Raw genomic sequence first — 72,089 nt, forward strand, 5'->3', positions numbered from 1 at the left:
TTAGAACAAATTAAACAACTTAGGTATACTCCGGATGGCCAAATAGAACTTAAAAACACACTTTGTGAAAGTTCCAGCGCGAGAGCAGGCTCTCAACCTTCGAGAGCCAGCTCTGTCTTCATGGGAGCCAGCTCCCCTCAAGTGGGAGCCAGCTCTATAGTGTTGGAACCGGCTCCTTCCATGTGGGAGCCGGCTCTGTCCATGTGGGAGCTGGCTCCCTTCTTTAGAGAGTCAGCTCTCTCTCCCTAAGAGCCGTAACTTCAACTATGTTCATCTTCTTCGCCTCCGGCGATATTTAGAGCCTCTGTATTATTTTTATTAAGATTCCTAGGGTTCAATCTAAGTCCCAAAGGTTCCAGAAACTCATCGGATTCCAGTACGAATTGCTAACAATAATTTAAAATATAATCAGTAACAGTTTATGCCATAAAACAATTTTAGTTAAGCAAAACATAAAATAGTTGACAGTCTGAATTAATATGCATAAAACATCCATTTTAAAGTCTGATTTAATTCCTGGAGAGTATATAGCATGCACAGAACACAGGTCTAAGGGAAAAAGTTAGAATAAAACTTGTCTCTTAAGGTTTCGGTTTGAAACATTTAACCGTCTTCTTCCTAGACTTTCCGGCGACCTCTGATTGCCATCAAGCCTCCTACTGCTCTGGTTCTATTCCATAAGCAGACCCTCTTCCTTCCTCCTTGGTCCGGCCTTTCAACCTTTGGCCAAAACCCTAATTTTCTCTCTCTGTTTTTCTCTAAAACTCTTTATCTCTAAAGTGGCGTGACTAGGGTTTCTTCCAACCTTTGATAGACAAACCTAATATGTATATATAGGCTTATACAAACCCTAATTTCAATTTTAAGAGGAGACGGAAAAGAGAAAAGAAAAGAAAATCTAATATAAAATAAATATGTATATAAGTCATAATACTACTATATAGTATTACCAATACCATCCTGTATTATTACGTATCTACATATATATGCGACCATTTATAAATGTAATATAAATATATATATATATTTATACAAATATCTAAATCCTCTTTATCATTATTAATTATAATAATAATAATAATAATCTCCATACCAATTGGTCAAAACCTTTACCCATGTAAGTCCATCCAAGTAGTTCATGTGACCCATTTATTTGGTCCACTACTACTATCCAAATCCAACTTAAAAATAAAGTACACACTTAATCACACTTAATCTAGCAAATAAAATTACATTTAAACAAACACATCATCTCATAACAAATAAGTACTTACAACAAATCAAATAACTTTACACTATCGCACAAAACAAAACATACAATTGAATCACGTATTTCAAATAAACAATTAAGCAAATAGAAACTCATAACCATATAAGCACATAGCCATATATTCCATTAAAAATGCACAAGAAATAAAAAATTAAAATTCAATTATATCCTTTTAAAAACTAGGGATATTACAGACACCATGGAGTGTGTCGGGTGTGTTGGAGAGTTGGTTTGAGCATTCCATTGAGTTCAGAACTCTTGGAAATGCAATGCTGGTCATTTTTACATTTTTTCATTTTTTCAGGCCAAACGGTCTCGTGTGGGACCCATTATCTGTATTGTTGCGTACGGAGATTTTAGTTAGGTCAATTTGCATTTTATGTATTTTATTTTATGTGTTTTATGTGGTATTTATATGGTTTGTGTGTATATGTATGTGTGTGGGGTAGAAAATAAAAGGAAAGAAAAATCAAAAAGAAATTTAAGTGGTGGGACCTACCACTAGCATTTTGTATGGCCAAGAGGCCATGTTTGGTCTCCATATTCTCTCTCTCCCGTAAGTTAAATTCTCATTCTCTTGTTCTTCAACTTCTCTTTTTCTTTTTTGCATCAAAACTTCAAGTCTTGATTCCTTCTTCATTACTTGGAATTTTTGGAAGCCGTTTACGGCAAATCGAAGAGCACAACGAGATCTATACATTGATACGAGCAACTCCAGCTTTGGTGCATCCTAGGATTTTCGAATTCTAGGGTTCAAATTTGGGGATTTTCATCATTTTAATGGTAGAGGTTTATAATTCTTAATTTCTTATTCTCTTGTGAATTTTCTCTCAAAATTTGATGTCAAGCATGCTTAAATTGAGTTGATTGCCTTTAAAATGATATAATTGTTGCATTTGAAATCTGTGCTTATGTGTAATGATGGAATTATGTGAAAAACATGCCTAAATGTTAAATTCCATGCCTATAGTGTTTATTAATTTCCTAGAAATTGCTATGAAGAAACATGTTAAATTGTACAGTGTAAATTTCTTTTATTTTCATATTATTGAAAAGGTATGTAACATGCATTCATAGCATTGGGCATGAAAGAAAAAGGGCAAAGTGATTTGAAGTGAATGAAAAATGGGTTTTTGGGTGAAATATTTGAGAAAAGAATTTTGTGAAAATCCGGACGTTAAGGGGGTACAGAGGGTCCGTGGCATTAATGTAACCTAGAGGGAACTAGGGAAAACACCTAGCGTGGTTGAGCTATCTGGGCCCCAAATGACGCCGCGGGGTTACCAAGGGTCAGGGACAGAACCAATCATTTTCTTATGTTGCCAAGGGGGTATCGAGGGACGGGTTACGTTAATGGTTAGAAAAGTGGAGACTGGAAATGATTTTGGAAATGGGGAGCGATATACATAGCATTGCACTTCATGGCACGTCATTGTTTATTTTTAATTTGGAATTAATGTTGTACTCCTTCTCGGTATAGCATGACCCCCATCCTCTATTCCCATTCATTATTTGAATTCACGGGGTCACAAGAGGTGCGTCTTAGGCACCACCTACTGAGCAACTTGCTCACCCCTTATATTTAACATTTTTCAGGTCATGGAAAGGAGGTGGCGGATGATAATCCTCCACAAGTTTGAAGAGGACTTGGAGTTTATTTCTTTTGCTATCTTTTGTAATTAGGCCATTCTTTTGTAAAAGCTTTATTTTGGAAATGCGATTAAGTTAGCTGCCTTGGCCTTGTAATTTGACTATGAACTTTGACTTTATTTTGTTGCATATTTAGAGAAGAATGTAAAAATAATGTATCATATTTTATTTGAATGGTTGATGGAGTTGCTTTGTGTATAAAATGTTGAGGATCATGACCATGATGTGTAGTTTTACCATTTAAAGAGTTTTTAGAACAAGTGTGAAGCAGATTTGCAAAGTTTTCCATAAACCATTTCTCATTTTCAGGATTTCAGCATTTCCAGTAGCTAGGGTAGCACGCAGAGCCATTTCGGTCGACCAGTTTGTCTAGAGACTTCATGTGATACCCCTCGATTCTAGAGCCACGGGTGATCAAGTCCGAGCACAGATCCGAGGGATACCAACTGTGAATATGTAAATAAGCAAGAATAAAAACTGATTTAAGAATAAGATAATAATTCGCTGAAAGAAATCTAAAATGAAAATCCTTAAACCTTAAATAATAAATTAATATAATTAAAATCCGTACAACTCGGGAATCCACCTAGTGGACCCCTAATCCCAAATCTTTAAATAAATTTACAGAATTAAAAATCCAAATCAAAATAGAAAGGAAGTCCTATGTAAGCGGAAGAGTGAGTGTCTGTATCTGCATTAACACGATCAAGCTCTAAGCCTGGTACTGACGAACACCTGAAAAATAAGAGTGGGTCAGGCCCACATGCAAGTTCCATACTACTACAATCCATACATAAACCCGATACGCAGATACATCCTAGATAGCTCGGCAATAGCTAAAATAGTCCATATAGATATAGATACACACTATAGGACGCTCACTAGTCCAATAGGCTTGTCTCAGCCTGAGTAGAGATACCATGCAAATCGCACATACTGTGGTCATGTGTATCTAGACCTACCAGGGAACAACACCTGTGTCCAGTTATCCATCCTAGGTGATATACGCACCTTAACCATGGTCCTGAAACTCAAGCTCATACCATGGCACCATAATGATATGTATATAAAGTCCGTATACTCCTAATACAAAATATCATCCATCTTTTATAGTGGTCTGATATAAGTATAACAATCCATCCAGAAACCAAAGTAGGTTATTCAATTCATAATTGATATGACACAAATATGAGTGGAACTGAACCTTTATGGTTAATTCACACCTCAATCCAGAATAGGTAGGTCATAGTGTATGAACTAATCCATACCTAGTATGCCACTGTCCCATACCGGTGCATACCATCCTCCATCCAATATAGTTGACAAATTAATAATAAATATTCATCAACCATACTCCAAAATAAACATAAATACAGTCTATTATATGTATGACCAAATTATGCATCCAGTATATGATTATAATCATAAAACTTCCATTTAAATTGTTAAAGCATTGATAGACAATTTAAACCATCCATATCCATCCAATTGACAAAACAGAAATTTTAATAGTTCATCAATTAACACCCACACCATGGTATAATGACTATCAGAAGTATGATCTGAGCACATTATACTAGACATCCCTAACCATACTCTCATACTAGTTCATTTAAATTATTAAAACAAAGACTAGTAATGAAAATCCTCCTTAATCCCTGACGACATGAAAATTATCGTTTCATTACATGACGTCCTTTTTAATCCTCCACGTTAAAACCTGTGCTTGACATAATATGTCAACTAAGAAGTCTCACAACACATTATATACAACCCCAATGGTATTTTATACTTACCAAAATAAACTGGTTAAAAAAAACCGGCAAATAAAACTCTTCCACTCCTGACAGCATGCAACAATGTATTTTAATTACATGACGTCCACAACCACAACCCAACCAACCTTCATGGAACTTAAATATATCACAAATATCTTTGGTACAACATCCCTAAAATATCTTTCAATTCAGTCCATTCAATTGGCTAACCAAACTAGAAATTTAAGACTTTCTCCTTCCTGGACAACATGCACATTAATTTTTTTTTTTTAAAATTCATGATGTCCATTTATATTAACACACTAGCATATACTAACTATTTTATGGTTTTAATAGGTTAATTTTAAACATCTAAAACCCCACGCCATTTTCCATTAATTTCATTTAAGCCCCTGAAATCAGAAAAACTACAAAAACCCACGTACTGGGCATTTAGAAAATTGGAGCCGCCTCCAATTTTAATTTGAGCCGGCTCCAATTTTAAGTTGAGCCACCTCAACTCTTTGTGGAGCCAGCTCCACTTCAATGGAGCTGCCTCCATTGAAGTGTGGAGCCGCTTCCATTTCCCCAGCCTCCGTTTTTTACTCTCTGCTTCCTCTGTTCTTCATCTTCGCTTCCGGCGGAAATTCCAACTGTCTGTTCTAAGTTTCTTAAGAATTTTTAAGGTTCAATTTAAGCCCAAATACTCCTAGAAACTTCTCCAATTCCATTATGAATTAATTGACAAAAATCTAAACTGAAAACAAAAACAGTTTATGTTTCTCTGTTCGTCTTCCTTGATTCCGTTAAAGTTCCATCCTCTATTCCAAAAGTTTTCTTAAAGTTCCTAAGGTGCAAGATAAGTCCCAACAGTCCTAGAAACTCCTTACATTCCTTTATGAATTAATTTACTAGAGTTTAAAACATAATCCAAACAGTTTATGCAAAGAAAGCAAACCTCAGTTATTTATACGTTAATCAGTTTACAGTCTCGCAAATATGCATCAAACACCAGTTTTAAAAATTTAATTAATTCCTGGAGACTATATAGAATGCACAGAACACAAGTTTACAGGAATGAGATAGAATGAAACTTGCCTTTGAGATTTTTGAATTAAAAATCTCTACACCGTCTTCCTAGATTTTCTGGCGATCACGCACTGTTCTAACTTCTCTGTTTCCTCCTTGGTTCCTCACACGAACAACACTCCTCCTATCCTTCCTTGGTTCAACCCACAGTCTATGGCTGAAATCCCATCTGGTGGTTTTCTCAGTCTCAAACTCCCCTCTGTTTTTCCCTCAAACACCATTACATGCCTCTGTATCTCTCTATCTCACAATACGTGAATAGGGTTTGGTTTTTTTTCCTCACCCTAGGAAACGTAAAAGATTATATATATATAGGCACTTACTAAGACCTAATTTTTTTTTTTAATTCCCAGCTAACTATAAGTCGGTGACCTAATTATACAAAAATAATAAAACCCTACAACACAAACAGCTTATAAAAGCTACCAAATATAAACTACCAAAGACACGTCAATTAAAACCAATAAATCAAAGAAGTAATTTTAATCATAATTAAACAATTAAATAAAACCAACCAACAAATAATTACAATTAACCAATTAAATAAAACAAATACATAATAACAATTAACCAATTAAATTAAAATAAATTCCCACTAAATCAACTAAGCAAATAAACCACATAAGTCACATAATTAAATCAAAATGCTATAAAAACAAAATTAAATTCCCTTTTTATCCTTTTGATAACTAGGGGTATTACACTTCAGTAGCTATTGAGGTCCTATTTCGGTCGACCGAAATGCCTGTTTCGGTCGACCGGTTCAGGAAAGTTTGTTTCGGCCAACCGATGATCCACTTCGGTCGACTGAAGTGGTGCTATGGAATTTTTCTTTGTTCTTTCTCCCGGTCTATCCATCCTACTTCTTAGAAATTGCCATTGAGCTGTTGTGTAGTGTAACCATGACCTCGGAGATGATGTTTTGACAACAGAAATGACGAAAATTAGTTAGGTAACCTCGGGTTCGGTTAAGGACCCAGCTAACTGTTCGGACTCCAGGTACGGGTCGTTACAGATTTGGTATCAGAGCCACGGTTCGAAAACCATTAGGACGACAGGTAAAGGCCTACATAGGGTCGCATGGGAAGTTATTTGCATAGTCTATGTGATTATTGTTAAAGTGTTTTGCTATGTGAAAAAGCATGCTTAACTGTTTATTTGTTTACGTGCTTACGTGTCTCTGCTAAAGTGTTTCTTGCATGGTTTTGCATGCTAAGTGTTAGTATTGCATCATTGTGTTGAGTTGTCCACGAGTGGACCTTAGTGACCTGTCATTGAATTATTTTCTCATTTTATAGCACGATGCCACCGCGTAAGGAACCAAGAGAAGTTGGCCCTAGGCTAACAAGAGGAGATGTTGGTGAGAGTTCTAGCTCCAATCCAGTGGAGCATGTTGATGAGGCTACACTTCTTAAGGACTTGATTCCCCCTAGAGGTGTTCCTACAAGAAGGGACAATGTTGAAGCACCCGTTGAAGCGGGTGAAGGCTCAGTTGAGCTAGCACTGAACAGTTTGCTACAGAGTGCCTGAGGGTTACAATTACTATGCTCCCACAACTGGTACCACAACCGGTAGTTCAGGTAGAGAAGACGCTAGCACACAAGTGTCTCAAGTTGATTTCAGGGTTTTTTAAGTTGATGCCAGCGATGTTTGAGGGTGGTGCAGATCCAATGGTAGCGGACGACTACATGGATCAAGTAGAAACCCATTTGACTTTTATGCATGTGACGGATGATTATGTGAAAATCATCCTAGCCACTTACAAGTTTTCAAAGGATGCTAAGCTTTGGTCAAAGTCAGTCACTAATCAGCACAAGATAGAAGAGATGAGTTGGGAGATGTTCAAAGAGTTGTTTTATGAGAAATATTTTCCAGTTACCAAGAGTGGGAGCTAAGAAAGTAGTTTGATGATCTCATCCAAGGTAATATGTCAGTGACGGAATATGAGAACAAGTTCACCTCTCTTTCTCGCTTTGCTCCAGAGATAGTGAGGAATGAAATTGATAAGACTTGAAAGTTTGTTTCCGGTCATGATTACAAAATGAGGCTGTTGATAATGGCACAGTACATCAAAGTTTATTCGAAGGCAGTGAAAAGAGCATTGATGCTAGAGGCGGAAGCTAAAGATAGAAATGTAGGAAGGGAACAGTGGAAACAAAAGAGAAATGCTGGACCATCTTCAGAAGGGCAGTCATGAAAGAGGAATAGGGGTAGTTCGTCTCAGTTTTAGGGGCAGCAGTCTGCACTATCCGCTCCTATTACTCCTATGCCAGCTGGGTCTGATAAGAGTGGAGTTGTTTGTTATCAGTGTCAGCTGCCTAGACATTACAAGTCCAGATGTCCTATGAACTCGACCATATTTTCTGCACCATCGAGAGTTTGTTATGGGTGTGGCCAGCAGGGCCATCTGATTCGGGATTGCCTTAATCAGGGAGCAGGCACCGGTAGTGGTAGAGGGTCATAGCAGAGGCTGTCACAATCGGCTACAGTTCAGTCAAGTTTAAGACCACCACTACCACAGCCTGTCATGTCTTTACAGGGATCATGACCAGCTAGGAGGGATATTCTTACTATGTCAGTGCAACAATCGAGTGTTCTTGTTGGCAGTTCTCAAGCACAGGCACCACAGGGGCGTGTCTTTGCACTTGCTCAGACTGATGCATCTTCTGGTCCATTAGTTCTTCGAGGTATTTTTCCAGTGTTTAGTTCTTGGGCCCGTGTTTTGTTTGACTCTAGTGCATCTTATTCCTTCATTTCATCATCATTTGCACTTGCATTGGGGTTAGAGGTCAGTTTCATGGATCAGACGTTATGTGTTGATATGCCAGTTGGGATTTCAGTGTTTTTGAGCAGAATTGTGAAAGATTGTTCCATCGTGATAGCCGGGTGGACTTTTGTGTTTGACCTTATCTTCCTGGAGATGACTAGCTTTGATGTCATTCTTGGTATAGATTGGTTAGCTTCATTTCGTGCTACGATCGATTGTTTTAGTGGAAGAGTCATAGTTTGCACTCCCGAGGGGGATTGTTTCTTTTTCGTAGGAGATCGGAATGATTCCCATACTCTATCATTATACAGGGTTCGTGGGCAAGATCGTGGTGATTACTTCTTGGCTAGTCTTATAGCCGAAGAAGATGGTGTTGCAGAAGGGGTTTATTTGACAGTTGTTCGTGATTTTCTGGATGTGTTTCCGAAGAACTTGACAGAGTTGCCTCTATATCAAGAGGTCTTTACTATTGATTTGATGCCCGGTACCGCGCACCGTATTGTATGGCACCAGTTGAGTTGGAAGAATTAAAGAGGTAGCTTAATGATTTGAGAATGAAAGGTTTCATCCGACCGAATGTGTCACCGTGGGGCGCACCTGTCTTGTTTGCTAAGAAGAAAGATGGTTCTCTGAGGTTGTGTATTGATTATCGGAAGTTGAATCATGCTACCATCAAGAACAAGTGTAATACCCCTAGTTTTTAAAAGGATAAAAAGGGAATTTAATTTTGTTTTTATAACATTTTGATTTAATTATGTGACTTATGTGGTTTATTTGCTTAGTTGATTTAGTGGGAATTTATTTTAATTTAATTGGTTAACTGTTATTATGTATTTGTTTTATTTAATTGGTTAATTATAATTATTTGTTGGTTGGTTTTATTTAATTGTTTAATTATGATTAAATTTACTTCTTTGATTTATTGGTTTTAATTGACGTGTCTTTGGTAGATTATATTTGGTAGCTTTTATAAGTTGTTTGTGTCGTAGGGTTTTATTGTTTTTGTATAATTAGGTCGCCAACTTATATTAGGGTTTAATTAAAGCCTATAGAGATACGGATATAATCAAACTTAAGATTGGGATGCCTATATATATATCCTGATACATCTGCTAGGGTTGGGAAGAACTCTATTCACGTAATAAGGTTTTTAGAGGAAACTAAAGAGAGGTCTTGAGAGGAAAACTAGAGAGAAGCTTAAGGGGAAACAGAGAGGGTTTTGATGATAGCTTGTGAGGCTAACGAAGAATGAAGGGGTTGATTCTGGATAGAATCAAGAAGTCATAGAGGAGGGGAACAGTGGTCAGAGGAGGATAACAGTGTTGGGGTAGCCGGAATTTAGAGACCTGGCATTGAAAGGTTTCAAACCGAAACCTAAAGGCAAGTTTCATTCTATTTTCTTCCTGTAAACTTGTGTTCTGTGCATTCTCTATAGTCTCCAGGAATCTAATTTAATTATTAAAACGGATGTTTATGCGTGATAGAGTCTCTGTACAATTTTAAACCCCTGTTCGCTTTTGAAACTATGAACTGTTGTGTTTTTGTTTTAAATTTTTGTCCATATTTTCACAAGGGAATTTGAGGAGTTTCTAGGATTGAATGAACCTGAATTGAACCCTAGGAATGAAAGAAAAATTCTGGAACGGAGGCTTGAACTTCGCCGGACGCGAAGAAGATAAACGGATAAAACATAAACTGTTGCGATCATGGTTTTAGCTTTTGCTAAGTAATTCATGCTGGAATTAAATACGTTTTTAGGCTTGTTAGGACTTAATTTGAACCTTAAAAATCTTTAACAACATTGGGACAGAGGATTGAGACTTGGCCGGATGCGAAGAAAGCAACACAGAGGAAGTAGGGAAGGAAAAACGAAGGCTGGAGAAGTGGATGCGGCTCCACCCTTCAATGGAGGCGGCTCCATTGAAGTGGAGCTGGCTTCACAAAGTGTTGAGGCTGCTCCAATGTAGGTGGAGCTTGCTCAACTTAAAATTGGAGGCGGCTCCAATTTTGGTAAATGCCCAGAACGTGTTTTTTTGGTGGTTTTTGGACTGCAGGGGCTATAATGCAATACTGAAGTTTAGTTGGGGGTTTTAAAATATTATATATAACATATTTAAAGACCAAGGAGTAATGGTTTAGGCTGTGGGTAAGGGACATCATGAATTATAGACATAATTATGCATGGTGTCAAGGAAGGAGAAATATTTAAATTTCTAGTTATTTAAGCTAAATGAATGGACTGAAATGAAAGTTGTTCTTGGGATTTTATATCAATGACCTATATAATCTAATCAGGTTCTAGGAACGATGGTTTCTACTGTGGTTATAGATATCATGAACTTTAGATAAAAGTTACATGCTGTCAGGAGTTGAGGAAATTTTAATCACTGGTTTTGTTTTAATCCAATTTATATGGATCTGTATAAAATACTTTTGGGGGTTTTATATAATGTGTAGTTTAGACTTCTGAGTGTCATTATATCCGGCACAGGATTTACAATTGAGAATTAAAGGGACGTTATGAGATTTAAAGATTAATTTACATGCCGTCAAGGATTGAGAAGGATTTAAATGCTAGTCTTCGCTTTAACAATGTAAATGAACTAGTATGGAAGTACTGGTTGGGAATTTTTATTATAATATGCTCAGGTTAAAATTCTGAATATTATTATGTCATGCCATGGATGTTAAATGAGAAACTGCTAAAATTACTGTTCATTTAATTATGTGGATATGGATGATTTAAATTGTTGATTATGTTTTAGCAATTTAAATGGAAGTTTTATGGATATAATCATAAACTGGATACATGATGGGATCTTAATAATATCTGTTTTCTATTATGCTGGTTTCTAGATATATTTGATGTTCATTTGAATGTGCATTATCTGTGGATCATATGCATGTATGTACCGGTATGGGACGGTGACATACGGAGGGACGGATTAGATCAAAACGCTAATTCCAACCCAATCATACATACGGAATGGATTAACTAAAACAGTTAACTCTTACATGGATGCATGTCCTGTCAACTAAAATAGTTGAACGACATAACGGATGGTTGTTTTACTTTTCTGTATTAGGAAGGATTTAAATATATACTAATGATGTCGTGATATGAGCTTGAGTCTCCTAATCACGGTTAGGGTGCGTATATCGCCTAGGATGGATAACTAGGCCTAATGATGTTTCCCTGGTTGTTCTACTCGGGTTGAGACGGATTATGTGGGCTGGTGAACGTCCTATAATGTGTACTTATATCTATTCGGACTACTTTAGCTATTGTTGAGCTATCTAGGATGTATCTGCGTATCGGGTTTATGTATGGATTGTAGTAGTATGGAACTTGCATGTGGGCCTGACCCACCCTTATTTTTCAGGTGTTTGACAGTACCAGGTTTAGAGCTTGTTCGTGGGGAGGCAGACACAGTCACTTACTCTTCCGACTGAATAGGATTTTCTTTCTGATTTTAGTTTTTGATTTTAATTCTGTAAAGTTTTATCATTTGGGATTATTAGGGGTCCACTAGTTGGATTCCCGAGTTGTACGGAATCAAAGGTTTAAATTTTATTAAACTTTTATTTGGAGGTTTTTTGTATTTAGATTTCTACTCAGCTTATTATTTATTTTCTTTATTTTGTTTTGTATTCCTGCTTGTTTACATATTAATTGTTTGGTATCCCTCGGATCTGTGCTCAGACTTGATCACCCATGGCTCTAGAATCGAGGGGTATCACAACAAGTATCCTTTGCCAAGGATAGATGATTTGTTTGATCAGTTGAGGGGAGCCAGTTATTTTTCAAAGATTGACTTGAGGTCAGGCTACTATCAGTTACGGGTTAGGGATGAGGATATCCCAAAGACGGCATTTCGTACTCAGTATGGACATTATGAGTTCCTTATTATACCCTTTGGCTTGACGAATGTGCCAGCGGCATTCATGGACTTGATGAACCGTGTCTTTCACGATTACTTGGACCAGTTTGTGGTAGTTTTCATGGATGACATTCTTGTGTATTCACGGACTTGGGAGGAGCACGAGGTCCATTTGAGTATTGTATTGCAGATTTTGCGAGAGCACCATTTGTATGCCAAATATGAGAAGTGTGAGTTTTGGCTACCAGAGGTGAAGTTTTTGGGGCATGTTGTCTCAAAAGGTAGAGTGTCAGTGAATCCATTAAGATTGAAGTGGTTTTGACTTGGGAGCAGGCTAAAAATGTTTTTGAGATCCGGAGTTTCCTCGGCCTAGCGGGTTATCATCGGAGATTTATAAAAGATTTCTCCCGTTTGGCAGCAACTATGACTAGATTGAGACAAAAGGGAATCAAGTTCGTGTGGAACGAAGCCTGTAAGTCTTCCTTTCAGGAGTTGAAGACAAGATTGACTACAACTCCAGTGTTAGTGATACCCGAACGTGGCTTGGGTTATGTGATTTATTGTGACGCTTCGCGTGATGGTTTGGGTTGTGTGTTGATGCAGGATGGTAGAGTGGTGGCTTATGGGTCTCGATAGTTGAAGACTCACGAGCTTAACTACCCTACTTACGATTCAGAGTTAACGGTAGTCGTGTTCGCTTTGAAGCGTTGGAGATATTACTTGTATGGTGAGAGATTCGAGGTGTTCTCGGATCACAAAAGTTTCAAGTACCTTTTCTCCCAAAAGAACTTGAACAACAAACAGAGGTGATGGGTTGAGTTCTTGGAGGACTAAAATTTTGAATTGCAGTATCATCCAGGCAAGGCAAATGTGGTAGCAGATGCCTTAAGCCGGAAATCTCGTGGAACTTTGGCTGGAATAGCCACTTGGAAGTGGAAGATACTTAAGGACTTAGCAGAGATGGGATTGTAGTGTTTTGATGATGATGTTTGCAATGAATCGACATTCTTGTTTAGTCTTGTGGCTCAGCCTACTTTTGTCGGACGAGTGATTGAGTCACAAAAACAGGATCCAAATTTGGATGTCATTTATACTTTGATCTCAAGTGGTGAGACAGTGAAAGATTGGACCTTGCATGTAGATGGAGGTCTACGGTTTAGAGGTTTGTTGGTAGTTCCTACACTTTATTGTGAAAACGTTCTACTGGAGTTTCACATTTCCCATTTTGCAGTTCATCCAGGTGGTACCAAAATGTATCACAATTTGAAACGTCAGTATTGGTGGAATGGGATGAAGAAAGATGTTGCGCAGTTTGTGGCTAAGTGTCTTACCTGTCAGCAGGTGAAGGCCGAGCATAAGAGACCAGCCGGTTTGTTGCAGCCATTGCCTGTAGCACAGTGGAAATGGGAGTAGATTACCATGGATTTTGTGACAGGCCTTCCAAGATCACGGAGGGGAAATGAAGCCGTATGGGTCATTATTGATAGATTGACCAAGACGTCTCACTTCTTGCCTATTAAGGCAATAGATGATGCAGAGGCACTTGGTGTGCTATATGTGAAAGAGATTGTCAGGTTGCATGGAGTTCTAGTAACCATTGTTTCAAATAGGAATGTCAAGTTCACTTCGAAGTTCTGGGAAAGACTTCAAGCAACATTTGGTTCATCATTACACCTCAGTACGGTATTCCATCCACAGGCGGACGGCCAGTTGGAGCGTACCATCTAAATCTTGGAGGATATGCTTTGGGCATGTGTGCTTGATTTGGGAGGTAGTTGGGAAGATCATCTACCGCTTATTGAGTTTGCCTACAACAACAGTTATCAAGCGAGCATTGTGTGATACCCCTCGATTCTAGAGCCACGAGTGATCAAGTTAGAGCACAAATATGAGGGATACCAAACAATTAAGTATATAAACAAGCATAGAATACAAGAAGAATTTTAAAAAAATTAAAAAATGAATAAGCTGAACGAAAACTAAATAACAAATCCTCATAATATTTATAAAATAACCCAATATTCCAAAATCTCCAATAATATTATAACTCGGGAATCCATTTAGTGGACCTCTGATAATATCCCAACTAAAATTAGAATAACTGAACTGAAAAGGAAACCAAAACTAAAACATGAATAATAGTCCTACGTAGTTGGAAGAGTGAGTAACTGCCTCTGTTCGGCACGAACAAACTCTAAAATTGGAACCGTCCAATACTTGAAAAAAATAATAGTGGGTCAGGCCCATAAACAAGTTCTACTCTGCTACAATCCAAATAGAAACCCGATACGCAGATATATCCTAGATAGCTCAACAATAATTAAATAGTCCATATATGTATAAATACACACTATAGGACACTCGCTAGCCCATAGTTCTGTCTCAGCCTGAATAGAAGGTAACTGTAATACCCCTAATTTCAAAAGGATAGTCCTGGTATTTAATTTATTGTTTAAATTACATTTTATTTGTTTAATTGATTTAATTGCATTTTTATTTAATTAATTGTTTAATTGTATGTATTATTTGTTTTGTTTTCATTAGTTGATTTATTTGAAATTTATTTGCTTGTTGTTTGAATGAATTGACATTTTGATTATATTTGTTTGTTAATTATTTGTTTTATTGAATTTAATTAAATTAATGTTTATCGTAGGGTTTTATTTCTTTTAGGGTTTCACGTATTTGGCTGAGGTAGAGAATAACATTAATTATGTTTCCTTCTCGGATAGAAATTTTGGATTAGGGTTTTAGTTTAAAACCTATAAATATATCATTAAGACGACTTAGGGTTTTAAAAAGTCTTTATACCACTCCTATTCACGTATCAAAGACACAGAAAGAAACACAGAGAGAAAACAGAGACGTGAGAGAAACAGAGCAAGGCTTGAGGAGGAATTTTACAGAGAGGACCAAGGAGGTTGATTGAGGTTAGATATGGAGCAATAGAAGGTTTACCGATGTTCAGTAGTTGCCGAAAACTTAGAGACGACGCCAAGATTTCATAACTAAAATCACAGGCAAGTTCTTCTCATTCTCCTTCTCTTTGGCTCGTGTTCTGTGCACCTAGATAGTCTTTAGGGTTTAATTGAACATTAATTGGAACCTATATGTTTAATACATGTTATATCAATGATCTTTAGGTGTTGATATTAATTCTGTAAAACAAAACTTATGCATGTTTTCGTTTCAGCGTTCTATTCTTAAAGCATGTTAAGTTAGTTGCAATTTTAGCCTCTGTAATTCTTTTCAACTACTGTAAATAGACCATTGGAATGATACTGGGTATATATAAGACTATTAAGTTCAATATTTAAGAGAAACAGAGGAACTGGAATGACCGTAGGTGGAAAAGATAGGCTGAAACGGAGCAGAACGGGGACGAAGGCTCTCAAAGGAGGTGAGAGCCAGCTCCATGGATGTGGGAGCCGGCTCCCACACATGAAGAGCTGGCTCTAGGGCTGCTAGAGTAGGCTCCACACATGAAGAGCTGGCTCTAGGGCTGCTAGAGCCGGCTCCAGGCTTAAAAGAGCCTGCTATTTAAAATCTAGAGCAGGCTCTCTTCAATTCCCACTTCCAGACTTGTTTTTTCACGTCATATTTGGTACTGTTAAGCATGGACACTGTACTAATGGGTCTAGGTCTTCACACAGGGACTAAGAGGTTGTTTTAGGATGTTATTAGGACTCTAAATTAATTAAAGTTTAATTCTAAGTGGTCGGGATTAACAGTATACCGTTAATGAATTTTCTATGCTATTAACAGATGGAAGACAAAATAATTGCTTAATTAAATTTTAGCAATTTAAATGGATTTAATGTGTTTATAAAACTTGTTTTAAATACACGGTAAAGTCTTTTATTTAACAAACTAGACTTGTAGCATAGTGTGGCCCTGTGCTAAAAGATTAAACAGAATTCAGGTATACAATTCAGGCTTAAAAGAGCCTGCTCCGGGCTTAAAAGAGCCTGCTCTTTAAAATCTAGAGCAGGCTCTCTTCAATTCCCACTTCCAGACTTGTTTTTTCACGTCATATTTGGTACTGTTAAGCATGGACACTGTACTAATGGGTCTGGGTCTTCACACAGGGACTAAGAGGTTGTTTTAGGATGTTATTAGGACTCTAAATTAATTAAAGTTTAATTCTAAGTGGTCGGGATTAATAGTATACAGTTAATGAATTTTCTATGCTATTAACGGATGGAAGACAAAATAATTGCTTAATTAAATTTTAGCAATTTAAATGGATTTAATGTGTTTATAAAACTTGTTTTAAATACACGGTGAAGTCTTTTATTTAACAAACTAGACTTGTAGCATAGTGTGGCCCTGTGCTAAAAGATTAAACAGAATTCAGGTATACAACTAAGTACGCTGTTGCCGGATGGAAAGAAATAATTTGCTTAAATTAATGTAGCAATTTATTGGCCTATAATATGATTATAGGATTTATTCTAAGTGCATGATAGAGTCATTGATATATTAGATTTGATCTACGCATGCTCTGAACGATAGTTGTTAAATTATTAAATCGGTTCCTGCAACCATATGATTTAATTCTTGGATTTAAATTGTTGAAACTTTAAGCATTTTTCTGCAATTATTTGGATAGTGATTTTAGACAGTAAATTATTAAATGATTATATATATGCTGTAATTTACATGGATATGGAGGATTGTATGCACCGGTATGGGACGGTGTCATACTAGGGACGGTTTAGCTCAAAACGCATAAACCTAACCTAATGGATTAAAGGAATGGATTGGAAAATATTGAATCCTAACTGTGACTAAGTCTGATCAACTGCAAATAAGTTGAATGGCTTCCTAGATTAATGCATGGTAGTTAAGTCATATCAACTGAATAAGTTGAGTGACTAACTAGTTGGTTTATTGTATGTCAGTTTAATAAATATTTGAACTACATACCCTGGTTTTGGACGGACTTTATATATATGTTTCTGGTACCACAGGATGAGCTTAAGTGTCAGACTCGTTGGTTATGGTGCGTATATGCAGTGGATGCGTAGCTGGTTATAATAGGTTGAGGTGTACCCTGTTAGGTCTAAGTACTCATGCTCACCTTTGGGTGTGTATTAGTATGTTGCCTTCTATTCAAGTTAAGACCCCTATTATAGACCAGTGAATGTCCCTTAGTATGGATATATTTATATGTATGGATGTGATACCCCTCGGATCCGAGACACGGGTTGATTAGGCCCAGGCCCAAACCCGAGGGATATCAAACAATTAATACATTATAACGAACACAGATTACAAAAGAAATAAAAATTAAGTTTTAAAAGCTGGAAGAAACTAAATTATAAAATCCTTTAATAATTAAATACTTAATTCTGATAATCCAAAACTCCATAATTTAAACAACTCGGGAATCCATCTCCCGTGGACCCTTAATAAAATCCCAAATTGAAATGAAAGTAAACTATTATCTGGAAAAAAGTCCTACATCGCTGGTAGAGTGGAAGATCGTCTCTGCTTAGCACGAACAAGCTCAAGCCTGGTATTGACGTACACCTAAAAAATAGAAGTGGTTCAGGCCTACGAACAAGTTCTATCCTACTACAATCCAAACAGAGACTTGATACTCATGTACATACTAAATAGTTCAATAATAACTAATACTCCATACATAAATATATCCATACTACTGGACTCTCGCTAGACTATGAAGAGAGTCTCAACCTGGATAGAAGGCATCACACAATACGCACCTGAGTGGGCATGAGTACCTAAACCTAAACAGGGTATACCTCAACCCTCACAGTCAGCTACACATCCAATTGCATATACGCACCCTAACCGTCGACACTGAGACTCAAGCTCATGACACGGTATCATAAAAATATATCTAAACTCCGTTCCTAACCATCCACAAGGAATCCAATAAGTCATTCGGCGTATTCAACAGTACCGACTTATATATATAAGGAGGATTATATTTAATAACCCGTGCCCTTATTCCAAAATAGATAGAACTTAGCAATTTGAGCTAATCCAAACCTAGTATGACACCGTCCCATACTGGTGCATACAATTCCATCCATCCAACAATTGATAAGGCATTGACAATTAAATAATAATATCAACAATTCCATACTAAGCATTTTAGAATACATTATCAAATATGCTTTAATCAATCCAGCAGTTGATGGAGCATTGAAAAAATAAATATCAATTTCAACCATTCCATGATAAGCATGAAAACATAATAAATATAATATTTACATGCTTATATAATACCGTTACACAGAAGCCATCTCGTAGAACACATCATAGGAACTAATACTTGACCCCGTGAAACTGTGCTTGTAAATCCAAAATTTACTTCCCAGTATTCTTAATTAACAGAGCCTAAACAGATTTTGTCTCGTTTAATTCCATAACATGCAACTGAAATATCAATAAATTCTCATACGTATAAATTTCTGCTCAACAGATTAATGCACTGCATTCTAGGAATTTAACTCCCACTTAAGCCTAAGATGACCTAGATTCCTAGCATCTATTTCTATTCTTTGAATATGAAATTTGCAGTGAACCCCTCACAAAAACTCCTAAAACAATTACGAACTACACTGTCCAAAACCAAACAAGTCTACAAGGCACACAAAAATTCTATACAGTTTTAATGATTAAACTAGGCATTTAAATCTGTATTATTCAAACCCTGGGAACTTTAACCCCACTCCAGACCACTGTTAAACCACCCATTACAGTATTTAGTTTCTATTAGAAAACTTAGAAATTCCATACACAAAAAGCTGTCTCACTGCAAACCAACAGAAAATGTAAAAACTGGAAAACAAAAGATGGAGCAGGCACCAAAAAACACTTGGAGCCGCGTCCAAGTCCAAAGGAGCTGGCTCCAATCCCAAAAGGAGCCGGCTCTCTCCATCCTCTTCTCCGTGTTCTCTTTTCCGGCTTCGTCTACACCTCCGGCACTTCACTATGTAGGTCCCTAGAAACTGTACCTAGATCCCAGTATATTTCAATCCTTGTTTAGGTCCCTACAACACCTACTAACATGAATTTAAACCAAAAACAATGTATAGCAGTTCCAAGTTTTGACTATTAACCAATAATAAAAATTACGACACAAAGTATTAAAGCATGCAAATAGATTACGTTTTTTTTTAAACATACAATCATCCTGTAACTATTTAAGTATGCAAAGAACATGAAGCCTAAGGGAGAGAGTTAGGACAGAACTTGCCTTTGAGACTTTTGTTCAAAATCTTTACGCCGTCTTCGAAGGTTCCTGGCAATTCCTACTGACAACTTCCTCTGTTCCTCCTCTCTATTTCTACAGACGTGTTTTGGTTTTGTTTGTTTTTAAAACCCTAGGTACAACCTTATTACATCTATTTATAAGGTTACACAAAACCTAATACGAATTGAAACCCTAATGTGAAACCTAATCGGCCCATAATACCATCTAAGTGAAAAACATGTCGGCCGCTTACAACCAACCCTACTGTAACGTGAAGTTAGAAAACAGTTAACTTTGGTTAAATAATTTCATACATTAAATTACATAAAATAAACAAAATGAAATAAATAAACAAATAAAAAAAGCAACAAATAAAACAACAATGAAAACAAACAAGTTAAAATTAACTCACAATTTAGATTCAAACAAAAACACCATTAAATAAATAAAACGCAACTTAACCAATTAAATAATTGAAAAACCAATTAAAAGAATAAATTAAATACCAAGACTATCCTTTTGAAATTAGGGGTATTACAATGGACTAGATAGATATTGTGAGGTGTCTACGGTGTATCTGAGTATCGGGTCACTGTATGGATCGCAGTTAGATTAGAACTTGCTCGTGGGTCTGACCCACTCCTTTATTATTCTTTTCAGGTGTTGGACGGTTCCAGTCTCAAGCTTGATCGTGCTAAGCAGAGACTCTCATTCATTCCACTAGCAACGTAGGATTTCATTTCACGCTTTAGTCTTGGATTATTTTTATTTTCAGTTATTCAGTTTCAGTTGAAGTTTTATTTCGGGGTCCACTAGTTGGATTCCCAAGTTGTAACCTTGGAGGTTTTGGAAGGATTGGATTATTAATATTTTCAGTTTGGAGGATTTTATATTTCTTTTGGTTCTTTATTTAAATTCTTAAATTTCTATTCTGTGTTCGCTGTAAAATACTTTAATTGTTTGATATTTCCTCGGGTTTGCCTGGACCTGATCAACCTGTGTCTCGGATCTGAGGTGTATCACAGTTGGTATCAGAGAACTCCAGGTTCAAGTGTCTCTAGGACGTTTCGTATTAAGACTTCTGCGTAGCGTTTTCTTTTGAATAGAGCTTATGTTTAGGATTCAGTTGAATTCTTTTACGGTTCGTTTAAACTCGTACTGATGTCTGTCTTTCTATGTTAACAACGTGGTTAACACTGGAAGGGGACAGAACATGAACAGTCGACAGAGGATAGCGGCACGTAGACAGCAGGAACGTCTACAACGTCGGCAAATGGAGGAAGAGCAGCAAATGCCAGGGTTTCAGGAGGAGCAGGAGGAAGTTCAACAGGCTCAAGGTCGGGTCAGAGATCCAGAGATTCCTCCACACCTTAATGACCTTGTTGCTCGGGCTATAGAGGTTGGGGTAACAGCTGCACTCTGGAACCAACCACAGGTTCAGCAGGCACCACTACCAGTACCAGTGGTTCAGACGGATTCTTGGGGAAAGGCTAGGAGCTCTTTCATAAAGGGGAGTCCACCTGTGTTCTCAGGTTCCACCGATGAGAAAGTAGCTCACCAGTGAAAACAGGACATTGAGCGTCATCTTCATTTGGTTCAGTGCACGGAGGTGCAGAAACAGATGCTTGCTACTTTTAAGCTGGTTGGGGATGCACTACAGTGGTGGGAGTCAGTTACCACCCCAGAGGAGAGGATGACATTGACTTATGATGAGTTCAGTGCTCGCTTTAACGAGAAATATTTTCCCTATGCAGTCAGGGTAGCTATGAAGACCGAGTTTCTAAATTTGCAATAGGGGAACATGTAACGACCCTCACCCTGGCCAGACACAATACTGTCCGCTTTTGGCTCACCCAGACCAGAGACTTCCCAGGGGGTCACCCATCCTGGTATTACTCCAAGTTAAGCACGCTTAACTACAGAGTTCTGATAGGTTCACGGCCATCACGGCTTTAAAACGCGTTGTGTCATAGAAGGGTGTTGAATCTACATATAGCACTTGCCCCATCCATACCCAGACGATGTGGGATTGTGCACCTGTAGCTCGCCCAGTGTGGTAGCCTACTGGTGCCCCCTGCACACGCTCACACACACCCGCCCACAAGGTCGCCACATGGTATCAGAGCACTCCAGGTTCAAGTGTCCCTAGGGTGTCTTTCGTTATGTGAATTCCGCTTTATGTACTCGTTTCTTTAGAGCTTAAGTTTAGGATACATTGTATTCCTTTACGGTCCGTTAAAATCGTACTGATGTCTGTCGTTCTATGTTAACAGCATGGTTAACACTGGAAGAGGACAGAATCTGAACCGTCGACAGAGGAGAGCTGCACGTAGGCAGCAAGAACACCTGCAACGTCAGCAAATGGAGGAAGAGCAGCAACGACTTGAGTTTCAGGATGAGGGTCAGCTTCAGGAGGAGCAAGAGGAAGTTCAGGCTCCGGCTCAGGGCAGGGATCCAGAGTATCCTCCTCACATCAATGACCTCATTGCTCGGGCTATAGAAGCTGGGGTAGCAGCTGTACTTCGGAATCAGCCTCAGGTACAGCCGGCACCGTTACCAGCACCGGTTGTTCAGACTGATACTTGGGAGAAGGCCAGGAGTTCCTTCACAAAAGGGAGTCCACCTGAGTTCACGGGCTCCACGGATGCGAGAGCAGCTCACCAGTGGAAACAGGACATTGAGCGACATCTTCGCTTGGGTCAGTGCACGGAGGTTCAGAAGCAGATGCTTGCTACCTTCAAGCTAGTTGGGGATGCACTGCAGTGGTGGGAGTCAGTTACCACCATAGAGGAGAGGATGGCATTGACTTATGATGAGTTCAGTGCACGCTTTGAAGAAAAGTATTTCCCTTATGCAGTTAGGGCAGCCATGAAGACTGAATTTCTTAATCTGCAGCAAGGGAACATGACAGTGGCGGAGTATGAACAACAGTTCACACGCTTATCTCTCTTTGCACCGGAGGAGGTGGATACAGAGGAGAAGAAGCGCAACAGTTTTGTCAAGGGACTGATGTGGTCTATCAAGAGAGCTATTACTGGTAGTCCAGCCTACACTACTTATGCTCAAGTGGTGGACGCAGCTTTGCAGCTTTATCAACTGAATGAGGATTTCAGACAGACTAGGGCTGAGAAGCGGGGTGGCAAAGATTTTGCTAATCAGCCAGCTGCGAAAGTGAATGATAATGGGAACCGACAGAATGACAAGGGCAGATTCCAGGGCCAGCAGCCTTGGAAGAAGCACAAGGGTAATTCAGAAGTTCAGAGAGAGGGAGTTTCCACTCAGCAGACTGGAGCACCTCAGACTGGACTGGGACAGCTACAGGGTAATCACCAGGAGGGGCAGTCAAGTATATTTAGGGGTCATTGCTATAAGTGTGGAGATTATGGGCATTCAGCCAAACGGTGTCCTGGGTTGGCTCAGAAACAGCATGGGCAACAGGGACAGTGGCAACCATTACCTACTCCACAGATTCCACGTGTGCAGGCTCAGACATTTTCGGCCTTACCAGCACCACCGCCACCACAGGGACAGCCTATACAGCAGTTGCATCAGGGTATGGTGTACAATGCCACACCTTGCAATGCATGGGTACCTCAGAAGAATTGAGGTATGTTTTTTTTTATTTCAAGGTAGATGTAGAAATGACTTAGTAGATATAAGTGCATTATGTTCATTAGTATCTGGATAGTTTTGGCTTATGATGGTGATATATATTTATACATATATATACAAATCATTGACTGTTAGTATATTACACCACTAAGTGTTTAAGTAATTTACACAATTGTGAGCATTTTATTATAGATATTTACATATTAAATATCTTACATGGCAAACAGTGGAATAAGGGAAAATGAAAGTTTGGGACAAATAATCAAAATTTCATTTCATGGATTCGTGAATTCCGAGGATGAAATTCCTTTTATTAGGGGGGAAGAATGTAATACCCCGATATTGTAAAAAGGATTTCTTAATTAAATTAATTTATATTATATTATTATTATTATTTTTAAGTGATTTGTTTTATTTAATTAGGTGCTTGATAGTTGTGATTTATTTTATTTAATTAAGTGCGTAGGTAAATTGTATTGTTTTAATTAAATTATATATTTTGTAATTTTATTTGTTAAATTTATACGGTGTTTGATTTGTGGAATGCTAGTTAGTGAAGTGTTTATTTGATTTGCGTGATTTTGTGTTGGTGTACCTTTATTGTTAATTATTGGTAGCTATTAAATTTAATTTCATTATTTTAGGTATTTAAGTTATTTGTATTGGGATTAAAGGAAGTTGGACCAACGGATGTGGTATTGGGCTTGAAGGAAGCCTTGTTGGGTTAATTGGTAAAGGCCCGTGGTTGTAAGGATATTTAATAATTATCTTTGCATAATTATACCTATATAATTACATGTGTATATTAATTCATTATTAAATCATGTGGAGGGGTATATATGTCAATATAATTATATATTGATATATATAGGTATATATAATTTATTTAACTAATGGTTATATATGGAAGGTAATATATATATGTTTATAGTAAAATATATGTATGTATATATATTATTTAAAAGATAAATATTATTTATTTTATATGATAATCCTAATGGGAAAAGGATTTAGTTTTTGTATGTATATAAATAGACACATAAGACTCTAGGGTTAGGAGTTTTTCCACGTTAGAAAAATAAGAGAATTAGAGAGAGAAGAAGAAGGGCTAACGAAGAGGAGGCCGGATCAAAGAACGTAAGAGGAGACCGGATTTGGAAAAGAAAAGGCGAGTTCCTCTCTACTTCTCCTCTTAGAACTCATAAACTTATCACCTTGATTATCGAAATTATAATTTTATTTTATTAAATTAAATTATTATTCAGATTGGAGGAGCATATTTATTCTTTACAAAATTATAGAATTAAACATGTGAATATATGTATGCATTGTTTTGATAATTTAGATCATGTAGGTGAGGTTAGGTTAATTAAATTTTATTTTTCTAAAATTTTTATATTTTGCATTAACCTTGTGTAGCACGATTAATTAAATTAAATGGATTTTAATTTAATTGTATATGTTCATTTATGCCCAAAATAATAAATAGAGCTTTTGGGATTTTTCTGAGATTTTCTGAACAATTTCTGAAATTAATTTATATTTTTAATGTTAATTTAGAAATTGTTATATATATATATATATATATATATATATATATATATATATATATGTTAAATTGTTTAACAAACACACTGGAGGCGGCTAGTATTTGCGCATCAATAGGATTTTTATCCAGTGTGGTCGCGTACGTAGGAAAAGGGTGCACTCGTTGATCTAGGCCATAGGATTAATTTTATTTAGTTGGATTGATCTGGTGTGATGCGGTCCATTGTAAGTTGATACACATGCGGCATCAATGGTTAGATGTAGTTGATTAAGGGAGAGGATCCAGTGCATCGCGGCTTACCAAGAGCACCAAACAACAACCAATTAGGAGCTGCCAACACGCGCCGAGAGTGGCTCAGGCGCGTGAGGGCGCGTGCATGTGCGTGGACGCGCCTGCCGGTAAGGGGAAGCGCGTGGAGGCGCGTGGGAGTAGTCTAGGGCTATGTGGCGGCGCGTGAAGGCGCGTGGGGATGCGTGTGAGGTCCTGGAAAGTTGCTTGAGACTCCGGTGAAGTTCCAGTATTTATCTTAAGCTTGTTAGGGTTAAAATTAATCATTAGAGGGTGTGTTCTTGATATTTTGAGAGCCTCAGAGTGTTACTAAGATACCTAGTAGCATTTAGTGGTATAAATATAATTAATTAAATATTTTTGCAATGAAAGGAGGTGTATATATGTGTATATATATGTAGATATGATTTTAAATAGTCAACGATTGGTATGGAATGTATGATACACACATATATATATATTACAAAATATATGTGTATATATATATTATTTAAGATTATTAAATATTATAAATCTTGTTTGGTATGACTTGATTCGTGTATGGTATGGTTGATTTAAAATCGTAATAGATACACGGTTATTAAATTAAGGACATGCTTATTATATGCATGTGAAGTCTATGTATAATTATACCTAGAGTTAAGTTTAAAATTAATACATGGTTGAATTGTAGGCATGGATGAGTTGCCGAAGGCTTTGATATACTGCCTTATTGGTTATGAATAAATTTCATATATGGGAAGCATGGTTGAATTGCTAATTAATTGTAAAAGTAAATATATTGAAGGAAGCATGGTTGAATTGCTAGTATATAAATAAATATATTTATAAATGGTATGGTTGACTTGCCGGTGCATATTTAAATTGCTATATGTGTAGATGACTAAATTACTGTTTAGGATGGAGTTAAGGTGAGTGGGGTTTACTTTATGAGAAAATTATAAAAGGGGGGGCTTGGTCTAGGTATGACTAATAATTAATTATTGGTGAGTGGTTTTGACAATTTAATGCCCTATTAACTGGTAGGATTCTTGCACTATATATATAAGTATTTATATATATTTGTAGCATCGTATATTAAAGTTAAAGCTTAATTAGGGATGGTTTTGGTAAAGATGATCTGTTTATTGGTTTTCAGAGGCTTGGTTGAGAGAACTTGCTCGTAGGGTTTAACCCGCGATTTATTTTTCAGGTTGTAGAAGGTCAAGTCTCAAGGTTGAGGATCCGCAGCTGGAGGACTTATCCATTCCTTCTATTTACTTAAAAGTAGGATATTAGTTTTGTTTCAGTTGATATTAGTACTTAATTGATTGAAATTCTAAATAGTAACTTTTGGTTAAGGGGTCCTTGAGTTACGGGATTCCCGAGTTGTAACCATTTGGAAGTTATTAATGGATTTACTCTTAATTGGATTTCTTCAGCGTTTTATTTTATTCTTTATTTCATTTTATAATCCGTGCTTGTTTAAATACTTTAATTGGTTTGATATCCCCTGATTTTGTGCGCGGACTTGATCAACCCGTGTTCCGAAATTAGGGGGTATTACAGAACATGACAGTGGCGGAGTATGAGTAGCAGTTCACGCACTTGTCACTTTTTGCTCCGGAGAAGATGGATATAGAGGAAAAGAAGCGGAATAGTTTCGTCAAAGGACTGATGAGGTCTATTAAGTGAGCTATCACAGGGAGTCCAGCTTATACTACATATGCTCAGGTGGTAGACGCCGTTCTACAGCAGTATCAGTTGACCGTGGACATCAGACAGGCTCGTGGTGAGAAGCGGGGTGATAGAGACTCTACTAATCAGTCAGCTGAAAAGGGGAACGGCAATAGTCACCGACAGAATGACAAGGGCAAGTTCCAGGGACAACAGCCTTGGAAGAAGCACAAGGGTGGTTCAGATGCTCACAGAAATGGGGCACCTATTCAGGGGTAGCCAAATGCGGGACCACATGCAAGACAGGGTCAGCCACCGGTTAATCGACGGAAGAGGCCATTTGGTACTTTCCAGGGTAGTTGCTACACTTGTGGAGAGTATGGCCATACCTTGAGGTAGTGCCCTAAAGTAGGACAGGGACAGAGACAGTATGTGCAGCAGGGACAGATGGCGCCAGTACCTTTAGCAGCTCCACAGGTTCCACGGATTCAGGGATAGACACATCTGGCTTTACCGGCACCGTTGCAGTCACAGACTCAGGGACAGGCACCACAGCAGTTACACTATGGCAGGATGTATAACCCCATGCCGCAGGATGTTCAGGCACCTCAGGCTGTTGAGGGTAAGTTTCCTATTCATGATTTGTATGGACGTGTTTTATTTGATACGGGTGCTACACACTCATTTGTAGCTAGGACTTTTATTGTTTTATCTGGGATGAGAATGAGGGTATGCAGTAGACCTTAGGGTATTTTTACACCATTGGGCGATACAACTATTATACATGAGAGTGGTGGGCCTGTGACACTAGATATTGGCAGACTCAAATTTCTAGCCAACCTATTGGTCCTGGACATGCACACTTATGATGTAATACTTGGGATGGATTGGTTGTCTCACTACCATGCCCAAGTTAATTGCTTTGATAGGTCTATTGTGTTTACCATACCTGGTCAGGACATGTATGTCGTCGCTATGCCACGTTCTAGCGGGGTCGGTAGCACCTATTTGTTCTATGTGGAGGAGGAAACGGAGGAGTGGACTATTGTATCATTGGATAACATACCAGTTGTATAGGATTTCCCGGATGTATTTCAAGAGATCTTAGGGTTGCAACCTAGTTGCGAGATCGATTTTGTGATAGACTTAGCTCCAGTCACTGCGCCTATTGCTAGGGCACCCTATAGGATGGCACCAGTGGAGATGAGAGAGCTGATGGATCAGATTCAGCAGTTACTCAGCCAGGGTTTTATTCGTAGGAGAACATCACCTTGGGGAGCACCGGTTCTATTTGTGAAGAAGAAGGATGGTTCGTTTCGCCTGTGTATAGATTACAGGGAGTTGAACAAGGTTACTATTCGTAACAAGTACCCTCTACCCAGGATCGATGATTTGTTTAATCAGTTATGGGGAGCCACATACTTCTTGAAGATTGATCTGCGTTCTGGGTATCATCAACTGAGGGTTAAGGAGTAGGATGTTCCTAAGACAGCGTTTCTCACGAGATATGGTTCTTATGAGTTTCGTGTCATGCCGTTTGGGACGACTAATGCACCTGTAGTGTTCATGGATTTAATGAACAGAGTCTTTCAGGCTTATTTGGATCAGTTTGTCATTGTCTTTATTAATGATATCTTGATCTATTATAGGTCTGAGGATGACCATGCTAGACATCTTCGCATAATCTTACAGAAGCTTCGTGAGCACCAGTTATATGCCAAGTTCGAGAAGTGTGAATTTTGGTAGCGGGAAGTGAAGTGTCTGAGTCACGTGGTGTCAGAAAGGGGGATAGCGGTTGATCCAACCAAGGTTTCAGCTGTGGTAGAGTGGGGATAGCCTACTTCAACTACCGAGATTCGGAGTTTTCTCAGTTTGGCAGGATATTATCGTTGGTTCATCCAAGGGTTCTCCAAGATAGCAGGACCACTCGCTCATTTAACCAAGAAGGGTGTACAGTTCGTGTGGGATGAGCACTGTCAGCGAGCTTTTAATGAGCTGAAAAGGAAGTTGACTTCTGCACCGGTTCTAGCTACTCCACAAAGCGAGATAGAGTATCTTGTCTACACGGATGCTTCGTTGCATGGTCTTGGATGTGTTTTCATGCAGGAGAAGTGATCAATTTCTTATGAATCTCGGAAGCTTAAGCCTCATGAGCTTAATTATCCAACGCATGATTTGGAGTTGGCAGATGTGGTCTTTGCCTTACGTATTTGGAGGCATTATCTATTGGTTGAGTCCTTCAGGTTATTTAGTGATCACAAGAGTCTGCAATACTTGTTCACTCAGCGGGAGCTGAATATGAGACAGCGCAGGTGGTTGGAGTTTGTGAAAGACTATCATTTTTCTATACAGTACAATCCAGGGAAAGCGAATGTGGTGGCGGATGCACTCAGTCGCCGACCTGTTGGTAATCTTTCTGCTCTATTCACTACTGAGTGGGATGCGTTGAAGAAGGTGGATGAATTGTCGGATGCATTCATGGCTTGCATGGTAGTTACACCTTCTATCATTCACAAGGTTTTGAAGGCACAACTTGCGGATCAGCAGTGCATTGACAAAGTTGCAGTGATAGCTTCCGGCGAGGTTCTATTTTACTATGTTGGGGCTGATGGAGGTTTGAGATACAAGGGACGGTTAGTGGTACCTTTTGCTGATGATTTGAGGAAGGATGTGATGACTGAGACTCACCACTCTGAGTTCTCTGTTCATCCAGGAGGTGATAAGATGTATCAGGATATGAAGCGGCAGTTTTGGTGGGCAGGTATGAAGAGGGACATTGCACTTTTTGTTTTTCAGTGTAGTACTTGTCAGATGGTTAAGATTGATCATCAGAGTTCGTCAGGAGCTCTACAGCCACTACCGATTCCGGAGTGGAAATGGGAGAGCATATCTATGGATTTTGTGAAGGGATTGCCGAATTCTTTCAAGGGTCATAACTCCATTTGGGTCATTGTGGATAGGTTAACCAAATCAGTGCATTTCTTACCTATTGGTACTAACTACACCTCGGAGCAGTTGGCAAGGCTTTACATTTTAGAGATTGTGAAGCTGCATGTCATTCCATTGTCTATTATATCAGACAGGGATTCGAGCTTTATGTCTGGTTTTTGGAAGAGTTTTCAGCAGGCTTTGGGTACGGAATTGCACCTTTGCACTGCCTATCATCCTCAGACTGATGGACAGACTGATAGGGTTAATCAGATCATGGAAGACATGCTACGGTCATGTGTTCTTGACTTCAAGGGACACTGGGAGGATTATCTGCCACTTGTGGAGTTTGCTTATAACAATAGTTTCCAGAAGACTATTGGGATGGCACCTTTTAAGGCGTTATACGGCCGACCGTGTCGATCGCCCGTTTGTTGGATGGAGGTTGGCAAGAGCAGATTCTTGGGTCCTGAGTTCATCAAGGATACTTCTGAGAAGATAGCTCTTATTCGAGATCGTATGCGTACTGCCCAAAGTAAGCAGAAGAGCAATGCTGATCGTCGTACTCGGGCATTGGAGTTTCAGGTTGGGGATCAGGTTCTACTCAAAGTGTCTCCTATGAAAGGTGTTATGCACTTTGGGAAGAAAGCGAAGTTGTCTTCGCGGTTTGTCGGTCCATTCATGATTACGGATCGAGTTAGAGCTGTTGCTTATCGGTTGGCACTGCCGAATAATTTGGACCACGTACACAACATATTCCATGTGTCCATGTTGTGGAAATTTCTGCGAGATGAGGATCGATATCAGTATATCGATGTTAGGGAGATTGAGTTGCAGCCGGATACAATTTATCTGGACCCACCGTGTCGTATTGTCGATTGTCAGGATCAGATCCTTTGTAATAAGGTGATTCCTTTGGTGCGTGTTCAGTGGAGTCATCACAATGAGGCTGAGTCCACTTGGGAACGAGAGGATATCACTCGCTCGCAGTTTCCTGGAATATTGGAAGAAGGTAAGAGCGAATTCCGATGACGGAATTCCTTTTGTTAGGGGGGAAGAATGGAATACCCCTAATTTCAAAAGGATAGTCTTGGTATTTAATTTATTGTTTAAATTGCATTTTATTTGTTTAATTGATTTAATTGCATTTTTATTTAATTAATTGTTTAAGTGTGTGTATTATTTGTTTTGTTTTCATTAGTTGATTTATTTGAAATTTATTTGCTTGTTGTTTGAATGAATTGGCATTTTGATTATATTTGTTTGTTAATTAATTGTATTGTTAATTAATTGTTTTATTGAATTTAATTAAATTAATTTTTATCGTAGGGTTTTATTTCTTTTAGGGTTTCACGTATTTGGCTGAGGTAGAGAATAACATTAATTGTGTTTCCTTCTCGGATAGAAATTTTGGATTAGGGTTTTAGTTTAAAACCTATAAATATATCATTAAGACGACTTAGGGTTTTAAAAAGTCTTTATACCACTCATATTCACGTATCAAAGACACCGAAAGAAACACAGAGAGAAAACAGAGACGTGAGAGAAACAGAGCAAGGCTTGAGGAGAAATTTTAGAGAGGAACAAGGAGGTTGATTGAGGTTAGATTCGGAGCAATAGAAGGTTTATCGGTGTTCAGTAGTTGCCAGAAATTTAGAGACGAGTTCATAACTGAAATCACAGGCAAGTTCTTCTCTTTCTCCTTTTCTTTGACTCGTGTTTTGCGCACCTAGATAGTCTCTAGGGTTTAATTGAACATTAACTGGAACCTATATGTTTAATACATGTTATACCAATGATCTTTAGGTGTTGATATTAATTCTGTAAAACAAAACTTATGCATGTTCTCGTTTCAGCATTCTGTTCTTAAAGCATGTTAAGTTAGTTGCAATTTTAGCCTTTGTAATTCTTTTCAACTATTGTAAATAGACCCTTGGAATGATACTGGGTATATATAAGACTATTAAGTTCAATATTTAAGAGAAACAGAGGAACTGGAATGACCGGAGGTGGAAAAGATAGGCTGAAACGGAGCAGAACGGGGACGAAGGCTCTCAAAAGAGGTGAGAGCCGGCTCCATGGATATGGGAGCCGGCTCCCACACATGAAGAGCCGGCTCTAGGGCTGTTAGAAAGGGCTCCAGGCTCAAAAGAGCCTGCACTTTAAAATCTAGAGCAGGCTCTCTTCAATTCCCACTTCCAGACTTGTTTTTTCACGTCATGTTTGGTACTGTTAAGCATGGACACTGTACTAATGGGTCTGGGTCTTCACACAGGGACCAAGAGGTTGTTTTAGGATGTTATTAGGACTCTAAATTAAATAAATTTTAATTCTAAGTGGTTGGGATTAACAGTATACAGTTAATGAATTTTCTATGCTATTAACGGATGGAAGACAAAATAATTGCTTAATTAAATTTCAGCAATTTAAATGGATTTAATGTGTTTATAAAACTTATTTTAAATACATGATGAAGTCTTTTATTTAACAAACTAGACTTGTAGCATAGTGTGGCCCTGTGCTAAAAGATTAAACGGAATTCAGGTATACAACTAAGTACGCTGCTACCGGATGGAAAAAAATAATTTGCTTAAAGTAATGTAGCAATTTATTGGCCTATAATATGATTATAGGATTTATTCTAAGGGCATGATAGAGTCATTGATATATTAGATTTGATCTACGCATGCTTTGAACGATAGATGTTAAATTATTAAATCGGTTCCTGCAACTATATGATTTCTTGGATTTAAATTGTTGAAACTTTAAGCACTTTTCTGCAATTATTTGGATAGTGGTTTTGGACAGTAAATTATTAAACTATTATATATATGTTGTAATTTACATAGATATGGAGGATTGTATGCACCGATATGGGACGGTGTCATACTAGGGACGGTTTAGCTCAAAACGCATAAACCTAACCTAATGGATTAAAGGAATGGATTGGAAAATATTGAATCCTAACTGTGACTAAGTCTGATCAACTGTGAATAAGTTGAATGGCTTCCTAGATTAATGGATGGTAGTTAAGTCATATCAACTAAATACGTTGAGTGACTAACTAGTTGGTTTATTGTATGTCAGTTTAATAAATATTTGAACTACATACCCTGGTTTTGGACAGACTTTATATATATGTTTATGGTGCCACGAGATGAGCTTGAGTCTCAGACTCATTGGTTAGGGTTCGTATATGCAGTGGATGCGTAGCTGGTTATAATAGGTTGAGGTATACCCTGTTAGGTCTAGGTATTTATGCCCACCTTTGGGTGCGTATTCGCATGTTACCTTCTATTCAGGTTGAGACCCCTATTATAGACCATTGAATGTCCCTTAGTGTGGATATATTTATATGTATGAACTAGATAGATATTGTGAGGTGTCTACGGTGTATCTGCGTATCGGGTCACTGTATGGATTGCAGTTAGATTAGAACTTGCTCGTGGGTTTGACCCACTCCTTTATTATTCTTTTCAGGTATTGGACGGTTCCAGTCTCAAGCTTGATCGTGCTAAGCAGAGACTCTCATTCATTCCACCAGCAACGTAGGATTTCATTTCACGCTTTAGTCTTGAATTATTTTTATTTTCAGTTATTCGGTTTCAATTGATGTTTTATTTCGGGGTCCACTAGTTGGATTCCCAAGTTGTAACCTTGGAGGTATTGGAAGGATTAGATTATTAATATTTTCAGTCTGGAGGATTTTATATTTCTTTTGGTTCTTCATTTAAATTCTTAAATTTCTATTCTGTGTTGGCTTTAAAATACTTTAATTGTTTGATATTCCCTCGGGTTTGGGCCTCGGCTTGATCAACCCGTGTCTCGGATCCAAGGGGTATCACAGTTGAATGTAATACCCCTAATTTCAAAAGGATAGTCCTGGTATTTAATTTATTGTTTAAATTGCATTTTATTTGTTTAATTGATTTAATTGCATTTTTATTTAATTAATTGTTTAATTGTGTGTATTATTTGTTTTGTTTTCATTAGTTGATTTATTTAAAATTTATTTGCTTGTTGCTTAAATGAATTGGCATTTTGATTATATTTGTTTGTTAATTAATTGTATTGTTAATTGTTTGTTTTATTGAATTTAATTAAATTAATGTTTATCGTAAGGTTTTATTTTTTTTAGGGTTTCACGTATTTGGCTGAGGTAGAGAATAACATTAATTGTGTTTCCTTCTCGGATAGAAATTTTGGATTAGGGTTTTAGTTTAAAACCTATAAATATATCATTAAGACGACTTAGGGTTTTAAAAAGTCTTTATACCACTCCTATTCACGTATCAAAGACACAGAAAGAAACACAGAGAGAAAACAGAGACGTGAGAGAAACAGAGCAAGGCTTGAGGGGGAATTTTAGAGACGAACAAGGAGGTTGATTGAGGTTAGATTCGGAGCAATAGAAGGTTTACCGGTGTTCAGTAGTTGCCAGAAACTTAGAGACGAGTTCATAACTGAAATCACAGGCAAGTTCTTCTCTTTCTCTATCTCTTTGGCTCGTGTTCTGTGCACCTAGATAGTCTCTAGGGTTTAATTGAACATTAACTGGAACCTATATGTTTAATACATGTTATATCAATGATCTTTAGGTGTTGATATTAATTCTGTAAAACAAAACTTATGTATGTTTTCGTTTCAGCATTCTGTTCTTAAAGCATATTAAATTAGTTGCAATTTTAGCCTTTGTAATTCTTTTCAACTACTGTAAATAGACCATTGGAATGATACTGGGTATATATAAGACTATTAAGTTCAGTATTTAAGAGAAACAGAGGAATTGGAATGACCGGAGGTGGAAAAGATAGGCTGAAACGGAGCAGAACGGGGACGAAGGCTCTCAAAGGAGGTGAGAGCCGGCTCCATGGATGTGGGAGTCGGCTCCCACACTTGAAGAGCCAGCTCTAGGGCTACTAGAGCCAGCTCCAGGCTCAAAAGAGCCTGCTCTTTAAAATCTAGAGCAGGCTCTCTTCAATTCCCACTTCCAGACTTGTTTTTTCACGTCATGTTTGGTACTGTTAAGCATGGACACTGTACTAATGGGTCTGGGTCTTCACACAGGGACTAAGAGATTGTTTTAGGATGTTATTAGGACCTTAAATTAATTAAAGTTTAATTCTAAGTGGTCGGGATTAACAGTATACAGTTAATGAATTTTCTATGCTATTAACGTATGGAAGACAAAATAATTGCTTAATTAAATTTCAGCAATTTAAATGGATTTAATGTGTTTATAAAACTTGTTTTAAATACACAGTGAAGTCTTTTATTTAACAAACTAGACTTGTAGCATAGTGTGGCCCTGTGCTAAAAGACTAAACAGAATTCAGGTATACAACTAAGTACGCTGTTGCCGGATGGAAAGAAATAATTTGCTTAAATTAATGTAGCAATTTAGTAGCCTATAATATGATTATAGGATTTATTCTAAGTGCATGATAGAGTCATTGATATATTAGATTTGATCTACGCGTGCTCCGAACGATAGTTGTTAAATTATTAAATCGGTTCCTGCAACCATATGATTTAATTCTTGGATTTGAATTGTTGAAACTTTAAGCACTTTTCTGCAATTATTTGGATAGTGGTTTTGGACAGTAAATTATTAAACTATTATATATATGCTGTAATTTACATGGATATGGAGGATTTTATGCACCGGTATGGGACGGTGTCATACTAGGGACGGTTTAGCTCAAAACGCATAAACCTAACCTAATGGATTAAAGGAATGGATTGGAAAATATTGAATCCTAACTGTGACTAAGTCTAATCAACTGTGAATAAGTTAAATGGATTCCTAGATTAATGGATGGTAGTTAAGTCATATCAACTGAATAAGTTGAGTGACTAACTAGTTTGTTTATTGTATGTCAGTTTAATAAATATTTGAACTACATATCCTGGTTTTGGACGGACTTTATATATATGTTTATGGTACCACAGGATAAGCTTGAGTGTCAGACTCGTTGGTTAGGGTGCGTATATGCAGTGGATGCGTAGCTGGTTATAATAGGCTGAGGTGTACCCTGTTAGGTCTAGGTACTCATACCCACCTTTGGGTGCGTATTCGTATGTTGCCTTCTATTCAGGTTGAGACCCCTATTATAGACCAGTGAATGTCCCTTAGTGTGGATATATTTATATGTATGAACTAGATAGATATTGTGAGGTGTCTACGGTGTATCTGCGTATTGGGCCATTGCATGGATTGCAGTTAGATTGGAATTTGCTCGTTGGTCTGACCCACTCCTTTATTATTCTTTTCAGGTATTAGATGGTTCCAGTCTCAAGCTTGATCGTGCTAAGTAGAGACTCTCATTGATTCCACCAGCAACATAGGATTTCATTTCTTGCTTTAGTCTTGGATTATTTTTATTTTCATTTATTCAGTTTTAGTTGAAGTTTTATTTCGGGGTTCACTAGTTGGATTCCCAAGATGTAACCTTGGAAGTTTTGGAAGGATTAGATTATTAATATTTTCAGTTTGGAGGATTTTATATTTCTTTTGGTTCTTTATTTAAATTCTTAAATTTTTATTCTGTGTTCGCTTTAAAATACTTTAATTGTTTGATATTCCCTCTGGTTTGGGCCTGGGCCTGATCAACCCATGTCTCGGATCCGAGGGGTATCACAAACTTCTCTTCCTTCAGATGCAAATTATATATATATATATATATATATATAAAGATGCAATAAAACCGAATCTTTTTCTCAAGTGGGGCCCACAACAGCATTTCCATTTTCCTTTTTTTTTTTTTTTCCTTCCTTCATTGGCAGCTTACTGCTACTTTCATTCCATCAAATGCTATAATATATACATATATCTATATATATATATACATATATCTATATATATATATATATAATGCAACATAACCAAATCCATTAAACTGAAACATAAATCTTCAATTGGGTAAATCCCCAATTAAATAAAATATCTCCAAAAAAAGAAAAATGATGAAAATAAGAAACATTACATCCTTGAAATCTACCCTCCTTAAAGAAGGAGGCTCACAGCCACACACCTTCTTGAGAAAACCTCACAAAATCCCAAGACCATGAATTCAACAACATTATTACCTCTGACACCTGACGTAACCAGGTAATTCAGAAACCACTGTCACTAAAACATAATGCTCACCACCCTATGAGGGTATTCACCGCTCACAACATCATACATAAAACCCGTTGGATTCAACACTTGACTTAAAACCAACACTGGTCCCCTCTACACCTCTACACAAGGCTTCGGAGATCGAAAGAAGAATGGTCACAAGACCCTTGAATATGACAACATCCTAACTCAACTCATCCTTTAAAGGACACATAAAATTCTAGACAAGGAACCCTATCCATCTCACAATCAAGCTCAAACTCAAATCTACATGTCTTTGTCAAACCAATACTCGCCATCTAACACACATCTACACGATCACATAATCTTACTAACGACTATTACCCACACTATACGACAATCATTACACCTATAACCTCAAGATTGCTAAATAATGAATCCCCAACGGCTGTATAAACATTAGTCACCCAAACAGTACAACACACTATCCCATACTCAAGACACAATCCTTAAAATAGATCCTCGATAATCAAGTGGTCGCACCATAAACCTTTATCGGATACTTGGTCCTACCTAACATACCTCATCACCCGAGACAAATCGTTTGAATCCATACTGTCATACTAACATGACGCATAGTATCATGCTCTCATTGTCCGTGACAAGTCGAAACAATCATTGACCTTTGACCCGACATTGTGCTGAAGAGGGATTGATTCAAGAGAAATGGTTGGCTAGGCCATTCTCGTCATCAATCTGGTCTCAACACAGACGTCGTTCCTGTCCTCAGGTCTAACCTCAAACACACTCTTACACAGTCCACAAGAAAACCATAAAATCCATTCACTATTAATCCATCGTCCTACGTAACCTCAACAACTATACAGTCATACACCTGCTCTAAAAATCCTAATCATACTTTAATCAAACAACCATAAAAAATTAAAAGCAATACAGCACCAAATACCACAGTCATCAACTAGTAAAATAGATCTTTAATCTTCTCTTAACACACGTACCAGGTAAACAGCTCCATAGCATTACTCGATTCAATTTTTACCTCATCAAAACACACAATGTAACTATTTCATGCATGAGATCTCAAAACCAAAGTCAATCATTCTTATTATTCCTCAATAGAATCACACATTCATTTTTTCTAATCACAAAATTCTAAGACAACATCGACACTTGTTCTCAAGGCACTACTCGAATCAAACGCCTATAAAAACTTCCGAGTATATGACTCACATCACATCACCTAATCGTCCTCAAACTGCTGTTCAATACACATCCCCTAGCCATCTCTGTTAGTACCAAACACTGGAAATATAATTCCTATTCGGCAACTCGTGCCTCACATTCCACCGATCAAGACCACTCCCAAAACAAACGCTACTAAAAACCAATGACTTTATCTCCCTCTGTGGGAGTGATTCGACCAAACTAACCAAACCTTTACTAATGAACTTTAACAACATAACAACCACACACAAGTCTGTCCACCCACGGACGCGCACAACTTGTAAACGGAGAACAAGACTCATGACAAACGACGTCCTTACCAGGACTAGAACAAATGGAAAGGGTAACAACCCCGCTCTCACAAGAGATTGATCACTTGTACCTGAATCCACCCGACACCCTATCACACGCTACTCACCAATCGTCCAACCATGGACACCCAATCTCACCTGAGACGAAATGAACTCCCTACACATAAGGAAAAGAACCAACTGGAAACACATATGGGACTACGACCTCGATTCCAGGCGACCTCACCACTAACGGACTGTCACGCTTTATCAACACAGAAACCTCGCATACTATACACCACGATACCCTTGCTAATCAAAACCAATCAGGTAAAAGCACCAACGTTCACGACACACTAACACTAGAAACAATCATAGCCTTTCGGACACCACGTCCCGTTCTACCTAGAATCAGTCACTCCCAACCGACAACCTCTACGCCATAAAACGACATTTTACCATCCATTCCCTCTTTACCTTTCTAGGCGACACTCCCTCAAACGCCATGCTCACAAGACTTATGACCTCGGTCACAATAATCCACTGACTCCTCAAAAGAAAAAGGTGATCCAGCAACACCGCTCTCGCTGGTTTTAAAAACTAAGCCGTCCACAATCGCCTTAACTGGTGTACAATCCCATCACCTACCTGATAACATACAATAACACTCATAATTCTAATCTATCCTCAGATCATACCTGAAACCATTATGCTCATCAATGTTAAACATCACACCATAACGCCTCTACTACCACTTATTCGAAACAACGGTTTAAACCTATCACCCTACCAGACCATCAAGCCCCAACTAAGCGATTCTTCTTCAAACATCCTTAAGGTAACACCATCAAAACAAGAAATAATCATTCCTCTCGATACTCCCCCCACAACAACCACTATTTACCACTAGGAAAGAACCTCCATACGGCAATGCCATGCCGATAAATTCTCAAAATAAAATGGGCATAATCTCAGAATGCTTAACACCCAGCAGTCTCCTCAAAACCATAAACTATGCAATCAATCATTAATTCTTAACCAACTACTTAAACCACTCTTTCTAAGGCGATCTACATGCCTAAACAAGAAAACTTAATACCCTAGGTTCAACACCATTACTTCCCCTCTTCGCCGTTCCTTAGAACACCCTTGGCCCCAACAAAGGTCAAATGGGGCTAACAACTAAACCCACAAAATCAACCTCGTTCCAATCATTCTAATCATCAGTCTACCTTTTTGAATCCTCAAACACCAAGCACAATCTCCTAATACCTCAGACATAACATAAAATCCAACTCCAGTCCACAACTTTCAAATCCTATAACACAATTTATTTGGTAACACCGTACCTACCATCAATCACTTCATCCGTAAATGATCGAGCACTTCAATGACCTTATACAACCTGCCTTATAGTGCAATCCTGCTCTACACAACTAAAACTAACCACTATACACTACCTTGAGACTCTCTCGACAACCTTGACAACCTATAGCCCCACTCATCCACCAAACCATGTAATCAACTCACTAAGAGTTAATTACCTGTAACACGCTCCTACAACTATCCAAAATGAGAATCACTCCTTAACAACCCAGTCTCCAAAACAGACTCTTACAAGACACAAAATGCTCCACACCCTGCAACCGGTCCTATATCACCTTAGACCTATAGAATCCAACAAGTACCCATGACAGTCAGAACCAACACGCCTTCCCAGACCGCACCAGAAGATACATATCTACATCTCATAGACTACATTCACGACTTAAATAATTTCTGTCACACCTACCACGACTGGTTCGAAAAGAACCTCCGCACAAAACTGTGACCCGAGTCATAAACACTAACCTTCTAAGGTCATACATTTCTCCCTTGAAACCCTCACTCGCACACCTGACCTTTATGGTTACAGGAACTCATCCACTGATGTATGAAACTCACACACAACAAGGGCACCATACCATGAAATATGAACCCGTTCTAAAGTCGTACCCTAAGCACCACACAAAATGTAACAAGAAAATCAAGATGACTACACACTGAATAGCTCAATCCCAGAGCTAGAAGTCCATGCCATTCGTTCAATAAGAACCGACACCCCAAACAACCCTGGAGCAACCGAGCTCTTCGCCTACTCAGGTCAAAACCCACACTACCGTCTACGTCATAACAAGTACTCTACCCTACTAGCAACAATCCTAGGCTCAATCGCATATGCACATAAATATATAAATATCTATATAAAAAATGACTGTAATCCACAATACCATATGAAACGTGTTTTCATATACCATACCCACTACTTGCCACATTATTATTTAAATTTAAATCTGCACAAACTGTGCCTACCACTCGCCATTGTCATGCATCTCAGACTTTTCATCTTGTCACAATTAACTTGCTTTCAAATCACATATACACTTCCTTTACATATACTGACATTTAAACACGTAAGCATGTAAACATTTAGAAAAATAAGCATGCCTTTTAAAACCGTAAACACATAAGCAATTAAGCAGTTGGACATACTTTTCAAACAACTTAACACCTTAATACATAAGTATATAAACATGTAATTCAACTTCCCATGCAACCCTAGGTAGGCCTCTACCCGTCATCCTAATGGTATTCGAACCATTGCTCTGATACCATTTTTGTAACGACCCGAACCCGAGGGTTCGAATCACTAACCGGGTCCTTACCCAAACCCGAGATCAACCAAAGACGTTACCATTCCTTCCTATGGCAATACATAATATACGTGTCATCTTAGGGTTTATAAAAAATAATAATAATAATGATAATAATAATAATAATATGAGGTCATAGCTACAAAATAGATCAAACAGTCCACTAACCTATCAAAACCTGTAAAGGAATGTCATCCGCTACTTCCTTTCCCAAAACCTGAAAAATGTTAAAATAATGGGGTGAACATAAGCTCAGTAGGAGGTGTCTAAGACACACCTCTTATGACCCCGTGAATCTACGTATAGAATAGAAATCAAGAGAACGGGATCATACTATACCAGGGATACAATCCATAACCACAACGTCAAATATAACCACAATTGTCATCAAAGTCATAAGTATACCATGTATGACAATGAAGTGCAATGCCATGCCCATGTCGCTCCCCTTATCCGAAACATCTCCATTTCAACTTCCAAACCGTTAGTATAATCCGACCCAAGGCACCTCCAAGGCGTCACGAAAGGAGGGTTGGCTAACTATCCACGACCACAAGGTACCTCCAAGGCGTCGCATCTGGCCTAGTTAACTCAACTACACTCCATTCTAGACTACACGAACACCAGGGACCACTAGGCGCCTCTTAGGCGTCCAGTTTTCACAAACACATTTCAAAAAAAAAATTCCAAAACAATTTCATTTGTTTTCTAAAACACTTTTCCCTTTATCTTTTATTCCCAATGGATGCATGAATGCTTTATGTTCCATACTTCTAAGCACAATTCAACAATAAAATCCTACATGCTTTTCTACATCATCATCATTTTATTATTATTTTATTTTATTTTATTTTTTTATAGGAAATTCCAAACAATTATTTAACAACCACAACATCAATTTCCATGGCAATTGAGAATTAACAAGTCACACAATATACCAAAATTAAGCATGCTTCTTCACAATAATGTAAATCGCCGTGTATATAACCCAATTAGCATGTAAAACATATTTGTTATTTTGAGCACATACAACCACAATAGCAATGGACAAGATAATTAAAATTAAGCATGCTTATTGTCAAATTAAAGAGTAAAATTCACAAAAATGCAAGAAGTCATGGATTAGAACACCCCTACCTCAATTTTGTAGAAAACCCTCAAATGGGTCTAAATTTTTGGAATTCCTAGGTTGGCCAAAAGCTGAAATTGCTTACATCAACTTGAAGATCTCATCGAGCTCTTCGATTTGCCGCAAACGGCATCAAAAAATTCCAAAAAATAAGGAAGTAATTGAAGTTTGAAGAAAAAAAAAAAGAAAAAGAGAAAAAGAGAGAGAGGTATACTGCCGTAATGAGAAGAAGAGAATAACTATCAATTTAGCTATATGAGGTTATATGCACAAGGGTTAGTCAACGTGGGCCCTACAATCACAATACCATCTTTTCTTTCAATTTCGTCCGGAAGCTTCCATATGCAAATTATATATATATATATATATATATATATATATAAAGATGCAATAAAACCAAATCTCTTTCTCAAGCCGCAATAGCATTTCCATTTTTCTTTTTCTTTTTTTCCTTCCTTCATCGGCAGCCTACTACTACTTTCATTCCATCAAATGCTACAATATCTAAATATATCTATATATATAAATATAATGCAACATAACCAAATCCAATAAACTGAAACATAATTAAATAATATATATCCAAAAAAAGAAAAATGATGAAATAAGAAACATTACATATTCACTTATTCTAATGTACTATTGTTACACTATTATATTTTCGGACTGCTTGAAAAAAATTATTTTTTCAGTGTTAGCATGCCTACCTTGAACCAAATTCCTAACTCCGCCCCTAGTCGGAGTTAAAGATTAATTTAAAATAGAAAATTGCAACCAAACAATCTAGAAAGGCCATTGTCTGAATTCTACCAGTGAGAAAGGTCACACTCATATTATCAAAAGATGACTGGATAAGCTACCCTGTAATATAGTAATCAATATACTCACGATAATATCACTAGTCTTCTATTGAGATGTCTGTAAATCTTGTTTTGTTCTAGTTTTGATAAACTCTAAAAGAAGAAAATAGTTCTAAGAGAACAAAGTTTACATTGGCTTAAATGAGTGAAAAAAAAATATAGGCGTAAGAGAGTTAAGTTTTCTTTGCCCCCTTTTTCTCCTTTTCTTCTGCTTCCTTGTGAAATTGCTCACACACACACACACACACACACACACACATATATATATATATTAAATTATATATATAATATAATATAATATAATTTTATAATTCAAATCACTTAGAAGTTTGTATCAATTATAAATCCTACTATACACTATTAATTCTTTTTAATTTATTAGGTAATTCTTATTTTTTTTTATTAATTTACAGTAGCAGAATTTTGTTGGTTTCTGAATTGTAGCCGAATGATTTTTGTTAAATTAGTAATTCTGAATGTAGTATGTTATTAACTATTCTGTATGTATTCACTTCAGTTTCAGGAATGATAGATATGAATGAATTAAAAGTTTTGAATATTAACAGTTCTGAATGTGTTGGTTAACTTGTATTGTTGTTGTGTATTTAGATTTTGAAATATGAATACTTATGTAGTAAGGAAATAATAATAAAAAGAAAAAAAGAAAAAACATTAAAAAAATAAATAAATAAAGAACATGTAGAACCGAACCGAACCAGTTTCTCACGGTTTGGTTTGGTTTGTTTCATTTGGTCAAATGGATGGGTTTGGTTCTACAGTTTCTAGAACCGTTAAAATCGGTTTGGTTTCAAAAAACTCTCAAACCAGTCCAAATCAATTCAAATCGAACCGTGTACAACCTATAAATAATTGGGTGTACACCACCATTTTGGATTAAATCATTCAAAGTATAAACTACCAACGTTTTTCTCCATCTAGAAGCGTAAGAACTTGGTAATTTACAATCAACCATAATACAATGATTAAAAAAATAAAAAATAAAAAGGCAGAGAAGTGAATTTTCACTTTGGATTGATAAGTCCAAGCAGGTAAATGTGGCATTTCTTCAAAACAAGGAGGCCATCATTTGATATTGTATCAAAACCAATACAAGAATGATCGAAAGAGTTGCAAGCTATGGAAAATCAGCAGACTAGTATATATTGTTGACTTAAATGGTGGTACAAGTAAAATTAGTTGGCCCTTTCTGTAACAATTAATTTGGGGTCTTTCAAGTTCTGAAAATAACTTCAAACAAATTAATGTTGCTGCTGCTCCCAACTCTTATTGGCTTTTAATTCAATTCGTTGCTGGTCGCGTGCGAGTATTTTGATTGTTTCGAATGGCTCACTCTTAAAGGCAGACACCCCCTTGCCTTTACCAAAACATGAATCCCGAACCTTCCACTCAAATCCTTATTTTTAGTTGAGTGGTGTTGAATGTGCAAGAAATTACTCTCTGTTAGAAAAGTCTATTTTTTACACTTCAATCGAATCCCTTTATACCTCTTGCCTTTTTCTATTTATAGAAGTCTCTGCTTGCCCTAAGAATCCCCTGTTCTTATCCAAACCTTAAGATAATATGAACTTCATCCCTCCTAAACCGACTGGATCTCTTCTTGGGCCTCACCCCGTCAGAACAGACCTCGCTCTTGGTCAAAACAGGCCTTGAATGAGAGTCAGCGGGCTGGATGGTTGTCGGGCCTTCCTCTGGACTGATGGGTCGGGCTGGACTAAGCCCAGTGGAATTTTATGCCCCTTCAGGTGTTTTGGAAATTTTTTGTTTCCTCAACAATCCTGATTCTTTGTTCGGCCTTTTGAGTAGTCTGAGTCGCATCGATTCTTTCGTAAGCTGACTTTTTCCTCTTAATACATTTACTCTTAATAAAAAATAAAAATAAATAAATAAATCCAATAACAATCACAAGCCAACCATTTAAGAATTTATTCCAAAATGTTATACATGCATTATCTAAGACTGATAAGTCTCTTGAAAAATTATTTAAACACACTTCCTTTTGCAAGAAGTCTTTAACTGAAATAACAAGCGAAGAAGGAAGACACGCAATGCATATATATACATGCAAGATTATGGTATGCAAAATATATTGAACATAAACCTGCCTGGTGGAAACTCCATGCTGGGTCTGATACTCTTTCCTTGAAGCTGCCGTGAAGGAATTTATTTTAGCGTCTTGGTCCGCTCTTCTTCATCCTACCTTCTCTGATCTTTTGGTTCCTTCCGAATGTGCTCACAAACCATTCATGATGCCTTGTGGTCAGAGTATGCCCAATGATCAGCCCAACTACTAACCCACCTCCATAGCCCATGCATATCACAAACCAATCACTTTTATCAATTGCAAACCATGAATCATCATCTTGCTTCAATTTTGAAGGTAGTGGCGGTGATGCTTCTAAATTGCCACATTTCTTTGACAATGGGTCTCCACACAATCCTAAATTCCCTTCATACGAATTGTTTTCAAATGTATTAAATTGCCTTCCTTGTGGAATAGGACCTGTGAGATGATTATGGGAGACATTGAACAATTCAAGGAACGTGAGTTGGGTTAGTTGCTGAGGTATCTCTCCCGAGAGCTTGTTCTGAGAAAGGTCCAATGCTTCAAGCTCTGATAGATTTCCCAAGGAAGATGGGATGTGGCCAATAAGATTGTTGTTGGAAAGGTTGAGAACGTGAATCCCCTTGAGATTCCCAACAAGTTCTGAAATTTTTCCTTCGAATTGGTTACTTGAGAGATCAATGACGGTAAAGGTATTCAGGATCTTCGAAAATAGTGTTTGCACACCTTTGTTTGTAAGTGTGATCGAGTAAGTGTAGTTTACTGTGACTATGTAACTGTAATTTGCAAGCCAAACTAATTTAGTGGACTCTTTGCTCGCCTTCAAATATGACTGATTACCATCGATGAGTTTCATGGCTCTCCAGGTTAGGAAGTAATTTGAAGGAAACTCGCCTGTAAAACCGTTATGAGAAAGGTCAATGATGCGCAACTTGGGGAAAGCAAAGCTCGAATAAGGTTGCCTTATTGCACCATGGAATCTATTGAAATGCAGAATGAGAACCTTTAACTCATAAAGAGATTCTAGCCAAAAGGGGAAAATATCATTGATTTGATTCTCTCCCAGATTTAGAATCTCTAAAAATGGGCAGTTGACCAAAGATCTTGGCACCATCCCGTCTAATTGGTTTTGACTCAAATCGATCATCTTTAGTTTGCTTCCTCTTTTGTATATTTGAGGAATGGAGCCACGCAGATTATTGTTTCCGAGATCCAATATTGACAGAGAATCAGTAGAACTTCCCAAGCATTGAGGAATATTGCCACTCAAGTAGTTGTAAGACAAATCAAGGGCATAAAGAGAACTCATATTGCAGATCACTTGTGAAATCTCTCCAATCAGATTGTTGCCTGAGACATTATAATAAATGGTGGACAAGGGTGGGGTTGGAAGTGATCCTTGCAGCATGTTAAAGGCGAGGCTTAAAAGGATCAGTTTAACCCACGGAAGGACTAAAGGAGGTTGGTGAAAGCCGGTTAGATTGTTATGAGAAAGGTCCATAAACAACAGAGTTTGTGTACTCATGTTCCCTATCCATTTAGGTATGAGGCCTTGAATTCTGTTGAAACCGAGGCCTAACAACTGCAAGTCATCTTGTTTACTCAAGAAATCAGGAAACTCAATTAAGTTGCATGATGCCAAACCTAGGTACACAAACTTTGGAATTAGTGTAGCATTGTCATTAATAGAGCTATTACCGGTTAGCAATGTTAGTTGATTATAACCTAGTCTTAGAAGAGTAAGATTTTTTAGGCTAAGGAATATGTCTAGCTTCATCGTTCCACTCAAGTTGTTATAAGCAACAAAAAAAAGTTCCAGATTCAAAAGTTGAGAGATCGACTCTGGAATGGGACCCTGTAACAAATTTTTGGAAAAGTCTAGATTTCTTAATCGGGTCAGATTTGTAAGCACAGGTGGGATTTGACCAGTTAGTTGATTAACTTGCATGAATAAACTGTCAAGTTGAGTCAGGTTTGCAAAAGAAGATGGGATTTGGCCAGAAAACTCAGAGAATGAGAGGTTGAGATATTTTAACCTTGAAAGACGCCCAATGCTAAATGGGATGTGGGAGTCACTGAAGTCGTTGTCAGCCAGGTTGAGACTGTGAAGGTGAACAAGGTGGAAGAGGGTGCTGCTTGAGTTGATTGAACCATAGAGAAAGCTGCTACTGAGGTCAAGGCTGATCACACGACCGGTGTCCTCATCACAAGTGACTCCATCCCATGAGCAGCAGCCATCGTGACTACTACTCGTATTCCAGGATGCAAGCTTTGGATAAGCAGAAGGATCCACAGAAGCAGACTTCCGTATAGAAATGCTTCGCTTGAACTCCATCAAAGCAGAGCTCTCATTATCATGGCAGAGTGGCTGAACGGAAGAGGAAGTACTGTTAATAGCAATGGAATGGAGGAATGTTGCGAGTAGAAAGGGTAGGCACCAGAAGGTAAAGAGATGCAGTTGTGAAGCCATTTTGTCTTGGTTCTTTTTTCACTCTGATAAGCAACCATAGATGGTGTTTATATAGCAGAAATTAAATCTGGAATGGGACCCTGCAACTCCCACATTAATTTTACGCAGCTTCCCAATATTAATGGACTGGTTGAGTCAAATGATATTAAAATGATAGTTGGTATAGGTCACAATAACGGTCACAGTCACACAGTGTTATCAACTCGTGTCACGTAATATTATCAATTATTGCAATACATTTTGATGAGTTTTTAGTGAATTTTGATAAATTTTAATGAATTTTTAAAAATTTTATTAGCAAAAGTAATGACTTATCAATAAATTTTAAGTTACTGGTATTATTAAAAATGTTTTGTATTATACTTTTATAAAAATAATTAATTAAAATAAACTTTGAGTTTAAAATAAATGAAGCACTTAATTAGTTCTAAAATTAATCTAAAATTTTTTGTCCAACCGAGAGCGACTCAACACAAAATGATATTATACTAACACTTAGCATGCAAGGCTATGCAATAAGCACATTGGCATAAACACATAAGTACGTAAGCAAGTAAACAGTTAAGTATGCTTTTCAAATAACAAAACACTATAGCAAATAGCAACATAGATATACAAATAACTTCCCACACAACCCTATGCAGGCTTCTACCCATCGTCCTAAGGGTTTTCGAACCATCGTTCTGATACCAAATTTGTAACGACCCAAAATGATACCAAAATAATAATAATAATAATAACAATATAAAATTTCGGCATGACTTCCTCAGAAAAAGTCTCTCTACAACCTGTTGAAATACATAAAAATGCAACGGCCTCACTTAGCCTTAAAACTAATCTATCATGTCCCAACACACAATGCAAATAATATACCACATTCCCAAAATAACTACATACATATAAAAAGGTCTCGTTCCTCTATCACATCCAGACAAAAAATCACCAGTTCACTACGTAATCCCATGATCCTTTACAAGGAACGTACTTTAATTAAATCAAGTAACAGTCCATGAAATATAGCTAAAATTTAAAAGTTCATAACTTACAACATTATACTAATTAAACTAAAGTTTCACAAAATAGTTAAGATTACATTTACAAAATATTAAAGTTCTAATACAAAAGATAGCAAAATAAGTAGATCTCCAATCCTGTCAAACTTGTGGTGGATCGTCATCCGCCACCTCTTTTTCGTGACCTGAAAAAGTTAATATAAAGGGGTGGACAAATTGCTCAGTAGGTGGTACCTAAGACATACCTCTTGTAACCCCGTAAATCTAAACAATGAATAGGAATAACAGAAAGCGGGATTATGCCATGCTGGGAAAAATACAACACAATTTCAAGGTCATAAATAAACGATGTTGTGCTATGGAATGCAATGATGTGCTATGGAATACAATGCCATGCTATATCGCTCCCCATTTAAAAATTCATTCCATTCATCACTTTTCAAACCGTTAACATAACCCGTCCCATGGCAACTCCATGGCAGTACGAGAGAAAGATTTGCTACTGTCCCTGACCCATGGTAACTCCATGGTGTCATTTCGGACCCAGATAACTCAATCACGCTAGGGCAGTCTCCCTAGTTCCCTCTAGGTTACATTAATGCCATGAACCCTAGGCAACTCCTAGGCGACTGGGTTTTCGCAAACCCTTTTATCAAAAAATTTTCTAAAAATCCCATTTTCTTTCATTTCAAATCAATTTTCCCATTTTATTACCCAATGTCATGCATGAATGTCTCATATATTTCAATGCCGTGCAATTAGAGAAATTCTTGCTCACCAAGTTAATATTCAATAATATACATATTTTGCAACAAAAGAAAAATTCTAAAATATATTTCATACTTTCTAATCACAAAATTTAGCACTAAAGACACAATGGGTATAAATTTTCATCAATTAAGCATGTTTTACCTTTAAATACCAAATAACACACAATCACATATTTCATATATAACATTTAAGCAACTTTGTAAGGAATTTATACAAATTGAGCATGCTATAACACAAATTAAGGAGAATAATTCACAAAAATTAAAGAAATGTGAATTAGAAACCCCTACCTCACTTAGATGCAAAACCCCCCAAAATGAGCCCAAAATTCGAAATTCGAGGGTTGGCCAAAATGGTGAATTACTCCTATCAAAGTGAAGATCACAACGAGCTCTTCGATTTGCCGCAAACGACACCAACAAATTCTCAAAATTGAGGGAGTAATCAAGGATTGAAATTCACGAAGAAAGAAAAAGAAAAATAAGAAAAGAGAGGAAGAGAGGGCTTTACGGGAGAGAGAGAAAAATGAGGCCAAATATAGCCTCTTAGTCACTAAATCAAATAAGTCGTGGGTCCCACCATTTAAAAAAAATTCTTCCACCTTTTCACGATATATATATATAAGAACAAAACATAAACATTACAGATACCATCTTCTTTTAGACGTAAGTGAAAGGGTAAGGGAAGTAAGAAGGATGACAATAGGACTGGGTTAGCACAAAACATAGGTAAGGCAGTAAATATTGAGGGCGAAAGAAACTGTTTCTTTTACGGCCAACTAAGACACTTGCAGATGAACTGTCTAAGCAACGACGTGGCAAAGGAAAATGTATATTCATCATTGAGCCATGTTATGTGGTTGTATTTATTAATTCCTGATGGATAGATTATGGAGCTACTAAACATGTTTGCAATTCGTTGCATGGATTTCAGGAATCTAAAAGCCTCGATAATATGGAGATATATTTGTCTTCTGGAACTGATGCCATGGTTGTAGCTAAGTCAGTGGGAGTATTACATATTAAATTAGAGAGTATGAGGATATTAGTATTAGAGAACTATCTTTATGCACAGTTGTTAGATGCAATCTTATTCTTGTTTCACTTTTATTTTATAAAAACTATGTTATTACTTTTGGTAAAGCTGCTTTTATAAAATTAAATAGATGTGCAATTACTTCTGGTGCATTGAAAAATGGTTAATATACTATAACCATTAGCTCTTAATATTTGCATGGTGTAGAAACGAATGTTGCATCTTCTAGATTGAATGTAAAGATAAAATTTGTTACTCTTGACTTATTATATTTTTAGTGCCTATTATTGGGTTATAATCAGTCAAAATGGGATTCAAAGATTGGTCAAAGAAGGTTTATTACTTTGTGAGGTAGGAGAGCCTATACTAACTTGTGAATCTTGTATTGAAGGATAGATAACCCTAAGGGCTTTATCAGCCAAATGAAATAGATATAAAGAATAATTGGAATCGGTACACACTGACTTGTGTAGTCTTATGAACATCCAAGCAAGATTACTCACGTTTTGGATACATTTACCTGATGCGACACAAGTCTTAAACTTTTGGTATATTCCAAGAGTGTTAAGACTGAAATAGAGCACAAATTAGGTAAACTTATCAAAACACTTCGATCTGATCATGGATGTAAGTATTTCTTGGGATAGTACAAAGACTACATGGTTAATGAGGATGTTGTGTACAAGTTTTTCACACTTGACTACTTTTAATGGATTGAGGTTTCAAAGAGGAATAACAAAATTCTGCTTGACATGGTTAGATCTATGATCAGTTATGTTACATTACCTCTTTTATTTTGGAGTTTAGCTTTAACGATATCGATGCACATTATGAATAACATTCCATCTTAGTCTGTCTCAAGGTACCGTTTAAGCTATGTTTTTGAAAAAAATCTTAGTTTGAATCATATGCACATATGAGGTAGTCTAGCACATGTGCGCTTGATATGGACAAGTAAGTTGGAAGCAGATCATATGCATGCTTGATTTGATGGCTACTCTAAAGGCACTAGGATTAATTATTTTATGATCTCAATGATAAAAGTTAATTATTAACACTCACTGTTTATTTATAGGAATATCATATTATGAATCACATACTTAGTAGCATAATAGTGTTAGAGGAGATGGTCGGCGAGCAAGTTGTACCACATATGAACACATTTATTATAGATATTCAGAATTATATGACATATGAATTCCCTATTAATGCAGCAGCATCATCTCGTACACAGATTCTTACATCGGTACATTTGTTGTAGTGAGAGGATTATCATCCAATATGACAGAATCATGTTTTTAGGTGAGACCTTTATGGACATCTCTGTTAAATATGAGTTGGACTCAATAAGATATATGGAAACATGAACTGATATAGATACAAATTGTTTTGGCAAGTTACTATGAAATCAGTGTTGGAATCTATGTATTCTAATAAAATCTAAGATCTTGTAGAACTTCTTAGTAGGATGATACCTATTGATGGCAAGTTAATCTACAAGAGGGTATCAGAAGATTTTTTAGTGAAAGACAAAGATGATCGTATGGATAAGTTGCAAAGGTTCGTTTATGAACTCAAGCAAGCGTTACGTAGTAGAAACATTCATTTTGATTAGGCAGTCAAATTATTGACTTTGAACGAAATGTCAATGAACCATGTGTGTACAGGGTAATGTCATTATTTTTTTTAATTCTATATATTGATGACATCCTACTCATTTATAATGACGTGGAAACTTCGTCATCAATAAAGAGGTAGTTGTTTAATTACTTTGGAATGAAGGATCTTCAAGATATAAGCTATATTCCTAGGATCAAGCTTTTACAAGATCGAGTTAAAAGGAAAATAAGCTTATCTTAACAATCCTACATTGATAAAAGAGTTTTTGTTTTATTGACATGGATTGCTTTCTCTAGTAAGTAGTTTTCCAAGACTACATAGGAGATTGAGCAAATGAGACTGGAATAATATGCTTCGGCATGTGGGATTCTCATATATGTCATGGTCTATACCAAATAGGACATCCGCTACACTATAGGGATAGTCAGTAGATATTAGTCCAATCCCAGACTTGATAACTGGTCTACTGTGAAAAATATCATAAAGTACCTTAGGAGAACCACTGATCTCATGCTCATTTATTGATATGATGATTTGGTCCCTGTCGGATATGTTGATTATGATTTTCAATCAGATGTAGATACTATGAGGTCCATGACTTGGTGTATGTTCACTCAATGGAAGGGAAATCAGTTGGTAGAGTGTTAAGCAGATTTTGACTGTTGACTCAACCTTGAAGGTGGAGTACATTGCAGCCTTAAAGGCAGCAAAGAAAACCTTTTGGTTTGATCTCACTGATTTAGAGGTTGTGGAGCATACTAGCCTACCATCAAGCTATATTGTGACAATAGTGCGGAAGTAGCCCAAACCAATGATCCAAGGCTCCGTAGAGGAACAAGGTACATTAAGAGGAAGTGTGATGTTTCCAATTTTTGGCATTTTTCATTTTTTGGGAATTTTGCCGTTGCAGGGGCATTTTCGTCTTTTGTTGTCTTGTGTACCGAATACTGCAGAGTGCACCGGTTGTGTCCGAGAGTTAGTTGGGACATTTCATTGAGTCTAGGACTCTTTGAAATGTAAGGGTGATCATTTACACATTTTTCAATTTTTCAGGCCGAACTGTCCCGTGTGGGACCCGCTGCCAGTATTGTTGCATATGGGTATTTTGATTGGGTTTATTTGCATCATGTTCATTTTTATTTATTGTGTTTTAAGTTATTGGAAGTTAAATGTGTGTTTATACATGTATGTAATTGGTGTAAATTGAAGACAAAAGAAAAAGAGAAAATAAAAAGAAAATTGGTGGGACCCACCACCACCACGTTAAAGGCTCTGAGACCACATTTGGTCTCTATTCTCACTCTTCCCACTGGTTCTCTTTCTCTCTTCCTTAGCTTCACTTTATTTTTTTTTTTTCTTTTTGCTTCCAACTTTAATCCTAAATCTCTCTCTCAATACCTAGTGTTTTTAAGAGCCATTTGCGGCAAATTGAAACCCACGACGAGGCCTACGAGTTGATCGGGGCCAATCTTCATTTGGCTACCATTTGGAGGATCTTTAATCCTAGGGTTTGAAGTGTAAAAATTGGGGGTTTTGCACAATTTTAAGGTTGGGGTCTCTAATACTCAAATTTTTCCCTACTTTAATTGTTGCCAATCATGTTATATTTGTATTGATTATCTCTTAAATGATTTTAATTGTGTATGTGAAGCATGCTATTATGTGTAATTGCTGTCTTACATGGAAAGTATGCCTAATTGTTCATCTTCTATGCTTGTTGTGTTCATTAAATTGTTAAAGATTGTTATGAGGAAGCATGCTAGTTGTGTAACATTAATTTTTCCCAAATTTTATGGTATCAAAAAGGGCATGTAACATGCATTCAAAACATGGGGCATAAAAAGGGTGAAATGTTTTGAGAAAGAAGAAAAAGGGATTTTGGGGAGAATTTTGGATAAATGGTTTTTGAGAAAACTCGGTCGCTGCGGAGTCACCAAAGGGCCGGTGTGTTAATATAGCCTAGAGGGAATTAGGGAGATTGCCCTAGCGTGGTTGAGCTATCTGGGCCCAAAATGACGCTACGGGGGTACCAAAGGTCAGGGATAGTAGCCAATCCTTCTCTCGTGTCGCTGCGGAGTCACCAAAGGGCGGGTTATATTAACAGTTTGTGAAGTGATGGATTTTCTGAAAAATGGGGAGTGACATGCATAACTCGCATTCATGGCATGACACATAATTGTTTTGAATTGGGATCGATATTGTATTTTTACCCTGCTTTGCATGACCCCGTTTCCTATTGATCTATTCATTATTTGGATTCACGGGGTTACAAGAGTTGCGTCTTAGGCACCACCTACTGAGCTTTACGCTCACCCCATTATTTAATATTTTTCAGGAACCGGAAAAGAAGTAGTGGATGCTGACCTTCCACAAGCATGAGGATGACTAGGAGTTTATCCTATACCTTTTGTATATTTTCCTATTCATTTGTAAATCATGGTTATGTTATAATTAAGATACTTGATGATTTATGGATGTAAATTTGATAACATGTAAACACTTGTTGATGAATGGGAATCGTAATCATATTTTAATCTGTTAATGAGGTTATTTAATTGTGTTTCGTTATGTATTGCTGCCGTGAATTCGGAATTTCAGTGCTTAATAGGTTCATTGTGGGTTTAGTATGCATAACACAAAATCAATATGCACTTCCAGTGAGTTTAATCCCAGGAGAGCATGTTTCGGCCGGCTGATCCCCTCTATCAGCCGACCAAAGCCCTGGGTTCAGCCGACCGAACTCCTATAGTCAGCAGACCGAAACGCCTACAGTGAAAGTCCCGGGAGCCTGTAAACTTCATCACCGTTTCGACCGAACGACCATGTAGGTCAGCCGGCCGATCATGCCTTAACAGCCAGCCGATAAAGGCCCATCAGCCGGCTGATCATCTCTTTTGACTTGTATTGTTTGATCACCCTTGTAAGGATGTATTCTAAAGTACTTTGGAAACCCAAATTGTTTCATATGGCCGGTGTGGACACTGGAACTAGGTTGTATGACTCAGTAGTCCTCGGGTCAGGGCAAGGACACGGGTAACGGTCCAGACCCACGGGTTTGGGTCGTTACAGGAAGTATCATATCCTATATGATATTGTTCAGCAAGAAAATGTACTCGTGGTTGAAATTGCATCGGAATACAACTTTGTTGATTCATTCACAAAAGTGTCATCGATCGATAGTTTTGATCGTCACCGGGATAACATGGGAGTTAGATGCAATTCAAATTGGCTATGAGGGCAATTTTGGAGATTGTTGGGATTTGTGTGCCTTGGCATAGTAAATTCCTATTTGGATTAAAGTGTCATATATTCCTAACAAAACTGAAATGATATATTTATGCTTTATACAACTAGTGAATTTAATATATTATGTTTCGATTCATTATGGAATTGATAGTGTCCACTTGATTATAAGAGATATTTATATGTATGTGATGGCGATCAATACATGAATATAAATAGTAATCATAAATAGTTCATAGTTGGTAATAATGGATGGACTCTTAATTAACTAAGACTTGAACTGGATTCATGTTAGGTTGAGATATATTGCGAGAGTCGTCGTATGTAATTGTTCTTTATTACTGTTATGGCATTGGACTCTTAAGCATGAGAGAAGTATAGACTCTTTTATTAATTAGTAATTACTTTAATTTGTTCGGCGGATTCTTCAAAATTCAAAGACCGGCACTCTGGGTAGTTATGTAATTAATAGTTAGAGGGTTATATTCTCAATATTTGCATCATTGCTACTTGTATTTATTTTGTATTGATTATGGTTGATCACAAAGTAAAATCAAAGGCCTTCGTGTGTTTTAGATAAAATGATTTTCTATATATTTATTTACAAAATTATTATTTTTGTCAAACAAATATTTATTGTGATCAAGTCGGAAATAATCAAAGTTAACAAAATAAATATATTAATTTAGTAGTCGGATTGATGACTTTATTTATCCGATAACTAATTATACATAGAGGGGTCAAAATGTAAAATTGATTTAGAGGTTATTTACTATTTAATTGGAGTTCAATTAATTTCTCTTAGTGAAGTAAAAATTAATTTATAAATTAATTAAATTGAGTCCATTATATAATATATCAGGCCAAATTAATTAAATTAGGTCCATTATATAATATATCAGGCCATTGTATAATAGATTGGGCCCAGATATAATACTGAGTATAATTTTTTCAAATTCATCAAGGTATATTTCTTACCTAATTAAATCTAAATCAACAAAGAAAAAAAAAAATCTAAATCTATTCATCACTTCGTGTTAGTCGTGATCGATCATGTTTTGTCTTTTGTGATTTTTTTCCATAATTGTCTCTTTGCGAAATTTCCTTCACCATCTTTATCACTATGACTTTGTTATAGGCTAGCTATCCAACTTTGTCAATGTGACATGACATGTCTGAAGATAATGAGAGAAATGTAATAATGTTGGGTGGTTTTTCAAGGTGTCTAGAAATTTATAAAGTATGGACACTTCTTTAAGCAATTCTGTACCAGTGTCGAACACTTTTCTGACACAAACACGCGTGTTCGAGGCTAGAACACGTGTGGTGTCCAAAAATTATTTTTTATTAGACAAGGGATGAACACGGCTCGGATACGGGGTGGACACGGCTCGTACATGCAGGGGACATGGCACAGTATATTTTGTAATTTTTTTAAAAGATAAATGGGACACCTAATGTAGTTTACTAATTTAAAAGTTTAAAAGTAAAATTTTGAAAAAATAAAAAAATAACTACAGACAACAAAGTATTACACTGAAAATTTATTTTCTCTCACTTCCTCTCTCAGTCTCTCCTCTTCTTCAATTATCTCTTTTTTTTTTAAGTTACATGAACAAGACTTTGTGAAAGATTGAAAGTATATATGTTTATTCATGTACATATTTAGCTCATTATAGCTGGATCTCTTCTGCACATCTTTATTTGGAATTTGGATCAACTTTATTTTTCATTTATTTTTTTGTTTTGTTTTGTCTATGTTTTTCTTATAACAGAAATGAAATTATTGAAATTTGTCCTGTTAGTTGTTTTTATTTTATTTGCAATTTTGTATTTATACATACCTGTTATTAGGAAAATGAATATGTAAGGTTCTAGTAATTATATTTTGAATATTATACATACTTGTTATTAGGAAAATGAATATGTAAAGTTCTAGTAATTATATTTTGAATATATATATATATATATATATATATATATATATATTATTTTATAGGCGTATTCCCGCCGTGTCCGTGTCCTAATGTCTTGAAATTTATCGTGTCGCCGTATATGTGTCGTGTCGTACCCGTATTTCGTATTCATATCCTTACTTCATATTTAGAAATCCACGTAGAAAATATTACGTGGTTTACTCACTAAAGTCTCGTACAAAGAGCTCAAAGTTATATCACTTTTATTGTAATATCTCAACTCATATATATAATCTCTCTCCATATATGAGAATAAAAAGAAATAAAAAATAAGAAAGATTTGTCTACACTATTCATCTAATAACAGCAAGTTTTCAATAAAAGGAAATTACATCAATTACTCGAGGATTTTCCTCCACTGATTATTTCAATAAATATTCAACACATCAAATGCGATAGAGAGTGAGTTTGTAATTGACCCAATGATGAAATTATTAAAAATTTTGATTCAATTTTATGAGTTATTTTTTTCCAATTTCACAAATTTCAAATCCAAAACTATAACTCCATACAACCAAACACATCCTAAAAATAAACATCTCGAACAAGAGTTATTGCCCCAATCTATAATTGCTCACCTTGAGCTCTCTGCTCTACACTCTTCGGAGCATATTGCCTCTTGCTATTTTTATAGCAAAGGCATTCCAACAACTACCATAACACAAGGTGAAATATAACCTGCGCTTGTCGACTTTATAAGCAGCAGCAATTTGTATAGTGCAGTTGCAAATTTGCATAACAGATGCAGCTGCCAAAATATGCATAGCAATTGCATAAAATGCAAACACTGTTCACCAACTTATATGAGCCACCAATATTGATAAAATGGTGCCATTCTTTAAGACTTCAATTGAGTCATGTTTGTTAAATTTTTAACCAATGTTTAACATGTAGGTATGAAAGGTTCAGGTTAAGAGGTGGAGGTGAGTGAGCCGGAGTACCCGCCTAATTGAGATAGAGTTAGGTGACTCGGCATTTGTTGAAAAATACAACGTTGTAGTGCGTCATTAATTGAATGTGATTGATTAAAAGAACTCTCTAAATGTTATTAACATAATCAGCCATTTTTGATAGTCTTGCTCCAATTTTAGGAATAGTATATTGATTTGATTATACAACTCGGTTAATAGTTAATACACATACACTTGGAACAAATAATTGATACACTCATGCATAACGGATTCTGTTATTTAAGCTGCAATTGCTTTTTTCACGAAGCCATGCTACATATTTTCATTTTAATTATGTTAAAATTGAGTATTGTATATTTACGTTAGTGATGATGACATATTTTTGGAGGGGTTTACCAATTTACTATGAGGACCGGATTGTACTACGCAGAATTTACATAAACGATAGGCTAAGTTCAGTTCTGATTCTAATGTAAGATTAGAGGTACAGGAGAAATCTTTTGCCACAATCATTGCTAAACTTCAATCCTCATTGGTATTAATTAATGGTGTTGTTGAGTCAAGTCGTCTGCATAAATAAAGGGGTATTAAGGAAGTTGTTAAGTGATAGCCGGTTTCACAATAAAATGCCACAATCACTAGTTCTTGACCATCCAATGCATAAATTACTAGACTGATGGATTAATTGGAAGGATATGATTCATGTATCCATCTCCATTCATATTTGGCCAATTCCCCTTTAAAGGTTTCAACTCGTGTCAATACTATCCCGCCCTGCAATTGTTTACTCCTGTCCCAAAATAGATAATAATATTCATGGGTGGGGCGTGGTGGGTGAGAGGAAAATAAATATGGATTAGAGTTATTTTTGTTAAATAATAAATTCAGGATTAAATATGACTTTTGAAATATGTTGTTAGATGTGTGACTTGTGAGAGCAATTTATTCTTTTAATTTTTTTATTTTATTTTATAGAAGAACCATACTTGCCTTCAACCTTATCAGTTGAGTAGACAGATACGCAGCACATCAATTTTAGGCACCTTCCCAAAATTAATTAATGGTGGTGTTGAGTGAAGTCGTCTGCGTAAATAAAGGGATACTAAGGAAGATGTTAAGTGATAGCCGGTTTCACAATAAAATGATACAATCACTAGGTCTTGACCATCCGATGCGTCACTTACTAGACTGATGATGATTGTGTCTGAGATTTGTTGTGCTATTATTGACTCTCAATATGGATTAATTGGAAGGCTAGGATGCATGTATCTGTCTCCATTCATATTGACCGATTCCCCTTTAAAGGCTTCAACCGGTCCCGTAATAGATAAGAATGGTCAAGACCAACAATTGATTTTGGCAATTAAGTAAGAACAAGAAAAATAGGCAAAAGCAAAAAGAAAATTAGGTCCCGCATATGAAGTGGTCCAAAGCATTGTTTCAACTTTCTACTATATATGGAGCATAATGTTCTGTCCCTGCCAGGGTTAGTAGCCAGGGGGAGGGAGGAAATCGAACCGAAGACCAATGGGTGAGAGGCAACTAAAGGGCCTTTCCACTCAGCAGCACCACCATACCTTATTTCTAAGATTCACCTGGTACAAATTTTATACGTTTATGTGTACACGCTTGCTAATTTAAAGTACAAAATGTCTTCCGTATGCAACCAAATATTTACTGTTTCATGATTTCCATCAAATTTTGACATTATCACATTTTAATCATTTTTTTAAGTTATGGTTGGTATGGTATAAAAGAAAAGAAATGATAACATTAGTTGGGAGTAAAAAGAAAAGAAAAAAAAATGAGATAATAGTGTTAATTGTTTGTCATATTTTGTTGATTAATAAACAAAAATAAAGGAAATGATAATAATCATGTTTTGTGAAAGAAATGAAATGAAACTATTGTAATGAATTTACAACCATACGCTTTTTCATAGAGTTTTTCATTCAATTATTTATGCCTGTAATGTCCCGAGTTTTTCTGATTATTTTGAATTTTTATTTTTAATTCTTTTTCGTACTTTGTTTTCAAGGTTTTTGAGTCAGCTTTCCAATGAAACAAACCTCACTAAAAAATTCTAATCATAAAGAAAGTTATGACTATTTTAGTGAGGACTACTCTGAGAATCTTCTAAACCAAGAAGGAGCATCTTTGTGAAAACATTGTACTTGCACCTAGAACCTCACGGAATGTGTTTATAAGGCCATGATGACTTACATAGACTTACTTTGACTCATTTAGAGTTAACTCACCTTTCTCTCTTACCTTGAAATAACCATTTTACCCTTGATGTCACCAGGTCGGGTTAGGATCCGGTTAGCGATCCGGACGTCCGAGTTTGGGCTGTTATAGGCCATGCAACAAATTAGAAGAAAGGCCAAGTAGGATGAGCTTTGTAAAATTACTAGAGGAATAATGTATATCACTTGCAAAATGGTTGAAATCAAGGTTTAGATATTGCAGCTGTGTAAAATTACTAAAAGAAGAAAGTATTTGACTTGCAAAATTGTTGAAACCAAGGTCTAGATATAACAGCTATGTAAAATTATCAAACGAAGGTGGCATTGACCCTGAGAAATTGCACTCTGCCATAAACATATTGTTATGAAATAAGGATCGAATAGGAGTTTATGAGAACAAAAGATAAAATTAATGACAAAAAAATTAAAAAAGGCACACACACAAACGAGGCAAGGATTTATGTGGTTCAGCTATGCCTACGTCCACGGGGAGAAGACAAAACAATTTTCTACTATAGAAATAAAGAGATACACCTAAGTGAAATAAAGAGATATACCATTGGAGGAATCACCTAAGTGAAAGTCGTCTTGAGGCCGCGACCATAGGAGTTAGGCTGTTCCCTAGAGCTTTCATGAGAATCAAGATACCAGCGCATAGCCATTAAGTGCGCTAACCCACCAAACCAAGTCTATCGTCAATGCTTTGTGTGTGGTATGTTGAAGTTTGGCTCAAGGGGCCAAATTCAAGACTTAGTTCATTCAGGTTCCTCAAATGGAGACTATCATATTAAATGTAGGTTCAAGCTCAAAAAGTACTCACATTGATTGCATAGTATAAAGTTGCTCAATAATATTTTACGTATTATATTTTATTAAAATAAGTGGGGATTGTTGGAAATATTTTAATAAAAATATAATTATATTGTATTAATTATGGTTTAATGGGATTTTATTCCACTAATTAAATTATACTTATGTTGTATATTATTTCTATCATTATTATACCTTAGCGGTTATATATTTTACTCTCTATATATACTCTATGTATAAAACATCTATAGGAGGACTTTTAAGTATATGGCAAGATCATAGAGTGACACTTTTGAAAGGGTTGTAAGCCTATTCTATTTTTTCCTTTGAGAGTTATTTGAATATTGAGTTTATGAGCAATTAGACTAATATAGATTTGGATATAGTCTTCATGTGGTCATGTACATGAAGGAGACGCCGCTGCAAGCTGATTGGGTTATATTTTGGAGTTGACTAGTTTCACCAATACTCGTACGAAGGGGAGGACTATCAACTTTAAGTCAATGTGTTTACACATGCCTCAACAATCAAGTCAGCTCTTTCTTACCTATTTTATTATTGTTGTTTTTATTCTTAATTTATATTATTATATTAATCTGAATTATTTATCATGTTAATTTCTTATTCATCATTATATTCATATTGTTGTTCAATTGATGTATTATACAATTTAATGAAAGAATTGTTATTTTATTATTGGTCTTATTGTAATTTATATGTTTCTTTTGTATAGGTTGCTTAGTACATTTACTCTTTACTATATTAGACTACAAGCCAAACCGCACAAGAGTTTATGCTAAAATGTCATACATATATATAGTCTCCTGAATAATAAGTTAAAAACACTACCGTTTGTAACATCATACTCTTAAAAATAAAAAATAAAGTCAATAATGGGATTCCGACAATAAGCTAATTTTAGAACTTTTTATATACATTATTAAAGTATAGTTTTGTTGCATCTAAAAAAAGTTGGACATTAAACCTTATATTTCACTTTGTACTTCGAAAGATGAAAGATACAAGAGTCAAGTGACTTACTTACTTGAGCCAATCCGTTATACCGGTCGGACAATGCAAGTTGGGTTGGGTCAAAATGGATATTAGTGATATATGACACGTAATTCTAATATATGACAAGTATAATAACATTCATTGCAAGTAGATTTTAAAGGTCAAACCTAAAACATAGTTTACTGCACTTACGATAAGGGGCGGAGATAAATTTTTAATAGCAAAATGGCCCATCAGTTTAAAATGTACATGAGCCCAAACTTGTATAAAAGTATAAAGCCCAACCCAATTACATTTAGTAGTTAATATTAGCCCAATCTAACACCAAAGAAAATATCAGCCCATTTCTAATATACACCATAATATTAACCCAAGCCAGTTAAAGAAAATATTTAGTTACGTTATTTTAAGCCCAACCCGATAACAACCTCTTGTATTATATATTTGCCAATATATAATATGATATATATAACAAAGGAGAAACACAATTGTAACGGTCCAAAACATTGTGTCACTAGATTTTTCCGAGTCTTTTGAGTAGACTGAATCCCATCGATGTTTCTTTTGTAGGCTAGATTTTTCCTCTTAATAAATTTACTTGAAAAGTTATTTAAATTTTAAAAACACAACCTTTTGCAACATCATAATCTTAGACAAAAAAAAAAAAAAAAAAAAAAAAAAAAAAAAGAGAGTAAAAAATGACATGAAAACATTTGGACATAATTAACAAGCTTTTTGTTTGAATGTGTGTCCAAGTACATGCAAACAAGTGAGGAAGAAACAAAACGCAACACATAAAAGATACTATTGGAGACTTACCTAGACTCGGTAGCTGGTGGAAACTCCATCAATGATGTCACCATGAGGGTACTGCTAGTATTTTTGTTCATACCAAAAATAGAGATTATGAACTTTTACAGGGGGTTATATACCCTATTTGCATATATCATAGGGTGTTTATCGCTCGTGACCCTTTGATCAATGTTGTAAAACAAATTTTTAACACATTTTAAAACAGTTTTACATAAATGAAAATGATTGAAAAAATACATATATTGAAAAAGAAAGAAAAGGAGAAATCATTATTTAGATTCCTATTTTTACCTTTCATTTTCCGTTTGATTTTTTTACCCAGTTTCTAAACAGGTGCAGTACAATACTTATATTGTATTGCATCTGAGGGTTCACAATTCTCACACTTGTGATAGCTACCGGATACAAAAGTTCACAATATTCACACATGCGACAGAAGATCTTTCCCACAAATACAGTGCTGAACTATATATCACTTAAGGCCTCTAATTTATTAGCCATTTGTCATGTTTGTAATTTTTACATGTGATATATTGTATTGATGTCAATTAACTAACATCAATCATATTATAAATTTCATGCTACAGACAGAAGAGTCAAGCAGATTTAAACAAATCATTTGTATATATTTTAAAGCCTAAACTAACATTGAAATTCTCTTTGCTAAGAAAAACATGGATACAATGTTAACAAAATGAACAAACAAACTGATAGGGAAAAATAAACCTAACCTACTTTGACTAGCCGTCAGACCTTTTCGGTGATCAATGATAATATTTCATTATTAGAGGTAACGATTTCCATGGATTAAAATAATGACAAATCTTATCAAGGATAAGATCTCCATGGGATAAGACCTCCATGGGATAAGTTTCATAGGATAAGGATGATGAAATTCCCTTATCAAGAATAAGGGAACCGACGATAAATAGGACGACGACGACTCGGGAATAAGGTACGACGAAAAAACTATTATTAAATCCCTGCCTTCCTTTTTAGACCTCCGGTGACTAACTTGATCGTCGGAGAGCTCTTGGCAGGCACCACACCGGTGCTGTCAAGGTTCATCGATTTTCTCCTCTTTCCCTTGCAGGTAAACGGTGTCGTATCGGACCGTGCGGATTTCACCCTCAACAGTTGGCGCCGTCTGTAGGAACGATGATTCCCTTGAATCGATTAATTACTCGGTTGGGTATATACGTTTGCGGTCCGGTATGGTTACCGAAGGAACACCGTCACGGGGATCTGGTCAAAGGGTAGAGTTGGGTGAAAACATAGACGTCCCAAACAACCAGACACGGCTTGCAGCGTTGGAACTGCAGGTCCAAACTCTGAGTCAGAGAATGGACCAGTTGATCCAGCAAAATGCAACGCTCCTGCAACATCTTGTTCCATCGGTTCAATAAAACTTGCCACGACAAGATCTCTCAAATCCAAACGGAGGGAATGGGAATCTTGCAAAGCAGGATAATCATCCCTCCTAAAATGAGACTGAAGTGGAACAAAGCCAGGTGGGAAACCGACATAGAGAGGTGGTACACCCATCTCTCCCACGGAATTCTCGACCTCAGGAAGGCACAGCTTTCTGTCTTAAGGAAAAGGCAAAGAAAGTTACCTATTTCGACCTACAGGTCTAGGATCTCAAGGGGAAAATGGAGGGTGTAATGCAGGCTATGAAAGGGAAAGGTCCTACAGTCGTAAATGACCTGGTACAAAGGACCCACTTGCCGTTCAGCCCTGTCGTTATGAAATGTCCACTGCGTAGCAAGTTCAAGATGCCCTCATTCGAAAGCTTCGATGGGACCAAAGATCCCCTCGATCACCTGGAAATCTTTCAAGCTCTTATGTATTTATACGCCGTATCAAACGAAATTATGTGCTGAGCTTTTCCCACTACACTTAAGGGATCAGCAAGAGTTTGGTTCAACAAGCTGAAGCTAAGAACCATCAACACCTTCAAAGAACTGAGTAAGCAATTTGTGAGCCACTTCATTGCAGGTCAGAGGCATAGGAGGCCAGCCACCTACCTACTTACCGTGAAGCAGCAGGAGGGCGAGTCGATCCGGGAATACATCACCCGATTCAACACTGAGATGTTGCAGGCAGAAGAGGTGGACGACAAGGTGGCCTTGACCGCTTTCATATGAGGACTCTAAACCTCCAGATTCTTGTTTGCCCTATCCAAAGAACCTCCCACCAGCAAGGCAGAGTTGTTGATCAGAGCGCAGAAACACATGAACGCTAAAGACGCTATGAATGCACAGAAGGGAAATGAAGGAGAGGACAAGAAGAGGTCAGCCCCTCTCACCAGGGATGAGAAGGATACCAGTTATAAAAGATCATTCTTTAGCCAAAACGATATGACATATAGTGAGGAGGACTCAGATAAGTATACCGATTAACAATTGCCTCACAGCTAGAATTAGCCTTATCAAGTCATTCAAAATAAAGACTGGGGGCATCTTAGTTCATCATTTCACATGTTATTTTATTTTCCAATAAAGTCACCATCACCAATGAGGTGGATGACCCTCAATTTCGGGGCAACTGATAGGGAAAAATAAACCTAACCTACTTTGACCAACCGCCAGACTTCTTCGGTTATCAATGATAATATTTCATTATTAGAGGTAACGATTTTCATGGATTAAAATAATGACAAATCTTATCAAGGATAAGATCTCTATGGGATAAGACCTCCATGGGATAAGTTCCATGGGATAAGGATGATGAAATTCCCTTATCAAGAATAAGGGAAGTGACGATAAATAAGACGACGACTCGGGAATAAGGTACGACGATAAAACTATTATTAAATCCCTGCCTTCCTTTTTAGACCTCTGGTAACTAACTTGATCGTCGGAGATCTCTTGGCAGGCACTACACCGGTACTGTCAAGGTTCATCGATTTTCTCCTCTTTCCCTTGCAGGTAAACGGTGTCGTATTGGACCGTGCGGATTTCACCTTCAACACAAACAAATAATGGTAACAAGAAGTAATGTGAGAAAGAGGACATCCAACTCTAACTGCTCTCTTATCTCAAAGCTATAAATTGTGGAATCTGAACTTCATCAATGTTTTCAAAAATTTAGCTAGAAATGTTTGTATGTTTTCTTTGTGGTCATGTTCTTGTGTAATTAATGGAGAGAAGAGAGGATTTGTTGGGTATTCCTTGTTTTATGGGGTATCTTCCCAAAGGAAACTTCCTAATTCAAAGTACAAAATGTCTTCCATATACAGCCAATTTTTTCCTATTTCATGATTTCCATTCCATTAAACTTTGACATTATTAGCACATTTTAATCATTTCTTTATTGTTTTTCACCATTTCCCAAGTGTATTATATTAAGCCTGCAAATTTATCAGGATTGGTAATATTTGTAGGAGAACTTTTAAAAAAAATGGGTAAAGCATTGAACTAAACAATGTAATTACTATATAGAATGAACAATGCATGATATAGAATTAGTACTTCAAAAGCAATGCCTAACCTAGTTTTAGAGCTTCTTTCGTATACTTGCTAAGAACATATTATTTCCGCATTCAAGATGAGTTGAATCTTAAACTTGTTACTTCTTGAGACACAAGCGTAGGGATGACAAAATTTCCCACCCCATCCCCACCTTGTTTGGGGACGGTTTTGAAGAATCGATTATATAAATGGCGATGGGAATTGGGGTTACGTACTTTGAAAAACCCGACGATCTTTGGGGCGGTTTCAGAGGAGGGTTGCCCCGCCCCGAATAGACTATTAATTTATTAAATTACCCTTATATAATATAATATATTACTAAAATAGGCTAAGTGTATATATATACACACGCAAGAGGAAACCTTTGCCCTCATTTCATTGCATGCATAGGATGGCAAACATTCTCACTCTGGTGGGGTCCCGCCCCATTTGGGGTGATTTCGGGGAACTGATTATGTAAATGGGGACATGAATGGGGGCTGTTTTGAAAAATCAGACGGGTTTTGGGGTAGTTATATAGGTGAAAAAATTAAACGGGAATAGGATATGAGATCCCCGCCCCAAACCTCCCATTGCCATCGACAAGAGTCAAATGACTTACTTACCTGAGCCAAGTTACTTACGTCCATCTGATTTATCAAATGAAATGAGAAAGCGGGTTGGGGAAAAATGGATATTACTGACATATGATAGATGTAATTCTAAGAATTTAACATTGCAAGTAGATTTTAAAGGAGAAAAACCTAAAACATGGGTTATTGCCCTTATGTGGAGAGAGGGGCCCAAAAAATTTAATATTAAAATGGCCCATCAGTTTAAAATGTACATGAGCCCAAACTCTACCTTCCAAGTATCTAGCCCAATCCATTTACATTTAGTATTTAAGATTAGCCCAGTCTAACAGAATTAAAATATCAGCCCTTTTCTAATATTATATTAACCCAACCTAGTTACAGAAAACATTTATTTACTTTATTTTAAGCCCAACCCAGTAACAACCTCTTGTATTGTATAATTTTTATTTTTTGTCCAATATAATATGATATGTAATATATAAATATAACCCAAAGCTAAATAACAAAGTATAAACTTGGAAAGTACCAAAGGAGACGGGTCCATATATATACTAATAAGAATAATAATACAAAGAAAATTTTAATACAATTAACTTATAAATTCGAATTTAAATTTCACGATACTAATTAGGTTTTGCCCAAATAAAAAATTCTGGCTCTGAGTCTCCGGCCTTGGAAACTAACATCGTCGACTATAAAAAGAAAAGAAAAAAATTTTTGTCTTCCAAATCCCAACTAGTATCTAGCAGGGGAAAGTCTGAAAAACACTCCTGTGGTTTTAAATTTGTGCGACTTAGATCCTTTTAGTTAGATTTATTTATATAAGTCCCTACCAGATATAAAAATGTGCAAATAAGTCATACCGGTGACTATTCCGGTGAGAACTGGATGCCAGTTGGTCATGTGCCATGCACATGACCATTTTAAACCCTTTATTCCAGAATTGCCCTTTTAATATTACTTTTCTACCCCCTTACCATATATATATATATATATATATTTGTATATATGGGTTTTGAACTTCTGATTTTTGTAAATTTTGTAATTTGCAGTTATAGAGAGAGAGAGAGGGGGTAACAAATTAAGCCACCACCTTAGGGATGGCAATGGGGCGGGGTGGGGCAAGGATGTAATGACCCGAACCCGTGGGTCCGAATCGTTAACTGGGTCCCTAACCCAACCCGATGACACACTAGGGGTAAAATGGTCATTTTACAATATGAGAGGGTAATCCATCCTTAAACTAGTCAAATGAAGTTAAGTAATCAAAGCCGATAAACTAAGTTTTATTATTATTATTATTATTATTATTATTATTATTATTTTTATTTTTTTATTTTTTTTTCAAAACTGGAGGACTTAAACCTGATCCCAACTTTTGGAACAGGTTCCAAATGGACAGAATACCCAAACGTAAATCTTGAACTTGATCCCAACATTTGGAACAGGTTCCAAATGGGCAGAATGCCTAAACCTAACCCAAAATACCCTCTGAACTTGTTCCCTGAACACTGAACAGGCTCCAGAAGTTCAGAACCTAAAAATTTTACCCAGAAAGGCCTAAAACTGAAACACATACATGGGGGCACTCCTTAGGTCCATTGGTGACTTTATTCAAAGTTTAAACCTATCTCAAATCTTCCATTTAATGGTGAAACTAACACAATTAGGTAGTAATGAAATTAAATGAGGCCATACTCAAGTCCGATACATCATTAAAATTTAAGCAAATCCGTTATACATAAAAAATATGGCCTAGGGCCTTACATTGATATTGAAATCATGATGATACCGCAAAATACAAATAAATGGTCTCAAGACCATTTCCAAACATGCAGGAGATACAAAATGTCCTCTAATATCATTTACAACAAAAATGGTTAATATACACTTTGAACATAAAAGAGTCCAAGTCCGTCAACCTCACTAAAATGGTGGTGGATCGTCGTTCGCCACTTCTTTGTCATGCCCTGAAAAATATTAATAATAAGAGGTGAGCAAAATTACTCAGTAGGTGGTGCCTAAGACACACCTCTTGAGACCCCACGAATCCATACAGTGAATAGAAAAATAAAGAAGCGGGATTATGCCATACAGGGGTAACATAGCAACAAGATCGATAGTTGTGATACCCCTCGATTCTAGAGCCACGGGTGATCAAGTCCTAGCACAGATCCGAGGGATACCAACCAATTAATATTTAACCGAACACAGAATACAAAATGAATTTAATAAATAAAAGTTTAAAAGCTGAAAAGAATACTAAACATAATCCTTGAAATTAAAATACTTGAAATCCAATTATCCAAAACCTTCTTAAAAAGAATCATTCAATAATTGTACAACTCAGGAATCCATCTCTAGTGGACCCCTAATAATAATCCTAAACTGAATGTAATTAAATAACTAAAGATAAAATCCAAATCTAACATAAGGAAATAAAGTCCTACATCGTCGGTAGAATGGAAGATCGTCTCTGCTCAGCCCGAACAAGCCCTAGATTGGAAACGCCCGTCACCTGAAAATGATAAGTGGGTCAGGCCCACTAGCAAGTTCTATACTACTACTACCTAAGTAGAGACCCGATACGCATGTACATCCTAACCAATCCAACAATAAGTAATAGTCCGTAGATAAATATATATATAATCACACTATAGGACTCTCACTGGACTACAGGCCCGTCTCAACTTGACTAGTAGGCACCATACAAAACACACCTGAGGTGGGCATGACTACCTAGACTTAGCAGGGTACACATTTAACCATCATAGCCAGCTATGCATCCCAATGCATATACGCTCCCTAGTCAACGACTCTGAGACTCAGGCTCATATCGTGGCACCATAAAAATATATTTAAATTCTATTCCAAACCAAAGTGTCACTCAACTATTTAGTGATTTGACACAAAATACAGGTAGGACTTAACTTTTGTAATTAATCCATCCCTTAAGCCAGAGTAGGTAGGACTTAGCGTTCTTTTTTAGCTAATCCCCCTAGTATGTCATCCTCCCATGCCGGTGCATACATACCATCCATCCAGTATTGATAATATATATATGACAGCATAACATATCAATATCAACATATCCAATCATAAGCATAACAAAAATGTTTAACTAGCATGCTTGTTCAATACATCCAGTACTTGATTCTCTAACAAATTTTAAATGCAGAGCATAAATATAACCATCCTGTAACTCACAATAAGCATAACAATAATATTAACAGTAATTACATGCTTACTTATAATTTCTCCGCAACATCCCACAAGTTGACATAAACAATTCTCGGTAAACATCAACTAGTTTCTTATTAAGCATTAACTGAATTTATATTAGTTAATAGGCTTAATCTCATACCACTGTTATATGATCTACATATCAAACTCCTAATTCGATTGTTAATTTAGAAAATTAAACAACTTGAATCGTCCGCAACAAAGTTTAAACTGAAAACTTCCCTAAGGGTTAGACTGTGACCCTATTTCAGCTTCTTATGGTATCTTATGAATTACCATACCTTCTGCCCAATTAACAAGGGTTCCTACCTTACTGAATAACCATAGAATAGCTCTTGAATCAGCCAGGGACCTTAAAAATTCAACCACAGCAGCCTAGGTTCGCAAAAAAGTCAAAAAACTGGAAACCGTCGAAGGAGCCGCCTCCAAACATGATGGAGCCGGCTCCAAACATGTTGGAGCTACCTCCAACCTTCTTTGATCCGGCTCCACGATTCCATGGAGCCGCCACTTCTTTCCCCTCTCTCCCTGGTTGTTTATTTCATCTCCGGTGATCTCCATTGTTTCCGTTCCTCTCTGTTACAGCCTCTAATGCTTTTAATTATGCTTTGACTGATTAAACTAAGTCCTAGGGTGATCCATAGTTAATTTAATTCAATACTTACTAACCAAAGTCAATTGGAACAAGAATTTACCAAAAAAAATTTCTAAGTGGATTAAAACCCATACAAGAACACATTTTGTTCAAGTATCTAACCCTGCGCTCCAGATTAATTTTAAGATTTCCTAATATGTTATAGAACTAATAAAATTCTTAATCCATCAATTAACTTCCTTTAAATCATGAATTATGTAAAACAAAACTGTAAAACAACCAAAACTGTACAACGAACAATTAAACAGTTCATGAACATATGTTTATTAAACAATGCAAGCATGCGAACCAGATTGATTTTAAACCATTATTTGTTCCTGGAATTGATTTAGAGATGCAAAGAACACAAATCAAAGGGATAGAGTTAGTTATAAAACTTGCCTGTGAGATTTGGTTCAAAAATCTCAACGTCTTTCTCCTAAGCTTTTCCGGCGATCCTTTGGTTTTGTCCCAGATTTCTCTATACATGTCTTGCTTCCAATATGCCATGAATAAGGTTCTAAAACCCTAGGCAGACACTCATTACATATATTTATAGGTTTACAGGTTTACACAAAACCCTAATTTAATTCAAACCCTACACTAATCCTTAGTTAGCTCATAGAAAACCTAATCAATGTTTAACTATGTCGGTTACATACGTGACATCTAAAAACCTAATTTAACAAAACACATTTAACCCATTATTAGAAATCAACTAACGAAAGATATAATTAAGTCAAACAGAATAAAATAAACCCAATTAAAACAAAACAATTAAATAACACAAGTCATTTAATAATTCACAACCAATTCACAATTAAATCAATTAAATCGCAATTAAACAATTAAAAATAAATTAAAACACAAAAAAACAATTAAATAAAATACCCGGACTATCCTTTTAAAATTAGGGGTATTACAATAGTCCAAGTCATAACTAAATTATACCGTGCAATGGGATGCAATGCCATGCATGTCGCTCCCCATTTTCCAAAACCATCTCTAGCATCATTTCCAAACCGTTAATGTAACCTGTCCAATGGCAGCTCCATGGTGGCACAAGAAGAGGATTGGCTAACTGTCCCTGACCACAAGGCAACTCTAGGGCTTCATTTGGGCCCAGTTAACTCAACCGCACTAAGAAAATCTCCCTAGTCCCCCTAGGCCACACTAACCC

General features: G+C 36.7%; 2 protein-coding genes across 2 annotated transcripts; one reads left to right on the forward strand and one right to left on the reverse strand.

Moving 5' to 3' along the window:
- Positions 1–22,579: 22,579 nt before the first annotated feature.
- Positions 22,580–26,397, forward strand: LOC132310335 (uncharacterized). Its single transcript, XM_059808520.1, has 2 exons — positions 22,580–23,252; positions 26,287–26,397. The coding sequence occupies exon 1, from the start codon at positions 22,655–22,657 to the stop codon at positions 23,249–23,251; it is 597 nt and encodes a 198-aa protein (XP_059664503.1). The 5' UTR covers positions 22,580–22,654; the 3' UTR covers position 23,252; positions 26,287–26,397.
- An 18,341-nt stretch (positions 26,398–44,738) lies between these two features.
- On the reverse strand, positions 44,739–47,597 carry LOC132307472 (receptor-like protein 7). Its single transcript, XM_059805253.1, has one exon. The coding sequence runs from the start codon at positions 47,530–47,532 to the stop codon at positions 45,166–45,168; it is 2,367 nt and encodes a 788-aa protein (XP_059661236.1). The 5' UTR covers positions 47,533–47,597; the 3' UTR covers positions 44,739–45,165.
- Between the last annotated feature and the right edge of the window lie 24,492 nt (positions 47,598–72,089).

The sequence above is a fragment of the Cornus florida genome, unplaced genomic scaffold, assembly GCF_030987335.1.
Source record: "Cornus florida cultivar Cherokee Brave unplaced genomic scaffold, ASM3098733v1 CherokeeBrave_3.0.0_Hap2_Chr05, whole genome shotgun sequence".
Classification (NCBI taxonomy): Eukaryota; Viridiplantae; Streptophyta; class Magnoliopsida; order Cornales; family Cornaceae; genus Cornus; species Cornus florida.

Bases quoted from the DNA above. Each gene is read 5' to 3' on its own strand.
- LOC132310335 (XM_059808520.1), top strand. From the start codon at position 22,655: ATGTGGTCTATCAAGAGAGCTATTACTGGTAGTCCAGCCTACACTACT.
- LOC132307472 (XM_059805253.1), bottom strand. From the start codon at position 47,532: ATGGCTTCACAACTGCATCTCTTTACCTTCTGGTGCCTACCCTTTCTA.